The sequence below is a fragment of the Rhincodon typus genome, chromosome 3, assembly GCF_021869965.1.
Source record: "Rhincodon typus isolate 14 chromosome 3, sRhiTyp1.1, whole genome shotgun sequence".
Classification (NCBI taxonomy): Eukaryota; Metazoa; Chordata; class Chondrichthyes; order Orectolobiformes; family Rhincodontidae; genus Rhincodon; species Rhincodon typus.
In genome coordinates, this window is record NC_063334.1 from 8,291,301 (window position 1) to 8,346,845 (window position 55,545).

At 40.5% G+C, this 55,545-nt stretch overlaps 1 protein-coding gene across 1 annotated transcript; it reads right to left on the minus strand.

The window, feature by feature from the left end:
* Nucleotides 1-7,327: 7,327 nt before the first annotated feature.
* Nucleotides 7,328-25,732, minus strand: cdc37l1 (cell division cycle 37-like 1). Its single transcript, XM_020520035.2, has 8 exons — nt 25,501-25,732; nt 17,342-17,623; nt 15,673-15,763; nt 13,758-13,873; nt 11,320-11,442; nt 10,201-10,383; nt 8,902-8,973; nt 7,328-7,869 (listed from the first exon to the last, which is right to left on the minus strand). The coding sequence occupies exons 1-8, from the start codon at nt 25,639-25,641 to the stop codon at nt 7,762-7,764; spliced, it is 1,116 nt and encodes a 371-aa protein (XP_020375624.1). The 5' UTR covers nt 25,642-25,732; the 3' UTR covers nt 7,328-7,761.
* Nucleotides 25,733-55,545: the final 29,813 nt, after the last annotated feature.

A 55,545-nucleotide genomic window follows, 5' to 3' on the forward strand; every position in this document is an offset into this window, starting at 1 on the left:
GAATGAATCACTACTCTTACTGGAGCAGGCAGTTAGTTTTAGGTCGCACTCAAAAGACAGCAGTTCTCCGGTAGTATTGAAGGGTGCTGTACTGTTAGTGCAAGGTTTGACTTTTATGTTCAAATCCTGAAGTGGAAATTTCGTCAGGATTTATGAGAGTGATCCTAACTGAACTAGCAGTTTATTTACACCAACTCCACTAGAGCATGTTTGTGACACATCTTTTAAGGATTGGAAGACAATCTGAAATGTGGATACTACTTTCAGCAGACTTTGAGGGCATGTATTTTGAGATTCAGGTGCTGAATTATAATAGTTCTTGGAAAGTCAACTGAAAAAAGCCAGTACTTAAAAAGAAAAGAAAGTCTGTGATGCTGCAATTGAAATTAATCCTGGCCAAATGAGAGGATAAGACCAAATGTTGGCCAAGTCAGAATATAAACTATATTGGGAACATGTAGAAGATTGTTTTTAAAAGAAATCTGAGTGCAAAAAATAGAGTCAAGTAAAAACTGAAAGACAGACAAAAGCAGTTTTAAAAAAAAAGTAACAAGTCAAATTATGGTGAGCAAGTAGAGGAAAATGTAAACTTTCACACTATTTTTGGTTTAACTTAGATTTAGAAGACCAATTTTGTCATTTCTAGGCTATTACAATATTGTGGAAAAAGTGGAATTTTAAGAAAACTAATGGACTATTCCCTATCCTTAGTTTCCTTTGAGGTGGTGGCTTCCTCCTTGAGCCACTGCAATCTGTTTGAAGTTACTACCATTGTTAGATTGGAAATTTCAACTTTAACCAGTAATAATAAAGAACAGCCATGGGCCCACGTCAGGATGGTGTGTAACTTGACTCATGTCCCTGTTATTTCTATGATCTGGGTGATTAAATATGCAGGTTTGGGGAATGCTGAAGGTTTGATGAATCTTACACTGCCTCCTGTGGATAGTAAATATTGCAGTTACAATGCATCAGTGGTGGGGAACATGTTTAAGCTGGGGATGCATAGCCAGAACATACATCTGCTGTTTTTCTTTCCTTAACGTTTTTATTTCCTGTCTGCACAATGCTGCACTGTATTGATTTTAACACTTCTAATCCTGTGCTTTTGTTGATGCTGCTTCTGCCATGTGCCACTGTTGATTTGATTTGATTTATTATTGTCACATGTATCTAGGTACAGTGAAAAGTTTTGTTTTGCGTGCAGTACCGGCAGATTATAACCATATAAAGGCTAATGGAACAGAACAAGGAATACAATGTTACGACTGCAGACAAGGTGTGCAAAGAGCAAGGGAAATATTAAATTTTAAATTTTGAGAGGTCTATTCAGAAGTCTCATAACTGGGGAAGAAGCTGTTCTTGAAGCTGTTGGTACATGTGTTTAAGCTTTTGTATCTTCTGCCCGACGGAAGAGACTGTAAGAGATTGTAACGGGGTGGGAGGGGTCTTTGATTAAATTGGCTGCCTTTCTGCGGCAGAGAGGAGTATAAATGGAGTTGATGGATGGAAGGTTGTCTTGTGTGATGTATTGAGCTGTGTTCACAACTCTGTAGTTTCTTACTGTCCTGGGCAGAGCATTTGCCATATCAAGCATGGATGCATCCGGACAGAATGCTTTCTATGGTGAATCTATAAAAATTGGTAAGATTCGTTACAGACATGCCAAATTTCCTTAGCTTCCTGAGGAAGTAGAGACTTTGTTTTCGTGACCATCACATCAACATGGGTGGACCAGGACAGGTTGTCGGTGAAAATCACTCGTAGGAACTTAACGCTCCCGACCATCTCCACCTCAGGCCCATTCATGTAGACAGGGGCGTTCCCTCCACCTTGGTTCCTGAGGTCAGCTCTTTTTAGTTTTGCTGTTGTTGATGAAGAAATTGTTATCTTTACACCATGCCACCAAGCACTTTAGCTCTTTCCTGTGTTCTTTGCATTTCATCAGCTTTAAACCTGAACTTCTGCTTTTCAGCCACTAATGCACCATTTCTATTTGGAGCATATAGTCCTTTGCCTGCTCCTAGGGGAAAGTGGATTCTTCTCAAGCCCATTTCCCATCAACTTTGTTAATTTAGTGGAGAATCGCCATAAACAACTCAACTAACACAGTATTTCCAATGATTTCTGGTGACTGCCCCTCCTTATTAAAAATCTAAACTTCAGTGTTTGACAGCTCCTATTGTGTTTAAGATTCATTAGTGAACTTGATCCCATCACAGCTCACTGTCAGCTACTTACTTACAATCCTGGGGTGAAAACCATCTGTTTGTAGAGGCTTAAAAATAACAAAGAACATAACTATTACTTTAATTGAATCTAATACATTCCTCCTCTTGTTTCACTTTACTTTCCTTTTACCATGAATATTATATTGTGAGAAGGACTACACATTATTTAAGCATTTGTACATTGGTATATTGAGTGCAATTTTACCTGCACCCATCTTTAATGGACTGATAACTACTCTAAGTATTTTTAACTCCTTGTTTAGCCTCTTCACAACATTTCATTTTCTGTATCCCTATAAATCAAACATTTGTGCCCTTTATATCTTTTGCTCAGTTAGATTACCATTGTTTGACATTTATATAACATTTTAATTTCATCTTACCATATGGTGACAATAAAAATTGAACTTAGGTTTTGATGTATTTATCTCACACTAAACACTTTGAATGCTGCCAACTGTTTTCCTACAGATTTCAGTTGGAAGGATTTTAACTTTCCAAACATAGACTGGGACTGTCACAGTGTTAAGGGCTTGGACGGAGAGGAATTTAAGTGTGTAGAAGAAAACTCCCCTATTCAATATGTGGATGTACATACTAGAGGAGGAGCAATATTTGACCTTCTGTTGGAAAATAAAGCAGGGTAAATGACTGAGGTGTCGTGGGGGAACACTTTGAGGCAAGTGATCATAATTCTATTAATTTTAAAGTAGTTATGGAAAATGATAGACCGGATCTAAAAGTTAAAGTTCTAAATTGGAGTAAGGCCAATTTTGATGGTATTAGGCAAGAACTTTCAACTGTTGATTGGCGAAGTCTGTTCGCAGATAAAGGGATGGTTGGGAAGTGGGAGGGCTTTAAAAATGAGATAATGAGAATTCAGAGACTGAGTTCCTGTTATTATGAAGGACGAGGCTGGTAGGTGTAGGGAAAGCTGGATGACTAGAGAAATTGAGGCTCTGATCAAGAAAAATAAGGAGGCATATGTCAGGTATATACAGTTGGGATTGAGTGAATCCCGAGAAGAGTATGAAGGCAGTAGGAGTATACTTAAGAGGGAAATCAGGAGGGCAAAAAGAGGACGAGAGATAGCTTTGGCAAATAGTCAAAAAGAATCCAAAGAGATTTTATAAATACATTAAGGGCAAAAGAGTAACTAGGGAGAGAATATGGCCCCTTAAAGATCAATGTGGCCATCTGTGTGGAATCACAGGAGATGGATGAGACGCAGAATGAACATTTCACATCAGTATTTACTGTGGAAAAGGTCATTAAAGTTAGGGAACTTGGGGAAATAGTGATGTCTCAAAAGGAATTCATATTACAGAAGAGGAGCTGCTGGAGGTCTTAAAACACAGAAGGGTAGATAAATCCCCAAGAACCTGGGCACATCTCCTCCAGAACTTTTTGGGTACCTAGGAAAGAGATTGCCGATCCCCTTGTTGAGATATTTGTATTATCAACAGCCACTGGTGAGGTCCTGGAGGACTGGAGGTTGGCAAATGTGGTGCCATTATTTAAGAATGCCTGTAAAGAAAAGCCAGGGAACTACAGACCGGTGAACCTTATGGAAGTGATGGGCAAGTTATTGGAGGGGTTTCTGAGGGACAGGATTTGCACACATTCGGAAAAGCAAGGACAGCTTTGTATGGGAAATCATGTCTCACTAACTCAATTGAGTGTTTTGAAGAGGTGACAAAGAAGATTGATGAAGACAGTGGTAGACGTTGTCTATATGGACTTCAGCAAAGGGTTGTGACAAGGTTCCACATAGTAGACTAGTAAAGTTAGATCACAAGGTATCTGGGGGAGCTAGCCAATTGAATACAAAATTGGCTTGAATGTGGCTCTTTGGACTGGTGGCCTGTAACTAGTGGTGTGCCACAATGATTCTGCTGGGTCCACTGCTTTTCGTCATTGATTTCAATGATTTAGATGTGAATATAAGATGTATGGTTAGCAACTTTGCAGATGACACGAAAATAGGTGGTGTAATGGACAGCGATGATCATCTCAGAGTACAATGGGGCTTTGATTACATGGGCCAAAGATGCCGAGAAGCAGAAGATGGAGTTTAATTTAGATAAACGTGAGGTGTTGTATTTTGGTAAGACAAACCAGGGCAGGATGTATACAGTTAATGGTAGTGTCATGGGGAATGCTGCCAAACAGAGACCTAGGGGTGCAGGTGTCTATTTCCATGCTATATGAATATGTGAGTCTATGTTCAGAATTAGTTGTAATGTATTCAGCTATGGCTCCCTCTATTGTCTGAAGTGGAGTATCTCATTGTTGCTGAGATAGTGGGAACTGCCGATGCTGCAGAATCTGAGATAACAAGGTGTAGAGATTCATTTTTGAAGAAATTCTTCTTCATTTCTGAAGAAGGGTCCAGACCCAAAATGTCAGCTTTCCTGCTCCTCTGATGCTATTTGGCCTGCTGTGTTCATCCAGCTCTACACCTTGTTATCTCTCATTGTTGCTGTTTGGTTCTCCAGTCAGAGCTGTGAAACCCTTCCCAATAAATCAAAATTTCAAGATTCATATCAGAAATTTAACCACAGCCTATTACTTCAGCATGTCAGATGTCATTTAAGAATTGGAAGACAAAAGACTACCACCAACCTGATGGTCACACTATATAATTCAATTTATTGATTTCTTTTGTGATTCCTTTTTGTGCCCTTCAAATGGTGGTTACTGTGAGTGAGGAAGGTGCAGTCATGGTCGTGTTCCTACACCACCTTTTCAGGTTAAAGTGTAGTTTTAGTATTTTTAACTTGACCTCAAGCCAGTGTAATAAAGATTCCTGAAGGTGTTATTTAATAAATTAGGTGTCTCCATGTACAATACTTTACTCCCTAAATGAACACACCCATTGTATACAGCAAGGATTAGACTATTACTAAAAATGTAAAATGCAGCCATTTTATTACAACTACTGTAATTAAAGTAAACTTGACATTCAACTAGAACCAATTTAATGTTGAAATTTTGCTTGTTTCAATTTAGACTTGCCTATAAGCAAGTCAAAACTTGTGACTGTGCAAAATTGCAATTTGAAACCAAACCAAAAAGCATTCCTTTATATTATGGATACATCCCTTAAACATTTGATCATAAACCATTCTGAATTAATTTCCAAATAATATATTGATGAGAAAACAAAGTAACTCAACTGCATTTACAGCCATTTATATATTTTCTGAAAAGATATCATTGTTATTAAATTAAGTTCATCGATCCAAAGCATCTCTCATTCATTTGAAACTTTCAAAATTTGAAATACCAGTGGTGGGTGAAGGGAGCTCATAAAAAAAAAAATGCTTCTTGTTTTAATACCAATTGCTAACGAGGTTTTATTTAAATCTACATAGAGTAAACTAGTACAAAAATTTGGTGAGCACTCTTACTCATCAAAAGTGCAGTTTACTTGTATGATTTATATGGAAAGAGTTGGCATTAAATGACCACAAACAGTTCAATAATCAGTAGTTACGACTTACTTAATACAGGATTGAGAAAACCATCAAACTGGTAAAGGATTAGACCAGATTAAGTTCTGATGAAAGGTCATTAGCCTGAAAAATTAACTTTCTCTCAATAAATGCAGGTTGACCTGAGCATTTCCCAGTATTTTGTTTCTCTTTGATTTGCAGCATTTGCGCTAATTTTTTTTGTCAATGTTTGAAACTCACTATAAAATTGATGGCTGGTAGTTCACAATAAAGCTGATTTTTAGAACTGTTTTCAAACTCCCACTCAAGCACGAGAGTGTTCATTTAATCGCATATCACATTGCACTGTTATCACCGTGGAACTCCAATTCAAGTTTAATTTTTCCAGTTGTTCTTCAGAGCATGTGCACATTTGTTCATGAACTGCATTGTCATTTTTCGTGACTGAGCATAATTTAAGTCAGTCAAGTTGCATAAGTCTGCTAAAACCTGTGTAAATTCTTGGACTCCTATCCCAACTACACAGAATTTCACGGGTAACATGAAAAACAAATTAAGACAAAGTGCTGGAGTAACTGCGGAGGGGTCTGCGGAGAGAGAAATAGAGTTAACATTGAGTCTAATGGTTCCTGAAAGTGTTGTTCAACTCTACGTTAACTGCTTCTTGCTCCACATATACTTCCAGTCTTGCCGAGTTGGTCCACTACTTTGTGTTAATTTCAAATCTCCAACATCGACCTCACTTTGCTTTTGAGAAACCAACCCTACTGTACTCCAAAAGTTTCATTTTTTAAAACAGGTTAATTGGAAAGCCAAGTCAGTGCATCCCAATTTCTCACTGGTTACTCAAATTTCTGTGCTCTAGTAATTTAGACCCACGCTGAGGAAGATGGACAGCTGTGTCAGAATACTATGACAGCACAGACCAGCTGAAATACTCCGTTGCATCATCAACTTTCTGCAAACATGTGTCCCAGGATTTGCTGCGTTGTAATTGGTTATTTCTTTGTTATGTCACATAGATTTTGATTCAATGAACTGTGCACTTTTCTAGTATACAGGTGTAAATGATCTCTGCTGCTGTCATACTTAAAAATAACCGAAACAGTTACGCTCCTCTGCATATTTCCGTCTACATTCAGTTTTCATTAATAAGGCTGAAATAATGTGTGCGTAAAAAAGAAACACTATTAGTTCTTTGCACATACTTTGAAATCAATACCATCTATCTGGTCAGCTTTTTAAGAATTAGTCAACGGTACACCTGCTCAAACAAGATCCCTTAAAGAAATAGATCTGTGCTCGGTCATCAATTGAAAAGAGTTTTTTTTAAACAACCGAACAGTATCTTTTGAAATAAGAGAGCTTGGGTCCTTTGAACTTCTTACTAAAGAGAAATCATTTCTCCCATTTCCTAGCAATATTGATTTGATTTAAATAAAGAAAAGTCTGTGTTTCAGTCTACACAGTTTGTCAACTTCCAGTTGTTTTTCAGATAGGGTACCGTGGGATGTGTTTTCTATCAATACTGGCAATGTCAGTCTGAGTGGGGAAAATCTGCTTCATGCTCAACTTTGTTGTTATTAAGAGAGGAATAATTGTCTGCGTGGTGAAAGTTAAAGGCACCAGCCCACGTCCCACTTTTCTGCATTTTATTTGTGAAAAACTTGATTTGCAATTAAGTAAATCTTTCTGACTGGCCTGCCACTGTTTTCAGGAACTTGGCAGATACCTGTATGCATCTAATCACCACAGTAATAAAGAAGGACAAAATATGCACACTAGCAAGATACACTGTGCAATCTTGAGTGACTCTTTGCAAAACTAAACCAGAAGATATCTTGAAATGTGTGTAATGGAGAAAAGACAAAAAAGTTGATTAGCAAATCCTTTTTCAGAACAGCCAGCATTAGAATGCATCAAAATCATACAATTTTTTTGTTCTAAACAAACCTTACAAATAAAGTGCAGCATCCACACAGGCAAGTCAACGGTTACATACAAAAACAGGCTTTTCTTCCACTGTTGTGAAATTTTTTATGCAATCAACTAATAGTGTTATTGCCAAACAGTTAAGATATGTCCATTTTAGGTTCTTCATTTCTTTCTTCTTTGGCTTCTTTAGTATTATAGATCCTTAAGCCTGCATCTATACAGCGCTGCAAGTAGTGCTCAGCAACCTATGGTAGACAGGAATGCAATTAAACTCATTGTCAATAAACGTACGTTGTTGGCATTACAATAAAGGTAAAGAACTAGAAGATGTGATAGAAAATCAAGACAAAGTGATCACTGTGTGGAATGAAATTTTTTAAAAAATACAGGAATTTTACGCTCTTCAACATCAAAGTTTAGGTCCCACATGAATATTGATTTTGAAGTTAGAGGTGAGAAGCAAACTAGGCTGCTGGCAAACACCGATGGTTGTATGCCTGTCCAAGGTTTTATTGAATGAACTTCAACCAAAATTCTTTCTTGCCTGTTCAATGTGGTGTCAAAAATCCTATAGGATTTTCTCTTGAGCAGGGGAGACATCCAGTTTATTGGCCATTGTTTATCCCTCAATCAACCTTTCCAGAACCAAAAAAAGGCACCATTTGTTAGATCTTATAATGTAAATACTGGCAGCTATATTTGCCTCTGAACAGTGACTGCATTTCAAAGCTGTCTCATTACCGTGTGAAAGACTCTGCATAAATGAAAATCTTTACTCCTCTTCAGTAAATGCTCCACAAATTGCATCATAAATTACACAACGTAACTCTCCTCTGATTTCCGCTCCCTTACGGAAATGGAGTTGGGAATCAAGGATACAGAATGAAGGAGCAGCATCTAATTTCTATTTAGTACCCCATCAACAAATGGATGAGTTGGACTGAAGGATCTTTTTCCATGCTGTCTGACTCTATGACTATCTATGACAATACATGGTGAGATCAGACACCAATGATATTCACCAAAGTCCAGTTACTCCAATGAGATGATGCCAAAACATGAGACTACTTTGAATTCAAAAGATTCTGAATCCAAATTTCTAATTCTCTTACAAAAAAAAAAAAAGGCTACAAGCTGGGCCAACTCAACCTCACCTTTGTGTGAAATAGTACAGCCTTTAAGATGAACAGCAGCAGACAGGAGGCTAAATCATAAATAAGAGATAACATTTTATAAATTCTGATCAAGCTGAAAGAATGGACATTCTTAAAACATACCTGTGGGTCCATGTTGCTCAGCATGTTCTGAAGGACATGAACATCTTGCAACTGAAAACACTGCTTGAGTTCCTAAAAGGCAGAAATAAACAATTGTAAAAAGTGATGATCAACGCAATCCCAACCATCAACAGTTTGGGACAGTGGGGTTACTGATTGGAAGCACAATGTTTTTTCCTAGATCTGTTCAATTTCCCTGTCAAGGAATTAAAGCTGCACAAAGTATAGTGTGAAAGATAGGCTTGAAGAAAGTGTGAACGTTGAAGTAACAGTTTTCTGGCAATGTGCAGGAAATGTAAAGTGAATGTGGAAATAACAGGGATAATCAAATTAAATGGTTTAATGTCCACTCATTCTTGCCCAGGAAGAAATGCTTTACAGGCAGCAAAAGAGGAGGAAGATAATGAATGAAGCCGAATGGTACACAAAAAAAAATTGAGTTATTAACCAAGACAGGATAAACTAGAGGCAATGAGGAAAGTACAAAGGGAAGGTGTGTGTGTTCCTTACAATGCAGGAGGAGGCAAGAAAATAAAATAAATGAGAAAGCTGGATAACAAAGTTTGAATAAAAAGGCCCACATAGAGCTATGAAGCTGTACAGCATGGAAACAGACCTTTTGGTCCAACTCCTCCATGCCGACCAGATATCCTAAACTGATCTAGTCCCATTTGCCAGCACTTGGCCCATATCCCTCTAAACCCTTCCTTTTTAAGTACCCATTCAGATGCCTATTGTATCCGCCTCCACCATCTCTCTGAGCAAATTCCATACTTGCACCATCCTCAGCGTTAAGAAGTCACCCCTCGGTTCCCTTTGAAATCTTTCCCCTTTCACCTCAATCTGAAATCTTTCCCCTTTCACCTCAATCCTAGTTTTGGACTCCCCTACAGTGGAAAAAAAAAGACCTCATCTATTCACCTTATCCACGCCCCTCATGATTTTATGAACCTCTATAATGTCACTCCTTAGCCTCCGATGCTCCAGGAAAAAAAGGCCCAGCCTATTCAACCTGTGGATCAAACCCTCCAATCCTGGACATCCTTGTAAATCTTTTCTGGATCCTGTCAAGTTTAACAACATGGCCCACAATACTTATTTTGAATGCAGCAACCCTGAACATTTGGTTTGTTGAATTGAGCAATTATATATTTGTTCACTCACAAAAGCAAAAATCACACATAGTTCATTAATATTAAATTTCGTTACCAGCATGAGCTGCAGTGCAAATCAGCATCCAAATGGATGCAGGAAAATGTATACAGTTTATTTTTAGAAAAAAGCATGCCTGGTGCTTACCAGTGGTAAAGATTCAAACACTTCCATTGGAGGCATACCACGAACATCCAGGTGATTCAAGTGCTGAGCCACATTATGTATTGCTACTGTTTCCGCAGTCTTGGTTTCTGCAAATTCACGAACCCGTTGGATAAACTCTGCTAGTTCAGTGTTAAATGCTTCCATATAACCTTCTTCAGCTATCTTCGTGGAGGGGGAGGGGGAGGGGGGTTAGTGAGAAACGGAAAAAGTAATGTCAAGTTTACCTTTAGCTGAACCAGATTAAGTATTTTGAGAACAAGCTCACTACTGTCCTAGTCAATCACAACTACAATTGCCACACAGAGTAGCTTGAGGCAGGCATCGATAAGCCACAAGTAAATACAAGACGACTTAATAGTAGCAGTAAATTTAATTTGTGTTCGCGAAGAAACAACACAGGCATGATAGGTGCCTAAAAGCCACAACAGCTTTAAACCCAAGAAAGGCCATTTGGCTCATGAAGTCCATTCCTCACAAAGTACTTGCAATTTATATCACTACATTTTGAAGGCATGAGGGGAATAAAAAGAAAAGAGGGTGGTGGGAATCTGGAACTGACTGCCTGTAAAAGTGGTAGATGCAGAAACCCTCATAACATTGAAGTCTTATTTAGATATGAACTTGCAATGCCAATGCGTACAAGGTGATGGATGGAAAATGGGATTAGAATAGTTAGGTGGTTGTTTTTGACTTGCAGGCTCGATGGCCTGAAGTGCCCTTTTCTACACAGTAGACCTCTATGATTCTATATTCAAAAGGAATTAACACTATATAACCTTGACAGAGCTACCCACATAACTCACTGAAATTCTCTATTGGTCAGCGCCAGCAATAAAAGGATACAGTGCAAGAAAGGATGGAAAAATTTTCAGTAAGTAGATTCTTCACACATCCACAGGCTTGGAGGATGCAAAGCTGGACTACATATTGAAGAAAGCAGTTAGGTAACACTTAGACTAATGGAAACTTAATACACCAGTTTTAATATACAGGGCACAGAATGGATATTTTGGTGAGAATCACCGCTACTTGTGGAGAGGGAGCTCTAAAATGGAAGCTTGTGCTCTTCCCTCACCCCCTTCTTTTTTAGATTCTTACTTTTGCTTTCTCAAAAAACTGTCTGAAGCAGCCACGAGGATCTTCCTGAAGACTTCTGCCCAGTTCTATAATGAACTGCATCACAACAGCCTGGTGTGCCACTTGTTCCATCAGTGCTTGTTTCTGTAAATACAACAAGGAAGTAGGTCACAGGAGAGCTCCAGTGAACAAGTTCTCTTTTTGGAGGAGGGCATAGGGTAAGCTGTACGTTAAACCCGTCCATTCCTTTCCAGTCAAAATGATAAATGCCATCAGATGAATGAAACCACTGCAGCATAGGCTTGGGTTAAACATGCTGCACTTCACTGTGCAAGGATAAAAGCACCACTGCATTATTTGTCATTTTTCATTCCATTTACATAAAGTGTTTCTTGCATTCAGACCTCAATGTCACATACCCTTTTGCTGCCAGGAAAACATACTTCCAGTGGTGCCCAGTATTGGCCATGAGTTTGGTCTCTGTACACAATCCTCATTAGTCTCAAAGTCCCATTTGTATTCCTCTCCTCTTCTGGGGCTCTGACTAGGTCAACATTCTTAATCAACAAAGGCCTTGTTCTGTTACTCTGGTGAAATATATCCAAGTAAACCCAGTACTTACAATAACTTGTAACATAGCTTCTTTTTAACCCTGAATTGTTGGGTTTTAATCAGATTCCAATTCATCAATCTAATCCTTAGCTCTATCTCACTGTATTTTACTGTACAGATTACAAAGTTTTTCTCCTTTTTACGAATCCCTTTTTCACAATAGTTAGGAAATGCTAGTGATGACAGAAAATGTGGCATTTCCTTTTCTGATCCATTACGAGATCAAATAACCTTGCACAACCTCTCAAAGATAGCACTGATGGTGTTCTCAACTATGTTTTTGTGGGACAAAAGCATTCATTTGACAATTAGCCCTTTTCCTTTAATAATTAAATAAAATGTAATACCCCAATTTTGCAAATTAAAACACAATGATATTCAATTAGTCACATCAAACTCTATGAAATCTTCAGAGGAAGCAGGGAGAACTGGAAACAAAAACATTTAAAGGTGAAGCTTGAATCATTATTTCACAAGAGACTCTATAAAGATACTTATATTGTAATGTTACTGAAAGAAAATCAAGCTAGGTCAAGCAGAACCTTAAATCGGTGCTCCCATAACACTTACACCAGATGTACTGTCTGCCTGAACTTATATTTAATATTAAGTTTAAGACAGGTTGGTTGTCATAGATCAAAATGTATTATAACACTTCACCCATACTCAACCATATGATCAATAATCAGCCTTGCAGAATGGATATCAAATGCTCACCATTCATAAAAAGCTCAATATAGCTGTACAATTTAAATTACTTCAAAACATTTTTAAAACCTAGCGTTGAATACTACTGGAGAATTGGGCACGTTTGGAATTGATTTCAGTTGTACTACAACAAACAGTTACTGGATTATAATGCAGTTGAGCGCACTTAAGTTGCCTTCTTACACCTCAACAAAATAATGGAGCAATTTTCAAATGTTACTTCTATGACAGGGTGTCACTCAACAGGTTCATTAGAATGATCCCTACTGTGGAGGGATTGTCTTATGAGCTAAAGCTAAACAGGTTAGGATTCTAGTCACTGGGGTTTAGAAGAATGAGAGATGATCTCATTGAAACATATAGGATTATTAAGGGGCTTGACAGGGTAAATGCTGAGAGGATGTTTTCCCCTATGGGGGAGTCTAAAACCAGAGAACATAGGCTCAGAATTAAGAGGTGCCAATTTAAGAATGAGATGAAGAGGAATTTTTCTCTCAGAGGGTTGAGTGTTTTTGGAACTCCTTGCTACAGAGAGCTGTGGGAGCAGAGTCCTTGTGTATATTTAAGGCTGAGGTAGATAGATTCTTGATCAGTAATGGAATCAAGGGTTATGAGGAAAATGCAGGAAAACAGACACAAGGAATATTGGATCAGCCATGATCTATTGAATGGTGGAGCAGGCTTGAGGGGCTGAATGGCCTACTCCTGTTCCTATTTCTTATGGTCTTATAAAGAGGGTGCCTGGACTATTCAATGAAAAATAATTAAACATTTCTACCCCAAGAAGTACTTTGGGCTTTCCTGAATACTTCCAACATTTTCTGTTTTCATTTTATTTCTATAATGTTTGCAAAATTTATTTTGTTTCATTGTTTCAAGACTGTTCAGCTGAATATCAATCACCAACTTACACAGTAGAAAAATAAGCAAAGCCCAGGGATACTAACAATTAGTGTGGATTAAACCTACATTGCTAAAATTCTGAAGAAAGGTCTCGACCCGAAACGTCAGCTTTCCTGCTCCTCTGATGCTGCTTGGCCTGCTGTGTTCATCCAGCTCTACACCTTGTTATCTCAGATTCTCCAGCATCGGCAGTTCTTACTATCTCTTGCTAAAATTATTTTTTGGTTTTGGCTTACCTCTTCCTTCTTCAAATTAAAACACCAGTTTATTAGGTAATTAGCAGTATCTTGACAAATGAGGTGAGGATAATCCGATAAATATCTCTGACTATCGACCCATCGTTTCAACATGCCTGCAATGACAGAGGAAGTGGGAAACTTCACTGAACAGTTTCTCAAACTTCAAAAACTATGACACAACATAAACTAAATGTTTATTTTGCAGTAAGAAATCCTGCCCATTCCATTATTACACAGTAGTTGGGAAATGGAAGCGTAGTTAAACAGATTTCATAGCCAATTGAATTAATCTAAATAATGCAGTGTGCCAGTTTAAACATAATTGTTTCATTTCCTAAATGCTGAATATTCCCGAGAAAATTGTACTGCTTTGAGAGTACTCTGTTGTAACCATGTTATGGACTGCTACAGTTTATATTTGGATGGCTTCTTTCATAGGCTAAAGGCTGCATGTTTGTTTCTTCATGGATTCTATCAGTTTTGGGTATATGTATTCCATTCTTAGAGGCAGCCTTGTCTGGCTAGTCTACTACTGTTTTAAGTCCCTTTCATCTTTAGCCTGCTTTTTACTGAACATGATGGAGAATTACACTGAGTTATACAGTAAGTGCTTTATTTACACTGATAAACATTGTTCTAAATACAGCTCTCCAGTAGTATTTCTCTTCATGTTGTGATCCCCTGTCTCCCTCTGCTTCCATCAGACTAGCATTAAGATCATCATTAAGATCATCAGTAACACATTCATTCCCCATTATAGTACGGGCACAGCCAACATTGTCCAACAAAATCAGTGGCTTTCTAGCTCACTTTAGGAGGCAGTACCATGAAAAGGAAGGACAGTCATTTAATTCCCTGCTTACTGTTTTAACGATATCAATGTTTTAAATTGTTAATTTATTGTTTATAAACAGAATGTACATGGTCAAAATGCTCTGGGTTCTTAGGCGAGGTCTCTGGATCATGTTTAGTAACTTGATTCATAATTCTATGCGCTGAAGTTGTCGTTAAGATCATTAACAATTCACAGTTAAGCTAGTTTTACACAATAGGCATAAGTGCACTTAAATGATTGTGTGTTGTGGAAGGTTAGGCAGTAGGAGAGAGAAATCTCTGATAACAATGAATAAGATGCAACCTTTCAGCTGGCAAGCAAATCAAACGTTTGGTCAAAGAGGTAGGTTTAACGGAAAGTCTTAAAGTAAAGCAGAAGTGGAGAGGAGAGATGAGATGGTGGTTTGTGAAGGAGCTCAAGGCATGAATGCCTGAAGGCTGATCACTAAGGTGGAGGAAAGCAAGTCAAACATGCAGAAGACATCAGAGCTTGGGAACCACAGACTTATTGGAGAGTTGTAGGGCTGGAGGTGGTTACAGAAAAGGGAAAAGGAAAGGCCTTGTGTGGATTTTAGCAATTTAAAATTGACATGGCAGTGAACAGGGAATACAGCAAATACAAACCTTACTATTCCAGAACGAAGTGCAACTATTTTTAAAATGTCTAAAAGCAAAATACATAATTTCACTAATTTATTACCTATTTAATATTCAAGGATGGAAGGGAGATTCAAATTCTCACTGCACAGTTCAGAACAGTTAATTAGTATTTTCATTGACAGATGAATTGACTTAGATATCTTTTCAAATTTGCAAAGAAATCAGTATTTCCATGAGCTCATCTGGCAAATCATTGATATCAGTATAGCTATTCACTGAATTACTTGTTTCTTTTACATTAAAAATTCACCTTCATAACAGAGATTGCGCAACATGTGGTGTGCACGTGTTGCCAGTGTCTTTTTGGGAAGGTACACCGTGCAATTCCTAGTTCGCTTTGGTAAGAATTGGTTATTTTACAAATGTACATTGAGAGTACTCACTGTGCACTTCAACAGCTAAAGAGCTGTTTACTTACCAAAGTGCCTGATCTGCTGGTGATATCTCTGTACAAAAGTTACATTTTTTCCATCTTCCTCTGCTTCTTTACACTTTTTGTTGATCACACTCTGTAAAAAGCAAATCAAACTAAGAAAGAAAAAACTAAACCTCTAGAAGAGACTTTGGAGTGCAGGTTCATAGTTCCTTGAAAGTGGAGTTGCAGGTGGACAGGATAGTGAAGGCTGCGTTTGCTATACTTGCCTTTATTGCTCAATGCATTCAGTATAGGAGCTGGAAGGTCATGTTGTGGCTGTAAGTACATTGGTTAGGTCACTTTTGGATTACTGTGCTCAATTCTAGTCTCCCTGCCATTGGAAAGATGTGAAATCTGAAAGGGTTCAGAAAAGATTTACAAGGATGTTGCCATGGTCGGAGGGTTTGGGCCATAGGGAAAAGGTTGACTAGGCTGGGGCTATTTTTCCTGGAGTGTCGGAGGCTGAGGGATGACCTTATAGAGGTTTATAAAAGCATGAGGGACATGGATAGGGTGAACAGCCAAGGTCTTTTCCCCAAGGTAGGGGAGTCCAAAACTAGAGGACATAAGTTTAAGGTGAGAGGGGAAAGATTTAAAAGGGAACTAAGGGCAACTTTTTCCACACAGAGGGTGGTGCGTGTATGGAATGAGCTGCCAGGCGAAGTGGTGAAGCCTGGTACAATTATAACATTTAAAAGGCATCTGGATGGGTACACGAATAGAAAGGGTTTGGAGGGCTATGGGCCTAATGCTGGCAAACGGGACTAGATGAATTTAGGATATCTGGTCGGCATGGACGAGTTGGACCGAAGGGTCTGATTCTATGCTGTACAGCTCTATGACGCTATGAGACAAAGACATTGCAGATAATGGGACAAAGCAGAAGGAATTAAGAACCATTAAGAGTAATGAGGAACTAGAAATTCTTCTAGGCATAGTTTTTAACCTCCCACTGTCATTCCCAAAGAATGAAAGAAGAGGGTCTTAGTGACAGGCATAGGAATGAGTCCATGATTAGGAATTACCATTCTGTGGTCCCACAATTCATAACCCATTTAAAAGTCAATATCTTCAACTATGTAGCCCTCTCTCAGAAGCAGTCTAAATTGTCAGCCAAGCTTTTAGGTACAAAAGTATATCTACTAACAGAGATAGTAGGAACTGCAGATGCTGGAGAATCCGAGATAACAAGGTGTAGAGTGGGATGAACACAGCAGGCCAAGCAGCATCAGAGGAGCAGGAAAGCTGACGTTTCGGGCCTAGACCCTTCTTCAGAAAAATGATTTTTCTCATCCAGCTCTACACCTTGTTATACCTACTAACAGTTGGCAGAATGATTCCCATTGTGGTTTGCTCTGCTGTCTGTTTGCATCTTAGGTCTCAAATCACAAAACTAATTTGATTTTAGAAAATCAAATGCTATTTACTGTTCAGGAGTTTTAATTAACAACACCACTGACAGAAAGTCTACCTTGAATTGCAGAATCAGTCTACTTAAACTTGTGTTTTACAGCTTCATAGTTTATTAGAAAAAAGAAATAAAGATACCACATGCAAGTTCTCAAGCTGCAATGGTGGTTTTGAATTAAAATTCTCTAGATTTTTAGCAACATAATCACATTGCTCTCATGCTCCCTTTACTCCGATTAAGAGTTGGAAATATATACTGTACCTTATTAAAACCTTCCCTACTGTCTGTATCAATGTTCCATGAACTTAGCCTCTCATTCCAGGTCAGCTCTTCCTCCTTTTGCCTCCATTCATCTTCTTTTTGCTTCAACTCCCAGAATTCAACCTGCGCTTTGGCCCGTTCTTGTTCCAAAGACTCAGAATTGTGCAGCTCCAAATCACAAAGTCTCTGCTGAGCTTCAGCAAGCCTCCAGCCACATTCCATTGTCTTCTTCACCAATTCCTGCTGCGTGTGACAAACACTATCTACTCCACTCATGCAAACCTAGGAATACATACGCAGCAGATTAACAAGCATCAAAAGACTGCAAATTATTTAAACTGAACAACACAGGACCATATAAAAATTTTGCAGCATGGAATGTGGACAATCTTAATCCGCCATACCTTGTATCAAAAACAACTTCAGGATGTCCCAAAATGTTATACAGTTAATTAAATACTTCTGAAATGTAGTTACTGCAAAGAAGGAAACACTTTACACTGAAGATCCCCACAAACAGCAATAACAATATAATTACTTCACTGGTATTAGTCAAAGGACACCAAGAAACTGATAAGACATAAGACCATAAAACACAGGAGCAGAAATTAGGCCATTCAGCCCATCGAGTCTGCTCTGCCATTCAATCATGGCTGATAAGTTTCTCAATCCCATTAACCTGCTTTCTCCCTGTAATCCTTGATCCCTTTGACAATCAGGAACCTATCTATCTCCATCTTAAATATACTCAATGACCTGGCCTCCATAGCATTCTGTGGCAGTGAATTCCATAGGTTCACCACACTCTGGCTAAAGAAGTTTCTCCTTAACATCCTGTTCTTTTTCAAACAATACTATGGAGTCTTTCATGCTCACAGGAGTGGCAGACAGAGCCTCCTTTATTATCTTATCCAAAAGGAAAACATTCTTAAAAACTTTATGGTTTCCCCATCAGTGCTGCAATGAAATGTCAGCTCTTTCCACATTCTGTTGGTGTCTCTAAAAGAGGGTGGTGCATAAAATTTTATCGCTAACCTTGTGAAACCAAGGCACCTGCTAAGTCATGGCAACTGTAATTCTGTAGTCACTGTACAGTCAGAAGACCCCACAGTTTGAAATCTAGGGACAGAAGTATGCCAGTCAGCCCTCCAATCTGTTCTGCCATTCCATTAGATCAAGGCTGATCTGCAACTTTGCTCCTTATCCCTTAATACTATTACTGAACAAAAATCAAAGGGATGAAAGATCCAATTGTTCCATCACTCATAATATTTTGGGAAAAAGGAAGAACTTTAAGAGTGTTTTGTTTTTGTCAGTGATAATGTACTTCCCTCACCCCCTACATCGACAGAAAACATAACATGCACACCAACGCATGCCACAGAAGCACCTCTGCAAAACTAAAGGTCATTACAGCAAACACCACACCCCATATCATTAGCTCTTTCATTGAATTTTTTTTTTTAAAAATCTGATCCAATGCTCTGCTTTTTGCAAATTATTAAGAGGGTTTTCAACTTTTCTGTCACTTTTGGTTCAGTTTGGGCTGTTGCAGTAAGAAGCAGTCAACTGACTAAAGTACTTCAATGTCTATCATTTTCATAACCAGAAATCTGATCAAACATTCAGTTTACACGCAACATACTGCATATCATGCTGACATCACTGATGCACTGCACTGCATGCCTGGACTTCATTTTTAGCTAGAAATAAAAAGTTGGGCAAGGTGCATATTTAAAGTAGTCTCACATTCCTTTAAGTTTCAGATTACATACACTGCAAATGTCATTCTAATTTTTGAGTTAGGGAGACATAGAGTGCACTGTCACAGTCAAACTGACAATCCTTTGCAAGCAAAATTAAATACAATGCTGAATTAGACCTTACACCGATCCACTCAAAAACCAGTACCAAGTGCAGGGTCCCAGAAAAAAAAGCAGTCTGGACTTGGAAGACAGAGCACAAGGCTTGGCAGTAGGCCATGCTACAAGTAAATATTCAATTTAACCGGACTCAAACTAGATCACATTAGTTAAAAACATGAAAAGTAAGTTGATTAAAAACAAAGACTTCTATTAATAAAGTTCGATAAAGATGGCATCGCAGGTAGTGTCTCATAACTGCAGTAGCAGGGAGATTCGTGAACAGAACACAACTGCAGTGCCTGCACTACAACGAACTTCCAGCTTTGAGCCGTTTTTAGAAAGAGAGAGAAAAGAAAAATCAAATGCCATCCTTGCACATGAACCAGAAATTTAATATACAGCGACAGCATCTAATGAGGAATGCAAATGCATGTTGGTTTTATGGCAAAGGATTGGACTGTGGCAAAGAAAGCCTTGAAATGTGGCAGAGCTTTGGTGAGGCTGACTGCAAGTTTTAGTCTCTGTACACAAGGGCAGAAAGGCTTTTGTTTACCCTTAAAGCAATGAAAGCTCACTACATTCATTCTGGGGATTGAGGGGATTATCCTATGACAAATATAGGCCCACTCTCTCTGATGTTAAGAATAGGCCTACTCTCTCTGAGGTTAGGAATAATAAAAGGCGATTACATTGAAACCCAATATTCCAAGAGGGCTTGACAGGGCACATGCTGAAACTTTAAACCGAAATGGAAATTGGACTACTACAACTAAAATACCTGGAAAGTTGTTTACAACTTGAAAATCAAGTGCAGGATATTGTTGAGTTCTGCAGTACAATATTGCGTTTGCAAAGCAAAAAATTGAGGTTGAGACCAAACAGCACCAAGAATCTTTCCAGTTCAGGAAATTCTGCCTGGCAACAACTCTGTTTGTTGAACTGTTGTAATAAAAAGTTCCAAGTGCCAAGAACAGCACAAGAGTGAAAAATCATCCAGAGCCAGCAGGCAGATGACAACCCCCTCTCTTCACCTGGGGGCAAAAGAGAAGGACTAAAGGAACGAATTTACGAAAGTAAAGATCCAAGTTCACCTAATTAACTGTCGAATTAAAGACCATCAGTGTATAGACAACAGCACAGTACCATTTTTAAAAATCAAGAGGACTGAGCGAGGAATAAAAAGAGACTTCCCACCTCATGGTCTGTACTTTTGATCTACGGAATTTTGTTTATCCTCTCTACATTCCATTCCAGCCATGGTATGTGTGTTAAACAATTCATCCTTCTTAAACTGCAACTGTATGTATGTTTGGGTTTTGAAAAGGGTATAGTTCAAGTTGCATAAACTAGATTTTTTTTTTAAACTGTCACTGTTGAGGTTAAATATTAGCATATAGTTATCTTTACCATTATGGACACAACCTGGTGTTAATTTGTTTTGATCCGGATAGCAGGCGAACTGGGTTTTGGTGAACTGATTGGGAGTTTTATACACTTACACATTTTGTTGAACAGTGAGGCATAATTATTGGCACATTATACTCAGTAAAGTCACAAAAATGACTCTAAAATTAGAGATCTTAGTCTGACTATATCAGCCACTTGGGAGAATTGAAAATCTATGGAATTCTCTATCTCAGGTGAGTGTGGATACACAATCATTTATTGCATTTGGAGCTGCAGTCAATAAATTTTTGGCCACAAAGGAAATGAAAGGATATGGGTATTGGGCAGAAATTACAATTGAGGATAACATGTGGCCACAATCTGAAGTGACAGAATAGGCTCAAGGGGTGATATGTTCTTGAAAAGCATTTTTTGGCTTGAATTTTAGCAACATTCCAAACAGAAGTGGGGAAATATCCATACTGTAATATTCCAGGACCAATCCATCACATTTGCTGTGAGAGTGAGCATGTGGAGGAAGCGCTGATCTGGATACAGTTGACATACTAAACCAATTTTGGAGGGCTTTTTAAGAATCAAAACCATAGTTTTTTTAAAAATCTATTCATTTTGTGGGATGTGGGCGTTGCTGGCTGGCCAGCGTTTATTGCCCATCCCTAGCTGCCCTTGAGAAGGTGGTGGTGAGCTGTCTTCTTGAACCGCTGCAGTCCACCTGCTGTGTGTTGACCCACAATGCTGTTAAGGAGGGAATTCCAGGATTTTGACCCAGTGACAGTGAAGGGGCGGCAATATATTTCCAAGTCATGATGGCGAGTGGCTTGGAGGGGAACTTGAAGGTGGTGGTGTTCCCATATATTTGCTGCCCTGGTCCTTCTAGATGGAAGTGGTCGTGGGTCTGGAAGGTGCTGTCTAAGATGTTTGGTGAATTTTTGCAGTGCATCTTGCAGATAATGTGCACTGTTGCTACTGAGTGTCAGTGGTGGAGAGATTGGATACTTGTGGATGTTGTGCCAGTCAAGGAGGCTGCTTTGTCCTGGATGGTGTTAAGCTTCTTGAGGGTTGTCAGGGCTGTACTCATCCAGGCAAGTGGGGAGTATTCCAGCACACTCCTAATTTGTGCCTTCCAGATGATGGACAGGCTTTGAGGAGTCAGGAGGTGAGTTACTCGCCATAATAGCCTCTGACCTCTTGTAGCCACTATGTTTACGTGGTGAGTCCAGTTGAATTTCCAGAATGTTGACAGCGGGAGATTCATTGATTGTAACACCATTGAATGTCAAGGGCGGTGCTTGGATTGTCTCTTATTAGTGATGGTCATAGTCTGGCATTTGTGTGGCGCAAATCGTACTTGCCTCAGAGAATTGTGCTTCAGTATTTTTGATCTCCAGAAACAACCTAGTAGTATCTACCCAATCAAGCCCCTTCGAAACATTGTACATTTTACCTCTTATTATTTTATACTCCGGTTAATATAGACCCAATTTGCTCAGCTTCTCATCACTGGTTCCTATGAATGTAGGGTAAATCTATCTAATGAACTCTCACTGTATCATCTCCAATGTATGTATTTCCTTCCTAAAATGCAGGTACCAAAACTACACATAGCAGTCGAGATGTTGCACAAAGTCTGCTACAATTATAGCAAAATTTTCTTATTTTTATCCCTTTTCAATAAACGCTAGCTTGTCATGTGCCTTCTTTTTTGCCTTCACTGCAGAAGATGGGTAGAAGTAATGATTATGCCCATTTATTAACCTGTGAACAGTACAGCACAAAAATTAATGGTCAACAAAACTTGATACACAGAAAGGGTAAGATCCAAGGAACAGGTAATTCATTTTTAACAAAGATATGAATTTGGATCTTGAACAGTGTTTTCCAAAACAATCCATCAAGTTTAAAAAAAAAGGTGAAATGACATTTAAGAATGTTGTGGGGTACTTTAGTTAGAATAAGAGATTAATGCACAAGATTGAACCGCATGGGATTGAGGGAAGTACATTCACATGAATAGGAAACTGGTTGGCAGAGAGGAAACAAAGAGTAGGAATTAATGGGTCCTTTTCAAACCGGCAGGCAGTAACTAGTGGGGCGCCACAGGGATCGGTGTTACCCCAGCTATTCACAATATTATTTATGATTTGGATAAGGGAACAAAATGTAACATCTCCAAGTTTGCAGATGATACCGAGTTGGGTGGGAGGGTGAACTGTGACGAGGATGCAGGATCTCGACAGGTTGGGTGAGTGGGAAAATCAATGGCAGATGCAGTATAATTTGGATAAACGTGAGGTTATTCACTACAGAAAGAAAAACAAGGCGGCAGATTACTACCCGAATGGTTGTAAATTGGGAGAGGGGTGTGCAGCGGGACCTGGGTACCCTTGTGTACCAGTCACTGAAGGTAAGCATACAGGTGCAGCAGGTGGTAAAGAAGGCAAATGGTATGTTGACCTTCATTGTGAGAGGCTTCAAGTACAGGAGCAGGGATGTGTTGTTGCAGTTACACATGCCTTGGTGAAACCACACCTGGAATATTGTATGCAGTTTTGGTCTCCTTTACTGAGGAAGGGTGCTCTTGTTCTCGAGGGAGTGCACAAAGGTTTACCAGGTTAATTCCGGGGATGGCGGGTCTGATGTATGAGGAGAGATTGACTAGGTTGGGAATGTTTTTGCTTGAGTTCAGACGAATGAGAGGGGGAATCTCATAGAGACTTATAAAATTCTAACAGGAGTGGACAGGGTAGATGCAGGGAGGATATTCCCGATGGTGGGTGTGTCCAGAACCAGGGGTCACAGTATGGGGATTCGGGACAGACCATTTAGGGCAGAGATGAGGAGACATTTCTTCACCCAAAGAGTGGTGAGGCAGTAGAATTCATTACCACAGGAAGTAGTTGATGCCAAAACTTTGAATGTATTCAAGAGGCAACTGATATAGCACTTGGGGCGAATGGGATCGAAGTTTATGGGGAGAAAGCAGGATTAGGCCATTGAGTTGGACGATCAGCCATGATCATGAAGAATGGCGGAGCAGGCTCAAAAGGCCAAATGGCCTCCTCCTGCTCCTATCTTCTATGTTTCTATATTGTGGACTGCTTCAGCAGCTGTGCTGGAATTTGTCTCAGTTGTCAAAATGTAAGTAAATTTTTCAGAGCTGCATGTTAGATGGTTTGGTCACTGTTCTCTTTGCATTTCTGTGCCAGAGTGGAATAGACAATTTTTGTAGTTTACACATTTAATCTTTGAATGTTTGCCATTGCCTATCCATTGTCATTGCTTTCAGTGACATTTCCCATTCCAGCATAGCTGCCTGACACCTCACACCATCATACTTTCCCTGATGACGATTCAGGACTCCAGTCTCAGAATCAACTACCACACTCTCCATCTTGATGAGGAATTCTATCATGTTACAGTCACCCATCCCCAAGGAGTTTCTCAACTCCACTGACAATTATTCCTTTCTCATTGGCATAATACCCAGTCTAAGATAGTCTGTCCTCAAGTTGGCTCCTCAATGTACTGGTCCAGAAAACCATCCCATATGCAGTCTAGGAATTCCTCCTCTACAGTATTGCGACTAATTTGATTCATCCAATCTATATGTAGACGAAAGCCACTCATAATTACCGTATACATCTGAATTCTGGTTTGATGCCATTCCCAACATTGTCAGAAGTCACATAACACCAGGTTATAGTCTAACTAGTTTATTTGAAATCAAAAGCTTTCGGAGCGCTGCTCCTTTGTCAGGTGATGTGCTCATTCATCACTTCACCCGACAAAGGTGCAGCACTCCAAAAGCTCATGCCTATAACCTGGTGTCCTGTGACTTCTGGCTTTGTCCATCCCAGTCCAACACCAGCACCTCCACATCATCAGTCCCAACATCACCACTACAGTTTGATCGTCTACATACTACCTTCACAAATGGTTTTTGTCCCTTTGTATATCTCAATTTTACTCACAGATTCTATGTTGTCTGATCCAATATCTGTTCCTAACATTGTGATTACTTCAAGGCAAATTAGGGATGGGTATTAAATGCTAGCCCAGCCAGTGATACCTACATTCCAAGAACAAAAAAGTCAGGGGAAATATCTCCACATCAAAAAATATTACCTCAGGTAATATTTCAGGAAATATGAACAAGACCTGCAGTCATTAACATCTGCATTCTAATACTATGTTATCAGTTCTACATTAAAAAAAATCTAATTCCTCCTCTATTATTCCTAGTTCAGTTCCCACCCATCCTGTATGGTTCTCCATATACCTGCTAGATCAATATCCACTGGATATTAGTTTAAGCATTCCCCTTAACTCCAATTAAGCATCCCACAAGGATATTTGTTCCAGCCCTATTCAGGGACAACCTATGAATCAGAGTTTCATCCTACTGTATCACTTCTCTGGCCACAAATTCTACTTGTGTTATCATCCAGCTTCTACATACAGTAATGAATGGAAGTAAAGAATGGTTGAGGCTCTAATCTTCACTGTTCTTTCCTCCATAGCTCCTGAAACTATGTAACTCTAAGCTTTATCCTTCCCCCCACACCCCCCCCCCCGAAAAACACACACAGTTCTATGTAAAGTTTTGCGATTCTTTGATGCGTTGTCACAGTTTTCAACAACTTCTGACTGGGGTCCTGTTCCCAGTATGATCTGTTCTCTTGCTCTGGCACCAGAGACAGTACAACGCATTCGAAAAGGGAACATCGGTGGAGGTTGACCAGGGATAATCCTACAGCCGTACGGAGGATCGAGACACTGGGGAAGGACAGGGGGAGGCTTTTTTTTTGCTGCAGGGTGAATGACGTTAATGTGCAACTAGCTCCTGGGGTCAGTGACAAGATGGTCAGCCCTGCTGATGGACAGTACCTGACTCGGACAAGCCATGTTGGGGAGGAGTTTATGTCGCTGTCCGCCCTCCTCCTCCTCTTCCTCCTCCTCGTCGCCGTCGTCGTCTGAAGCGATTGCGGGAAAGCCAGGCCGGTAATCCATCATCATCATCAGCATCATGGAGCCCCGGGCCCGGTCTCAGTGTAACAAAGCGGCTGCGGTCACGTGATCGGAGCGGGCCGTGGGTCACGTGACCCACCCGCCGGTCCTCCTCCCCGCGCCTGCGCAGCAGCACCAAAGTTGTCCAGCTGTTTTCAGGGATACAGTGCAATCCGTGGCACAGTTAGGGTCCCAACCCCTGCACCCGGAGGTTATGGGGTCAAGTCCCACCTGCTTCAGAGGTGTGTAGTAGCATCTCTGAACAGATTCATTGGAAAAATTTGGTTAATTTTTTTTAACCATGCCCTCCGCACAAGAGCTCTTCTCTTGCAGTAGCATTGCCCCTACCTCTGGACCAGGGGACCCGGGTTCAACACCCACCTACTCTAGAGCTACGTAGTAACATCGCTAAACAGGTTGATCGGGGAAACACTTCTACAACCTCCAGAGAAATGGGGCAACAGACTGTCCTAAAGTACACTCCGATTCTGACTCACCAACGTTGCAATGTTAGTTTTATCCATATCATTGCAATCTATTTGCCCCTCACATTCAAAACCATTCACCCCAATCATTATCACCCATTTATCTCTGTCTCTTCTTTTTTTAACACGACAGATGCTCTTCTTCCATATTTTCATATTTCTTACTACTTTGATTTTTCTAAATAATAACAAATGTTGCTGGATAAATTCAATAGGTCTATGGGAAGCAACATCTGTGGGAAGAAAGCAGAGTTAGCGTTTAAATATGGTGCCTCTTCATCAGAATTATTTTTTCCAGCTTTATTATTGTTTGGTCATCCTTTTATGGCAACTAAACTTTTATAATTTTCTGGTTTCTCACCTCACATTTACTTCCCTATTATTACAATTCATTTACTCTCAGCTTTGTAATTTATTTTCCACTTTCATTGTCATCCATATATGTGACAATGCCTGTAATCTCATAATACAATGAGAGACTGGAAAATTTTAAAATATTTAGAAACCAAAATAATAATAAAGGAGAAATTAATAAAAACAGGCAGTAAGAGTTTCTACCGGTATTAAAAAAACAAAAGTAACTAAAGTAAATATTCCTTAGAGGATAAAACTGGAGAATTAATAATGTGCAAAAAGAAAATGACAGAGACTCTGTACAAGTATTTTGTATTTGTCTTTGTTGGGGCAGAATGACTAAAGTAATTACTCAACACCTGGAGTCCATTTCCAGCATCAAAAAATTTATTGATGTTACATTAGTGGGAAGAAACCTCTGGGGGTCCAGGAGCCTCTTCCCTAAACAAAGGCAAGACATATTTATCTTGTTCCACCGTTAGCAATTACAGACCAATCATATTATTAATTACCTATGCACCCAATTTTTTAAATGGTGTAATTACACTCACCTCTACCACTTCCTCTGGCAGTTCATTTCATACATGCACCACCCTCTGAAGTTTAATTTGGATAAATGTGAGGTATTGCACTTTGGTAAAACAAGGACAGGACATACAATTAATAGGAAGACCCTGGGCGGTGTTGTAGAACAAAGAGATCTAGGGGTTCAGCTACGCAATTCTTTGAAATTTGCATCAAATGGATGCAGGGTGATTAAGAAGGTGTTTTGCATGCTTGCCTTCATTACTCGGATCTTTGAGTATAGGAGTTAGGACGTCATATTGAGGTTGAAAGGGATGTTTGTGAGGCCTCGTCGAGAGTACTGTGTATAGTTTTGGTTGCCCTGCTATCAGAAGGATATTATTAAATTGGAGAGGGATCAAAAAAGATTTAATAGTATGTTGCTGAGAATAGACGGTTTGAATTATAAACAGAGGTTGTATAGGCTGGGACTTCTTTCATTGGAGCATAGGAGGTTGAGGGGTGATCTTATCGAGGTTTATAAAATCATGAGGGGCGTGGATAAGGTGAAAAGCAAGGGTCTTTTCCCTAGAGTGGGAGAGTTCAGAACAAGGGGGCATATTTTTAATGTGAGAGGAGAAAGATTTGAAAAGAACATGGAGGTGCAACCTTTTCACAGAGAGTGGTTAGTGTGTGGAATAAACTGCCAGAGGAGGTGGTGTATGTAGTTCAGTCATAACGTTTAAAAGACATTTGGATAAGTACATGAATGGGAAAGGTTTGGAGAGATATGGGACAAATGCAAGCAAGTTGGAATAGTTTAGTTTGGGACATGGATGGCATGGACTGTTAGGACGAAAGGGTCTGTTTTCATGCTATGACTCTGACACTGTGTGAAAAAGCTTCGCTTCAGGTCTCTTTTAAATCATTCCCCTTTCACCTTAATCCAATGCCCTTTAGTTTGGACTCCCCTACCCTGGGAAAAAGACCTTGGCTGTTCACCCTATCCTTGCCCCTCATGGTTTTATAAACCTCTATAAGATTACCCCTCAGCCTCTGACACGCCAGAGTAAAATGTCTGAGCCTATCCAGCCTCTTGTTGTAACTCAAACTCTCCAGTCTGTCAGTCCATAGGAAGTTAGTGGAATCTCTTTAATACTTATTATGTTTTTTAATAACTACGATTATCTGGAAATTTTAACTAAAGTAAACGGATCTTTTCTTCTATTTGAAATGGATCTCAGATCTTAAATCAACTACATATGGAATTCTTCTATCAGCATACACGTAGGTTTCTTATTTAGCTGTCTTTGTAATAAATAACTGCAGATGCATGTTTCCAAAAAGACCCTTTGTGTAGTGGAATATCTCAAACATTGCAATGATACACATTAATATATTTTGCTTGGATCTAGCTATTGTTTCTTTCGTAAATATATTGAACTATTTACTTTGGCCTAAATAATATTGTCTAGCAGCATGGTATTTTCTAAATGAACAGGATTGCATGATGATCAACCATACAATTTGTGGCAAAAGGGGAATTGTTAGTTCTGTAGCATTTAATTCTAACAATGTTCTGTATAAGGGAGATAAAGGTCTGCTTCTGGAAACTGCTGCTTCATTATGAGAATAAAATGCCTGAATTAAGACACACTGTGGCACAGTGGTAATGTTCCTCCCTCTAGACTAGGAGGCTTGGGTTCAGAGCACACTGAAGGTTAATATATTTTTGCAATTTCAGCAGGTTGGCCAGGAAATTGTATTGTTAACTGACACATCTAATGTTATAATTATGTGCCAAAGAAAATGAGCAAATATATGTTGCCATGAGCTAAATTATCCCAAGCATGATTGGTCATTCCTTTCTGAAAGACCAAGGAGGTACTGTATTTATGCCAGCCGACCTTGCTGCACAGATATTCCCCCAGACGTTTCTGTCTCTTTATACTTCAACGCATCTCTGCCATGGCTTCTAAATTCTGTAAAGTGGGATCACTTTGAAGATCAAAGCTCTATAGCATTTGTTGACTATTCTACAGACCCTACAGAATGTGGACATTCTAAAGTAAAACTTCCTGCTTATTGTTTAATGGCTCAAGACTCTGATTAAATGTTCAATGATAACCTAATGACTGTCCTAATATAGTGTGATGCCTGCGAGCCAGTCAGTGGCAATCCCCAGCAATTGATAGCTGGTGATTATTTGATAGTGCTAGTCCCTGAATGCCAAGGGCTGATGGTTAGTTTGTCTTTTGCTGAAGATGGTCATTGCTTGGCATATATCTAACACGAATGTTACTTGCCATTTTCCGCCCAAACCCTCTGGTTTTGCTGCTTATGAATGTAGGCTGATTTAGTAGTTGAGGTGCCATGAGGTGCTGACCACTTGCAATCAACAGCAAACATTCCCAGTTCTGATCTTATTTTGGAGGGAAATTCATTGGTGAACGAACTGAAGATATAAGGGTCCAGAAGGAAGTTGTGCAGAGATGTCTTTGGCCTAGACATGTAACATCCGAAAACCATAACCATCTTCCTTTGTGTGAGTTATGATTTCAAGCAGCAGAATGTTTTCTTCATGCTTCCCATTGATTCCAGATAGGCTAGGGCTCATTGATGAAATAATCAATCAATCAATAATGCTTCAGAGATAGTAGGAACTGCAGATGCTGGAGAATCTGAGATAACAAGGTGTAGAGCTGGATGAACACAGCAGACCAAGCAGCATCAGAGGAGCAGGAAAGCTGATGTTTTGGGCCTAGACCCTTTTTCTGAAGAAGGGTCTAGGGCCGAAACGTTAGCTTTCCTGCTCCTTTGATGCTGCTTGGCCTGCTGTGTTCATCCAGCTCTACACCTTGTTATCTCTAATCAATAATGCTGTCTTGATACCAAATGCAGTCCCTCTCACCTCACCTGCAGAGCTTAGCTCTTTGGTCCATGTTTGGACAAAGGATGTAATGAGATCAGGAGCTCAGTATCCCTGAAAGAACCCAAACTAAGAGTCAGTGATCAGATTATTCCTTTGCAAGTACTGCTTGATGACTCCTTCCATTACTTTGTGGATGATCAAAATAGGGCAGTAATTGGCTGCATTGGATTTGTCCTGCACTTTTGTGAACAAAACATACTTGGATAATTTTCCACATTGACTGGTAGATGCCCCCTGTTGTAGATGTTCAGGAACAACTTGGTGAAGGGCATAGCCAGTTATAGAGCACAAGTCTTCATTACTATTGTTGGAATGTTGTCAGGGCCCATAGTCTTTGCAGTATCCAGTACCTCCAACAATTTGTTGATATCATGTGAAGATAATCGAATTGACTAAAGACTTTCTTGCTGGGATCACTGGCATCATTGTAATGCTAGGTCCTGTGGAAGAGGCCAAGACGAATCATCCAATTGGCACATCCGGCTGAAGGTTGTGGCGAAAGCTTCAGCCATGTCTTTTGCACTGGTTCTGACAATACAACAATTACCACCCTTCAAATGAGAATTATTGGCTGCAAAGAACAGTGGAACATCCTGAGATCTTTGAAACCTTGATTTTGTGTGCTAAAAGAATTTATCCACCTCTGTTCTAAAAGTATTCAATGACTTTGCCTCCACTGCCTTCTGATGCCGAGGGTTCTAAAATCACAGAACCTTCCTTGAGGGAAAAAACATTCCTCATCTCTGTCCTACAGTAGCAACCCTTAATTTTAAAACAGTGCCCACCTGCTGAACTCACCCAAAGCCACTTTTTAAAGATTATTCATAGAGTCATAGAATCATATTGCATGGAAACAGACCATATTATAAACTTCGATCAAATCCACCCTCATTTTTCCAAACTCCAGTGAAAACAAGCACATCCTGTCCAAACGTTCCTCAAAAAAAACTCAGTCATTTCAGGTTTCATTTAAGCTGCTTCCAATACACTTCGACTTTTCCTTAAATAAGGAGACCAAAATTGCACATAGATTTTGAGATGTGGTCACACCAGTACCCCGAGCAAGTACAGAATAACACCCTTATTTTTATTCAATTCCTCTTGAGATAAAATATAACAGTCCATTAGCCTTACCAGCACACTAACATTTTGTACCTTACGTACTGGAATACCTGGATTCCTCTGCACCTTGGAATTCTGCAGTTTTCCTCTGTGTACATAATGCTGTGCATTTTTTATTTGCCTTGCCAAAGTGAAAACTTCACATTTTCCCTCAGTGTTGTAGATGTACCAGCACAGCTCGGTTGGGATACAACAAGTCATAGAGTCATAGAGCTGTACAGCACGGAAATAGACCCTTCGGTCCAACACGTCCATGCCAATCAGATATCCTAATTAAATCTAGTCCCATTTGCCAGTATTTGGCCCATATCCCTCTAAACCTTTCCCTATTCAGATATCCATCCATATGCCTTTTAAATGTTGTAATTGTACCAGCCTCCACCACCTCCTCAGGCAGTTCATTCTATACACACACCACTCTCTGCGTGAAAAAGTTGCCCCTTTGGTCCCTTTTAAATATTTCTCCTCTCATCTTAAATCTATGCCGTCTAGTGTTGGATTCCCCCACCCTGGGGAAAAAGACCTTGGCTATTCACCCTATCCATGCACTTCATCATTTTATAAACTTCTGTAAGGTCACCCCTCAGCCTCTGATCCTCCAGAAAAGTCAGTCCCACCCCATTCAGCCTCTACCTATAATTCAAACCCTTCAACTCTGGCAACATCCTTGTAAATCTTTACTGAACCCTTTCAAGTTTCACAACATCCTCCTATAGCAAGGAGACCAGAATTGAACGCAGTATTCCCAAAATGGCCTAACCAACGTCCCGTATAGCCACAACATGACCTCCCAACTCCTATACTTTGTTTAGAACTATTGCTAGAATGTCATTATAGCACAGAGCACTTACAGTATCCAGTGCTTTCAGCTCTTTCCTGATATCAAGTAAATTGAATCAAATTGGCTGAAGACTGGCATAGGTGATGCTGGGGACCTGAGAAGGAAGCCAAGATGGAACAGCCATTCAGCACTTCAGCTTTGTCTTTTGTACTGATGTGCTGAGTTGCGGATATTTGTGGAGTCTCCTCCTTTTGTTCGTTGTTTAGCCATTCTGACTGGATGTGGTAGGACTGTAGATCAGGTGTTTGTGGGATGGCTTAGCTTTGTCCAATATATGTATGCCACGCAAGCAGTCTGTGTGGTTGCTTTACCAGGTTAATGCCTAACTTTTAGGTATGTCTGGTGCTGTTCCTGGCATGCTCTGCTGCACTCTTCATTGACTTGGGGTTGATCTCCCAGCTTGATGGTATTGATAGACTGAGGGACATGCTGGATCATGAGGTTACAGATTGTGGTAAACTACAATTTTATTGCTGCTGAATGCCCACAATGCCTCACATTGACATTAGATTCACTGTACCTGTGCTTTGTTATTGTCCATAGGCAGTTTGCTGGCATTATCAGCAATAATGGATATGCATGGTGTCTATGCAGACAACCTTTTAACTTCCACTACTAACAAAAATACGAATGTGGAGTGCCTTAAAATCAATTTGTCAAGCAGTTACACATCACAGGAACATCTGTTTCATATTGGGTTGTAATATCAACAAGGGGATATTTAAGATTAATAAATCCTTATACTCCTCCGGTAGCACTGTAGAACAGAGAGACCTAGGGATTGATGTACATAATTCTTTGAAGTTTGCACCACATATAGATAGTTTGGTTAAGAAGGCATTTAGCACACTTGCCTTCATTGCTCAAACTTTTGAGTATAGAAGTTGGGACATCATGTTGAGTTTGTGCAGGACATTGGTGTGACTTTTTCTGGAGTACTGTGTCCAATTCTGGTTGCCCTGTTATACAAAGAATATTATTAAGCTAGAGAGGGTTTATAAGAGATTTACCAGGATGTTGCTGGGAATGGAGGATTTGAGTTACAAGGAGAGGTTGGATAGGCTGGGACTTTTTTTGCTGGAGCGTAGGAGTTTCAGGGGTGACCTTATAGAGGTTTATAAAATCACGAGAGGTATAATTAAGGTGAGTGGCAGGTGTCTTTTCCCTGGAGCTGGGGATTTCACTAGGGGACTTATTTTTAAAGCGAGAGGAGAAAGATTTAAAAAAGACATGAGGGACAACTTTTTTACACGGAGACTGGTTCGTGTGTGGAATGAACTTCCAGAGGAAGTGGTGAATTAGGCTACAGTTACAACATTTAAAAGATATTTATATAAGTGCATAAATAAGAAATGTTTGGAGGGATATAGGCCAAGCGCAGGCAGGTGGGACTAGTTTAGTTTGGGATTATGGCTGGCATGGACTGGTTGGACTGAGGGATCTGTTCCCGTCCTAATTGACTCTATGACTCTTGGACATGCCCACAAGATAATGTGCTGCCTTGTTTGAATTATGTCCATGTCCAAATGTGAACTGGATGAAAATGTACCATAGCAAAATAATCTGTGATCTCTGTGATGCATTTGTGGACAGAAAACTGAACATTATAAATGTCACTAACTTCACTGAAACAAAAACTGAATGACAGAGATTCAGTGCTTCTTATGATGTTTACTGATAGCATTGCATTACTATTTGATTTCTTCTGCAATAGTTTTCTCCTAATTAGCATTATTTCATTACATGATTCACGTTTAGCTTTATAGAATGAGAGCCATAGATCATTCATATCTAGGGCAATGCACCAAAATCCATGAGTACCTGCAGCATCTCATTATATATTTTCTATAATACTCATCCTCACAATCTGCTCTTTGCATACCTCAGCATTCTTTTCTGCCAACCACAGTGCTAGTAGGCAGTGAATCCAATCCCCAGCCTGCTATTAGTTCTGTTGTTGATCTTCTATGGCTGAAACAAAAAACAACTGCAGTTGCAATGACAGTTATAGAACAGCATCCTGAATAGACCACTAATGTTAAATGGCATATAATGGCCAAGTTGCTTCTAAATGCCAGAATTAACAACAAAAAAATGTATTATTCCCTTACGCTGGCAATAATTTCACATTGTGCAAATAAATTGACACAGATTTGATTTGATTTGTTATTATCATTGAATCGAACAGCAATTCATAGATTAAATTGTGCCAGTATACCTTCTGACATATCACAGAATCACAGAATTGTTATGGTACAGAAATAGGCCATTCAGCCCAAAGTGTCTGCACTGGCTCTCTGAGCATTTTGATCTAGTGCCAAACACCTGCCTTTTCACTAGGATCATGTACCTTTTTTCTGTTTAAAAAAAAATCAGCTAGTTCTCTCTTGAATGCTTCAAATAAACCTGCCTCCACCACACATGCAGACAGCATTCCAAACCTGGACCACTTGCTGTGATAAAAAAAAATTCTCAACTTGCATTTGCTTATTTTCCAAAACATTTTCAAACAGTGCCCTTTGGTTCTTGATCCTTTCACAAGTGGAAACAGTTTCTTCCAATCTATTTTGTCGAGATCCCTCAAGATATTGAAAAAACATTTATGAAATCTCCCTTCAGTGCTCACCTCTCCATGATAAACAGACCCAAAGTCTCTAATCTATCCTCATAACTGACGTTTCTCGTTCACATTTCTCCCTGGGTGCATTCATGTAAGCCTTTTCTGCACTCTCTCCAATGTATTCATATCCTGCCTCACGAGTGGTGCACAGAACTATACAAAATACTTCAGCTGCAGTCCAACGAGTGTCCTGCATAAGTTTAAGTTCAGCATAACCCCCATGCTTTTGCATTAATATCCTTCCTAATGAAACCTAGAATACTGCATGCTTTATAAATAGTTCTCCCTACCTGTACTGCCACCTTGAATGACTTATGAATGTACAAACACCAGGTCTTTCTGCTCTTGCATACACTTTAGAAAAGTGCTCGTCATTCTTTGTAGCAAAGTGTATCACATCACGTTTCTCCACATTGAACCTCATCAGCAACCTATCCTCACATACCACCAACTTGTCAATGAGTTTTTGAAATTCTACACTGTCCACCTTACAATTTACAATTCTTCAATGTTTTGTGTTGTTTGCAAACTTTGAAATTGTCACTTGCATATCAAGATACAGATCATTTATTTGTATCAGGAAAATTAAGGGTCACAATGCCAACCCCTGGGGAAGTCCACTACAGACCTTCCCCAAGTTTTAAAAGTCCCCATTAACCATTGATTTTATCCCCTATTCCTCAGCTAGTTTTATATCCATGTTGCTACAGTCTGTTTTATTCCAGGACCAGTCACTTTTCTCACACGTCTGTTGTGTGGCATTGTATCAATTGCTTTTTAGAAACCTATGTCCACCAGATCAATAGCCTACCCCTCATCAATCCTCTCCGTTAACTCTTCAAAAACTTCAGCAAATTAAATTGACATGATCTTCCTTTAACAAATCCATGCTAGTTCTATCCCTAATAATTATTTCTGGAAGTTCTCCCACTACCAAAGTAAAACTGACTGGCAGGGGCTTTCCTTATAAACTTCTTTGAGTAAGGGAGTCATGTTTGCAATTCTTCAATCCTCTTGCACCACTCCCAAATCTAGGGTATGGTATTTAAAGTTCATGGTCTTGTACAGATGAATATAACTGTCATTTTCAGAATTAATACAATGCATTTTTGTTACTAGGGACTCTTCTGATGCAGAGTGCAAAGATGAGTCAAGCAGCAACACGGGTTTTATTTAAGTTTGCTCTGAGCGAGTTACTATCCACCCATATGCAGCCTTCACCATATCCTCACTCAATGGCTTATTAATAGATTTATTACATTTCTGAAGGAAGAACATAAAAAGAGAACAACAGCATAAGACCCCATCAGTCTGTTACACCATTCAGTAACACCATGGCTGAACTTCTGTGTCACTCCAATGTCTTGGTCTTATCTTCCTATCTTTCAATTTGCATAGTACCAAGAAGAAATCTGTCGTTTGAACATTCACAACTTACTGAGTTAGAGAACTCCAAAAAAAAATTCACAGTTAAGCCTCTAAGTTATGAAATTTCTCTTTATCACAACCCTGAATGGTCAACTGCTTATCTTGAGATAACTTTGCTGACTTCACAATTTTAGGTGGTCTGGATGTTGCAATTTTTTTCCACAATGCATTCTATTTTGACTTGGAAGATGGGTAGATGTTTCGTTTTTGGATTCTTGACATTGACTCGGGTCTTGATCTTGATTGACCTGTGAAACATTTCTCTGCTGAAAGATCTTTTGTCTCCTGACATCCTTTGTTGAGGATAGCATTCATGCTAAACCCAGTAGTTGGTCCATCCTTTACCTTATCTTAAGGACCCTTAGTCTCCTGGATTCCCTTCACAGAGGAGCTCTTCTCTGCTAACTAAGGTAGTTGCGCCATACCATCATCTGAGGGACATTGAATCTTGTGAATTTACACTGTTAAAACAAGTACAGTCTTATTTGCGGTTTCCTGGATTTTTGGTCCAAGAATTTGCTCTTTCATTCAAAGAGGCGTGCACTTTTGTTCAGTATCCTGCAAGTTCAGAAAGGTAATTTCTTCTTTTTGACCACATCCTGTATTTATGGACATTGGTCTGTCTTCCGGGAGTCCTACGCAACTTGTATCCATTTTTTTGCAAGCAAATATTCAATCTCAATCTGCTGATAAATCTGAGTTGAAGAAAAAAAAACATTTTGATTAGGCTTGACATCTTTATCCATCCTCTGTGGATATCTCACTGGTAATCTGGACATTTTCACCTCCTCAGTTGTGTTATTGAAGGAATGCTGCTCACTCAGCACCATTGCTGACACCGACAATAGCAATTCTGCTTTGGGAGACAATGGATTGAATACAATTGATTCAGTGATGATAGGAATGAAAAACATTTTTACTATTAGTGTAAAGTCAACTACAAGTCTCATATGCCAACATAGATTGTCTCAAGAGATGATTTTCTCACCTTCTGTAGCAAAGATAGAGGTTTCTCACATCTTCTGGGGTAAAATGGTTGGTTTCCCAATTTTCTTGGCCCATAACACAACACACACTTTTAAAAAATAAACCTCTATGGTGGCAGCCTCAATAAATCCTCTCACTTGAAAAGCTGGTTTTAATTATACCTCAAAACTTCCTAAAAATCTTAAAGTTCTTCTAAATATCTTCTTCTGTTCGACTCCTTCTTCAGATGTTTTTGAAACTTGCCCTTTTGTTGCCTGAAATAAACTGCCACTTTTTCAATACTGGAGCTTGGTACAAATTAATTTCTGGCCTTTTCTCTGTCTCTCTAGCTATGCCTCGTGGACCCAAATTGCAATGGCAGTGAAGTTCATTTTGCGTGGTAAGTACGCCCTTTCCCTTCTATCCTTTGCAGCCAGGTCTTCTACACTGTACCTCCCCCTTGCTCTCAGGCATCTCTGCTTTACTCCCAAAGCTCACAATTGCTCCCATAGAGACTTCTACTCTTCGCAATGTGACCAACCTTTACTCCTTTCCTAGCCTGTACGGCTTTCCCTGCTCTGAGGTGAAAGTTTGCTTCTGAAGTGCTGCTTGTCCTGATGATACCTGGTCAAGTGCTGCTAACTGCTTGTCAAGTCTTCTTGAAGTGAAAATCTACATGATGTGGTAATGTCTTCAGAAATATTTTTTCCTGGGTTGAATACATTCTCTCCACATTGTTACCTTGAGATATTCATCAATATTCCCAGCCACTGACCACTATGTCCTTCTGGGCACTGAGTGGTTGATATGTCATGTTGCTAACTAATCTTTTTTCTTTGTTGAGTCTAACGGCTTATCTAAACATCAGTGGTAGGAGAAAGACCACAAGTGAGTCTAAACAAGAAGAGGCACTTGTCTTACTCAACAACAGATAGCTTATTATTTTATAGCTAAGGGTACAATAGGTATACATTGCTATGTTACAATAATAGGTTGCATGGACTAATTAGGCATAATTAGTTAAGACTATCAGGGGCCAAGAGATGACACTTCTGCCCTCATCAGCTCTTGTGCAAGACTGCTTGATTTTCCACCCATCACTGTGTAGCATTATCAAATTGAGTACAGCCCAATGCAACTCCAACAGCAACTCTTTCAGAAACATCACCTTATACAATAATCTTCACAAATTACAAAGCACTGTAGTTTGGAAAATGTATTGGCTCTTAGTGCCTAGGATGCATAGAACTTATATTTTACCTTTTAGATTCTTCTGACATTGTGCCAGATAGCCTAAATTATATTTTCTATTTCTGATGTATGTAAGTTCTAGATCCTCAATGTTCTTGCACTAGATGCAGCATAAAAACAGCTAGGGTTACCATTGATAATTGCTATTGAGCGGCTTGTGCTGGTCAGCGAATGTTTATGAGCTTGGGTGATAACAGGATTGGACTTGTGTGAAAGCTTCCTCTTTATTTCTTACGTGACAAGCCATTTGTTGCCTTTAACCTCCTCCCTTCGTGCACAGTTACTGTACTTGTTAACTTATGAAGTCTTTCATACACAAATAAAAAAACATGTTTTGCCACATAACTTCAAAGTGTATTAAAGGACAACCATGCAGATGTAAATACTACTTTAATTTTTGAATTGTGAACTTAAAAATAAGAAAAACAAATACCGCTTTTTACCAAGCGACTATTGAAAAAGGTGTTGCAGTTTTAAATGAGTTCCGAAACTAATTCAGTGTTGTATCAATATAGTGGCCTTATTCAAGCAGTGGGGGGTACAGGCTAGAGATCTCTATTCCATGGGTGAACGTTCAGGGCAATTTGCCCAGTGACAAATCATTGATTGCTTTTTTTCAAACAAGATCAGTTGTATATTCAAGGGTACTCAGTGTAATAGCAACTACATGATTAGTTCTTGGGCGAGTAGATGCAAGCTTTGTGTTTGGACAATATGGTAGAAACATTCACCCTGTGAAGGAAGAAAGATCTGTCTCTCCCTTCTGTGAGTGCAGAAGGAAAATGTACCATTCTAAGCAGCTCGGAACTCTCTCTGCAAATTACCTTCTTGAAAGAAGAAAGGGAGAAAACACCCACAAAGACACCAAAAGGGTGAATCCTCAATTGGCGAATTAAAGGTCAAGAATTGGTACGTCCATAACCTTGTGTACTTCTCAAAAACTTGAAAGGAAATAGAAGAGAATTGAAGGAAAACATCTTATTGATGTTTGGAATCTGGACTGATGCCAGAACTACGCTTCACTGACCTTTTCTTTGTTCCTTTCACAGCCATATTTGTTTGTCTTATCATTGTGTGTCTATAAGTGTGTAAGAACTTTTTCTTTGAAGAAGGAGTTTAGCTTATACAGAGTTGTAAGTCAGTAACTCATATTACTTTTCTACCATCAGTTAAAAACAATCAATCAGTTTGCAATAAATAGCTGTTTTCTTGTTTAATACAGAAATCTGGTGAGTGTTTTTTTCTAACATGGGTTTGTTGGTCAGATACATTGGGGATTTTGGATAGTTTGACCAAATCCTTTTACAACTGTGACTCTGGGAATAGTAGAGCTTGATTTCCAGTGCGCTACCCTGGTGAATCGTGATTCAGTGTGGAAGATGAATCAAACAAACTAAGAAAATGTGATAAGTTCCTTTAGTTGAAAGATATTTCTCAATCAACTGAGCTATCAGAGCTAAGCTTCTGCAGTTTTTAGGTCTTTTTTTTGGCTAGAAACCACAAATGAGCAGATTTGTGGAATTCAGGTTGAAGATATCCATAGTGGTATTACGAACTCCCAATATCTGAGTCTGTATTCTGTCCAATGCCACAATCATTACATATACCACTGAAGTGCACCTCTCGGGCACCAGTAGCCTGCTGGCACTGCAGCTGACAGGGTATTGCCATCAGCTATATAACATTGCCAGGACCACAACAACCAAATTCAATCACTAATACTGAACTTGCAATGAAATGTCACCTCATAGTACCCTTACAGACGATGCACAGTCATAATTCCTTGCGTACGGCTGGTGGCAAGGTTAGGGTTAGCACTACTGTCTGACAATGCTAGGGACCAGGGTTTGATTCCACTGTCAGGTGACTGGCTGTTTGGAGTGTCCAAGTTCTCCTTGTGTCTGCGTGGGTTTCCGCTGGTGCTCCGGTTTGCTCCTATTGTCCAAAGATGTTTAAGTTAGGTGGATTGGCCACGCTAAGTTGTCCCATAGTGTCCCTGCAGGATAGCAGCATTAGCCATGGTAAATGGGGGATTACGGGGATTGGGTAGGATGCTATTCAGAGGGTCTGTGCAAACTCGATGGGCCAAATGGCCTCTTTCTGCCTTGTAGGGATTCAACGTATGTATCTTTTCCAGCAACTTCTGTTTTTGTTCAATGTGTGCGTTTCTGCGAAAATTTTAATATAACCACCTAGTGGCCAGAGTCTGCAACTACATTGTAACCATTAAAGTAGCAACTCACTTTATAGAGTCATACAGCACAGAAACAGACCCGTTGTCCAAACAGTCCATGCCGAACATAATCCCAAACTAAACTAGTCCCATTTGCCTGCTCCTGGTCTATACCCCTCCAAACTTTTCCAATTCATGTACTTACCTAAATGTCTTTTAAACATTGTAACTGTGTCCACATCCACCACTTCCTCTGGAAGTTCATTCCACACGTGGACCATCATCTGTGTAAAATAAAATTAGCCTGCCCCCTCGTCTTGAAATCCCCCATCCTAGGGAAAAGACAACTAACATTAACTCTATCTATACCTCTCATGATTTTATAAACCTCTATAAGGTCATCTCTCAACCTCCTATGCTCCAGTGAAATAAGTCCCAGCCTATCCTTTCTTTATAACTCAAACCTTCCATATCCAGCAACATCTTGGTAAATCTCTTCTGAACCCTCTCTAGCTGAATAATATCCTTCATATAACTGGGCGACCAGAACTGGACACAACACTCCAGAAGAGGCTCTTACCAATGTCCCGTACAACCTCAACATGACGTCCAAACTCCTATACACAAAGGACTGAGCAATGAAAACAAGCATACTAAATGCCTTTTTAACAGCCCTCTCTATATGTGACGCAAACTTCAAATAATTATACCTGAACGCCTGGGTCTCTCTGTTCTACAACACTACCCAAAGCCCTACCATTAATTGTATAAGTCATGCCCCTGTTTGTTGTACCAAAATGCAAAACCTCACATTTATACAGATTGAACCCCATCTGCAATTTTTCAGTCCATTTTTGCATTCGATCAACATCCCTTTGTAATCTTAGAAAACCTTCTTCACTGTCTACTATGCCACCAATTTGGTGTTGTCCACAAACTTACTACCTTTTAATGCCTTCTATATTCTCATCCAAACCATTTATGTAAATGACAAACTAAAGAGGACCCAGAACCGATACTCGTGGAACACCACTGGTCACAGGCCTCCAGTTGGAAAAGGTACATTCTACCACCACTGTCTGTCTCCTGCCATTAAGTCAATTATGTATCCAATTGTCAAGCTCATCCTGAATCCCAAGTGACCTAACTTTACTAACTAGTCCACTATATGGAACCTAGTCAAAGACTTTACTAAAGTCCAAGTAAACAACGTCTACTGCTCTGCCCTTATCAATCTTTTTGGTAACTTCCTCAAAAAACTCAATCACGTTTGTGAGACATGATTTTCCTGGCTTATAACCATGTTGACTATCTCTAATCAAGTCTTGCCTTTCTAAATTTGTATAACCTTACTAAATCATCTCGAAAACCACAACTGAAGTCAGACTCACAGATCCAAAGTTCCCCGGTTTCTCCTTACTACCCTTCTTAAACAGAGGTAAAACATTTGCCACCCTCCAGTCATCAGACACCTCACACATAGTTATACATGATGTAAATATTTCTGCAAGGGCCCCCGCAATTTCCTCCCTTATAGCATTCTGGGATACATTACATCAGATCCTAGAGATTTATCCTGCTTTATATTCCCTAAGACCTCCAGAACTTCTTCTTCTGTAATGTGAACTGCTTTTAAACCATTAATATTTATTTCCCTGAGTTCTCTAGCCTCCATTTCTTTCTCCAGAGTAAAAAGTGATGGGAAATATTTATTTAATTTTTCTCCCATCTCTTGGGGTTCAACACAAAGATGATTTACGTGATCTTTAAAGGGCCCTACCCTCTCTCTGGTTACCTTCTTGCTCTTAATGTATTTACAGAATCATGCTTTTCATTTTAAAGCACTGCAGAGAAGATAAATTGTGTACAACTAAATAATTTCTTTTCAGAAATATTGTTGAAAGCCAAAGGTGCAGTGTTGTGAAGGATGAAAGAAAAACAATTAGACAGGTTAATGAGGCTAAGTGAAGATGAAGTGCCAAGGCCTGGTCAGGAGTCTGATCTTGGAATCCTTAAATAGTTGAGGGAGGAAATAAGACCATAAGATGTAGGAGCAGAGTTAGGCCATTCAGGCCATCAAGTCTGCTCTCCCATTCAATGACTTCATGGCTGATCTGACAATGCTCCACTCCACCTTCTTGCCTTATCTCCACAATCCTTGCAGAGGCCTTAGAAAGTATGGCCTCAATCTTCCAAACTGGGTCAGTGTTCTTATTTCTGAACAAAATCAGACTGAAAATTGCTCACTTACCTCTGGTGCAGTTTTTTTAGGCTGCTTGATCAGGGTGTAAGGCTCTGAAAGGATTACTGCTAAAGAATGCCTTCAGCATCATTCACTGTGATGTTGCCGTATGGAGTAGGGACAAACAATTTAGGATCTCGAAGGTATAAGTCCTACCCTTTTGGTCTTCCTCCTGGACCCTGTAACAACGTTTATCACGTCGACATAACTCGTACCTAGCTGCTATCCTGGAACAGGTTGCATCTTATTTAGGACAAGACCCTCTTCCCCTTATGCGACCAAATAGTCTTCCTCTACCACAAAAGACAAACAGGCCCTAACAGCAAAGAGGATGGTGGCAACAAATCTACCAGATGGGCATGGATACACCATGGTGAGCAGTGGTGAGGATTCATCTTATATGCCAGGAAATTTCTCATCCAGACAGCCAGCGGTGAAGGGTATTGACTCTGCAACCAAATGAGGGGGTAGAGTGGTTCATGTAAGGAGTAGAGTGGTAGTTGGGTGAGGTTAGGTTGCCAGGTGGATCAGCAGTACAGATATCAGGTGGGTGGAAAACATGGTGCCAGGTGTGTGGGGCTGGGACAATGGCAGGTATTTGCATGAGCTAGGGATGTGGGTAGTGCAGTAGGGTGCCAGGAAGGTGAGTGGATAGGGCATCAGGTGGTTGTGGCGTGATAGGATAAGAGGTGGGTGAAGCGTGTGGATGCCAAGTAGGTGGGGAGGGGCATGAATGTAAGTGTGTGTTTAAGGGTTTAGGAAAGGTTAGGAATATGCAGCTTCAGGTTGAATCAGTGAGAGATTTGGTTCCAGGAGGGGTACATCGGTAGCTGGTGCATTTCAGATCTGCACAGGAGATAGGAGACTGGGGACAGGGGAATAACGGTTTGAGGGTTGGGTTCATGGTAGAGCTAAGTTGGGAGGGGGTTCAGTCACAATGGGATAAGGGGATACAGTTACAAAGGGATAAGGGCATGTACAGTGACAGGGGGAAGGTTAGGTCTTGGGGGTTGGGTGGTTATCAGGTCTGTAGGGATATCTTGACTGTGTCAAACCCGGGGCAAAGCACGTGTTGGGATTGGCACAGTCATGGATTCATGACGGTGGTGTCAGACCTGGGCAGGGGCGGTTGTTGGGCTTTTGGATCCATAGGGAGTTGAGGATTGGATTGGATTAGGATTTGGGTCCGATCTGGGGGAGTTCAGGGTTGGGATCAGGTGGTCAGATGTCTGCACGGGGGTTTAATTTTACAGTTAGCCAGATATTATAAGAGTTTTTAATTCCTTAAATTTTTTTCTGGCTAACTATTCAGGTAGCTCAGTCAGAACCCTCCAAAGTCTTTTACTTTCGCTCAAAAGTTGGGGACTTTCTCAGAGAGTTCCAGATGCTGGGTGATTGCCCATTGGAAATTTCAGTTTTGTCAGGACATCCACGTGTCCCTATAACAACTCTTCTCTGCATTAGTGCAAAAACTGTTTTCCTACTGCAGCTCTGGGTTGATTGTTTCAGGTTTCGACTAAGCTTAGATGTATTCCAAAGGACTGGAGAATGATCAAAGTCAGACTAATTTTATTCTTTTTTCCATAGAAGTATTGTTACACACAACTGAACTCTTTTTCCTCCATCACCAAATCACCATGGTATATTTTTCATCTGTTAACCACCACCAGTAAATCATCAAGTTTCCAATTGAATAATTGACATGCAAAGCCCGTTAAAGTACCTAATTTTAAAAAGGGAAAGAGCTAATTTGCACAATTGTAGGCCAGTTAATTTCACATCTGTGGTAAAGAAAAGCAAAGACACATTATTGAAAGATGAAATCATCCCATAATTGGATATCAAGAAAATTGATTTTAAAACAGATAATTGTGCTTTCCAAACCTAAGTGAACAATTGGAGGATGTAACAGACATAGTGGAAATGCAATGGAAGTGAAGTACATAGACCTTCCGAAAGCATTTGAGAATGTGTTACTTGGAAAATTAGTTCAGAGTATTAAAGGGTGTGGAGTTCAGAGGAGGATAGCAAACTAGGTTAAAATTTGGATATGAATGAGAAACAGAGAATTTGATATAATAGCAGACCATTTAGAAATGCATAATATGATAATGCAAAGTCAGCGTGGCTTTATGAAGGGGAAATCATGCCTGAGCAATTTATTAGAACTCTTTGGGGAGGTAACAAATAGGATGGATGAAGATGAATCAATGAACATAATATATTTGAATTTCCAGATGACGTTTGATAAGGTACCACACATTAGGCTACTTAATAAGATACAGCCTATGGTGTTGGAGTTAGTATATTAGCTTGGATAGATGATTGACTGACTAGTAGAAGACAGAGTTGAGATCAGGAGGAATTTTCAAGGTGGCAAACTGTAACTTGTGGCATGCCAAAGAGACCAGTGCTGAGGCCAAAACTATTTACAGTATATATTAATGACTTGGATAAGGAAATTTATTGTACTGTCAACACGTTTGTGGGTGGAAACTGTGTAGTTATGCACTTTGGCAGGAAGAATGGAGAATATTATTTACATGGAAAAATACCGTAGAAAGTTGCAGCACAGAGGGTTTTGGGAGTCATATTGGATAAACCACAAAGAGCTAGCATACAGGTTCAGCATGTAGGAAAGGCAAAAGTAATGGTCTAAAAATAGGGAAACTATAGAAGGGAGTAGTTAGACCACACCTAAAATACTGTGACCAGATTTGGGCCCTTATTTCAGGAATGCCAACTTTGAATGAAATGACTTTATGTGAAACATTGGTTGACATAGAAACTAATGTTAAAACTGTAGTTAAGTTTTTAGGACCTTCCTTATCACACAAAAGTTGAAATATTTTATATTGCCAAATTTCTACATTGGTAAATAAAATAACATGAAATAAAATAAGTCAAGAATATGACAGGAAAATGCTACTTACAATGCTATCTTCTTGCTGGTGAATTTGCTTCCCAAAACTAGAAGCACAACTGAAAATTTATTCAGCACACAAACTGAATAAATTTGGTGACAGTACCCAGCCTTGTCATTTTCCTGATTGTCCCCTTCAGGTTTGATACTCACTATTTGGTTCCACCATAGGCTTTGGTTAAATCTCACATCTTTACTGTAGATGGGAGTTTACTGATCCCTCTGGTCACTGCAGACCCTCCCACTTTTTGTTCCTCTGAGTTGTGGCCTCTTCGTCATTTCCCAACCGCTGAGTTGTGGATTTCCTTACTGCCCAACTCTAGTTTTACCTCACCAACCCCTGTTCCCAACCTCTTACCCCTTCCTTCTCTTGGACTCGCATTCCTTTTCAGGATCCAGAATCAATTCAAAGCTGAAGTTCTGATAATATGGAAATGAATTCTGATGGTTCAGAAGTGCTAAGGCTTTTACAATCCACGTCTATTTTAAATGCTCCCACTTGCTGCTTCCCTCTCCAGAACCCTTGCTGTGGGCAAGGGATTCGGAGAAGATCAGTGAGGCAGGACACTTTGGAAGTCACTTAAAAGATATATTTGAAATATTGTGACTTGAACTCCCAAGGAAGCCATTCAGTTTAGGTAGCTTGTCATCACCTACTCAAGGGCAATTAGGGATGGGCAATAAATGATGGTCTTGGCTTCAATAATCACATCCCAAGATTTAATAAAATATGTTCATTCAATATAAACAGGATGTGTGTTTCGCTGCAAGAGTTGGGTTGCCATTGTCAAAGATGGTCTTCGCAGTTACACCCAGACAGTTTACCAAAAGAAGCTTGCAGCATACTCTTGTTATAAATGCAGGGTGGAAATTTCCACCATTATAACAGTACGTTGACCTCACAGGATCCAGTTTACTGCTTAAAATTTCCAGTGGCTTCTGGAGTGAGTAACTTCAACTATTACCTAAGCCACTCCAGAAATCTTGGAGTTTTCAACTACTCCAATATTCATCTTGCTGAAACAGCTGAGTAGCTGATTATTATAAGTGTTATAGTGTAGAAACTACATCAACAAATTTGCACACTGCAAACATCCAAAAACAGTGATGCGATAATGACTAGATAATTTTTTATTTAAAGTTGATTGGGGGATAAATACTGATCAGAGCACTGGGTTTATACCTCTCCTCTTCTTAAACATAGTGCCATGGGAGAAAAGCAGTGAAGTCAGATCTGTGACTGAAAGGATGCAAAGCTACAAAGAGCTAGCATACAAATTCAGCAGATAGGAATGGCAGCTGGAATGTAGGCCTTTATTTCAAAGGGAACGAAGTCTAAAGATAGATAGGTCCTGCTGAAACTATTGAAGGCAGTCATTAGACCACACCTAAAATACCGTGACCAGATTTGGGTCCTTATTTTAGGAATGCCACCACAACTTTAAATTGTGGCCAGCAGCCCTTGACGGGTGAGAGAATGGGGTTTGCTAGACACCTCAATAACATACCTTGTCCTCAGTCCCCAGGACGCAGTGCAGTGGAACAGACTATGAAAGAAATGTGTGTTTTGGGAGAGAAATGTCCAAATACTTATAAAGTCAGGGATAGGATCCTTGTCACTCAGGAATAGTGATGTGAAGCTGACGTTCTCATCTTCTGTGCAGAATGGAATTGACAGAAATACACTGTGACAGCTGTGAGATGCTCCTTGATTGCATTTATCTGGTTGATGTCGTTATCCGCAATTGCCAGCTTAATCTGATTGATACAGGATCCCACCATGTCAACAAACACTCTCGCAATCTCATCCATAATCTCAGTGGTCTCATTCCTCAGCCTGGCACAGAATATAGCCCTGCCTGCCCCCAACAAAATTGTCTTGCACCATCAGCTGATACATAGTGCAGCCATAAATGTTGATTTTGAATGACCCATCAATGAGCAGCAGACCTCCAGATGGGACTTCATTGTTGGTGTCATGAATGCAAATGAACAGGATGCAGTTCTCATGACTTATCCAGACTGCCACAGATGGCATCCATGTTGTCATAACATGCTTTAGTTCAGTATAGTAAATTCCCGAACATACGGTAGGAACATCAAGGAGGATACAGCTGGTTGGCAACGTGTAAAATGCGGCTGCCACAGGGATCAGTGCTGAGACCTCAATTTTTTTGTTACAAATTATACATGTGACTTTGATGAAGGGATGGAAGGTTTAATGGCTAAATTTGCTTCTGGCACAAAACTGGGTAGGAAAGTTATTAGTGAAGAAGACATCAGGAGATTACAAAATTACATAGTTAGGTTAAGCGAGTGGGCAAAGATCAGGATGAGAAATTGCCCATTTTGGCAGGCAAAATCAAAAAGCCGCACATTATCTGAGTGGTGAGAATTTGCAAAGCTCTGAAATGCAGAGAGATCTGGGTGTCCTAGTGCATGAATCACAAATGGCTAGTTTGCATGGCAATGGCAGATCAGGGAGGGGAGAGTTGAAATCGAACAATCGACGGTCATGGATTCAGATCCACAGCAAAGGATCAGGTGAGTTCGAGAGCAATGGAACCTCTCACAGATAATACACCTTTTCCTTATAAAAGTTCTACAGCGTGGATAAATGCTCATATCCATTTGCCCCAAAGTAACTTCACTGATTTTGAGATTCAGACTCTTCTGGTAGCACCTGTAGCTGGATAGTTTCTAAAATTGTGCCACTAAGTGAGTACCTAATGATTGAGTATTTATGGTACACATTATGTCACTGCACAAGTAAGGCTATATGATGGTGTCACCACGCCTGCTTTGGCACCTGGGAAAACCAGTGCTGCCCCCAATGGATGGGCTGGCAGCCATGCTTTGATGATGGAACAGATGGGCTAAACTGTGTATCTGTGGGTGGATGTAATGTGAACCATCTAATCAGCAGTAGAGGACTTAGCTTTAGATAAATTGACCTTTTCTGGTTTAGAATGGAGACAACAGTGGTAGATTCTGCTGCTAAGATTGCTAAATAATTTATTCGATTGTTGAACAACAAATATCTCAACCAGTGGAACCAACAACAACAGCTTGCATCTAAATAGTGCTTCTAGCATACTGAAACAACCTGAAGCATATCACATTAGCATTATCAATCCAATTGGACATGAAGCCACAAAGGAAGATATTCAAACAAATATCCTTAAATTTGATCAAGAAAGGTTTTAAGGAGTACCACAAAGGACCAGGGAAGAGAAGAAAGGCAGATAGTTTAGATAAAGAATTCTAGAATGAAAGATCTACGCAGCTAAGGGTACAGTTGTCTATGGAGGAGGGACTACAACTGTGACTACACAAGAATTAGAATTACACAAATGTCTTACAGAGTTGTAAAGGTAAGGGAGATTAAAGAGATAGGATAGGGTAAGGAGCAGCATGTATGAATTTCAAAACAAGAATAAGAATTTTAAAATCAAGACTTTATTGGACTGGGTGAAAATGTAGTTCTTCAGCAAAGAGTGATGGGTGAACAGGACTGAGCACAAATCAAGACAAGGGTAGCAGAATTTTGGATGAAATCAAGTTTATGGGGTATAAGAGACTGGAGGCTAGGCAGAAAATGATTGGAACAGTCAGTTCTAGTTATAACAATACATGGACGAGGATTTCATCTGCAACAGTGATAAGAAGGAACTCAGTACTGCATATGCCTCTAACATCCTTTGTTAATACGCTGTGCTATTACCATTACTTCGGCTCTTCCTTGAGGTTTCTTTCCTGCCTGGTTGATGCTCTATAACTGCAAGCTGAAAAAACATATAGGAGGTGTTAAGCTAACCCAAATGAACAAAAAGGGGTAGCACAGTAGCTCAGTGGCTGGAACTGCTGTCTCACAGTGCCAGGGACCTGGATTCAATTCTACCCTTAGGCCACCATCTGTGTGGAGTTTGCACATTCTCCCCGTGTTTGCATGGGTTTTCTCTGGGTGCTCCAGTTTCCTCCCACAGTCCAAAGATGTGCACGCTAGGTGGACTGGCCATGCAAAATTGCCCATAGTGTTCAGGGATGTGTAGATTATGGGGGATGGGTCTGGGTGGGATACTCTGGGGGTCAGTGTGGACTTGTTGGATCAAAGGGCCTGTTTCCACACTGTATGGATTCTATAGAAAAAAAAAATCTGTTCATATTTTGAAGCTATGATATATTCCAACACAGCAGCTGAGACAACCCAAAACAATTCACAAAATAGCTGGCTGTATATCCCTGTTTTTGTTGTGTTACATCTCTTTGCATATGTGTATTTATCTGTATTTGCATAAGCCCATTAGTGTACATATTTTTAGTCAACAAGTAGGACATGAAAATGTTACAAGATGGTGGCAGAGTAAGGCTCCTGTGCCAGACTCCAACCGCTTTTCTTTTCCTTTTTGTATCCCTCCCTTTCTTTTTAACTCATTTACCTTGTCCTGAGCTTGGACAGCATTGGCAGCGGCAAGAGCCCAGCCCGCAGACCTCGAACGGTCTCAAGCCTGGTCCAGGGTGCAGACATCAAGCCATTTTGAGCTGGGCCCAGGGCACGGACCTCGGGTGGGTTAACCATGGAGCTCGAGAAGAATCACAAAAAACAAATCCTCAGAATATTTCAGAAGTATAGCGACTTGAAGACTTACGCAAAATGAGGCAAGCTCTGAAGAGACAGCATCTCCTCACTAGCTCAGCAGTCTCTGCCCTTTCTGTAACCCTTTGATGCTGTTGAAAGACCAAAACAAGCTCTTAGATTGGAGGTGTAGAAGACATACTTCCACAGGTACAAAATAACTTAGGTTGCCATTTGACACAGCAACAGTTCCAGGTCAGTACTTCGTTATAGACCCCGGTGCTGATGTGGTCCTAACAAGGCAAGGTACCAGTGGAATTTTCAGTCATTTCCTGGGGATTTTCATTCAGTTCAGTCCTCACAGTCTTCAATGCTTGTTTTAGTTTCAAGAACCTGGTTATTGAACATGCTTGGCTGAAATAGGTGTCCCAAAAACCAATGGTCTTGGTACACTCCGTTGAAGATTTATATAGTGTCACCATTTCATGTGATGACATGGCGTTGAGAGATGAAGTTGCTGGAAATTTTTAATGGCATATTCTCTGATTTACTGCGGGGTGAACAAGGCCTTACAGTGGGAAAAGGTGGGAACCACTATTTAGAAATGCAGGCATTGTGATACTAGAAAGTATCGCAAAGCCTTCACTGTGGCAGATTTGATCGCTTTTAGCTGGTTTGCGATGATAATTTATCTCTTAAGAGTAAATCAAATAAATTACCTGCAGAACAAATGAGAATTCACGATCTGAAGTCACATGGGGTGCCCCACATAAATGCAATACGAAACAAAATTTAACGAAATGCAACGAACTGACCTACTGGACATGGTGTTTGACCAAACGTTGTTATGCTGCCTTTAAAAAAGTGACATATTAATTAACACCTCTTCCAAATGTTGCTCATTATTGTGTTCCAAGTACCAACGTGCTGCTTGACTTATTTTACGTTGAATGGGAACTTATGATGGGACTCCTCGGAAGGATTTTTAAAGAGCAGATGAATGGTTGAAGGACTGGTATAGATAAGGTGAATGATTGGTGTCTTTTCCCTAGGCTGGGGGATTTCAACACTAGGGGGCACATTTTTAAGGTGAGAGGAGAAAGATTTAAGAAAGATTAGAGGGGCAATTTTTTTACACTGAGTGTGATTAATACGTGGAATGAACTTCCAGAGGAAGTGATGGATGCGGGTAGTTACAATGTTTAAAAGACATTTAGGTAAGTACGTGAATAAGAAATGTTTGGAGGGATACGGGCCAAGCACAAGCAGGTAGGACTAGTTTGGTTTGGGATTATGGCCAGCATGGACTGAAGGGTCTGTTTCTGTGCTGTTTGACTCTATGACTGTCTTCTGCAAAGCCAAGGAAAATAGTCTCAGTCTATCATTTGTTATGTCTCACACCTGACGAAGCTTCACAATAATACAGCACCACTAGCATTCAGAGCAGCTATGCAAATGGATGGTCTGGTCAGGTACGTCACCTTCACTGCCTCATGTCAAAGTGATGGGTTCATAATGGAGAGCAGCCAGGAAACTAAAGTCAAGAGTCAGCCATGATCACAAAGAATGGTGGTGCAGGCTTAACATGCCACATCTGGTCTTCTCTTCCTCCTATTTCTTGTGTCTTTGTGAAAATTGGACTGCTCCAGCCTGAATGCATCATGATAACTCATAGAATCTGGCACAGACATGCATACATCTCTCCTTCTCAGTGCACATTTACAAATGAATATCTCTTGTAGTTTATACAAAATAAATGATGGGTGTATTGGAGAACAGTCTCAATGGCAGTCTGCAACTTGGGAATTCAATTAGAGTGTTCACATATTCCATTGTTATCAGCAGGAAAATGTAATTAATTTCATGAATTGGCAAAATCCATTAATCATCCGCCTTATGCATTCATCTGCATTTGACTGTAAGATCCTCAATATATCTGTGGTAGTGTCATGCAAGGTTCCAAAAGCAAACAATTAAAGGTAGTGGTCATGTAGACAGTTGCTGGTAATGTGTGGCTGCTAGCTGTAGCAGGTAGCGTGACTTTTTTGAGGCACTCTTTCTAGGAGGCTGCAGACAACTGTTAGCTCCTGACATGACAACCTCAGCTTACGGAGAGTTCAAGGAAACTCAGTCTCCTTCTGTTAACCATGAGATGTGGGGAAACTGCTTCCGGTGGTTAACTCCTCTGTATATCTCCCTCTGGTGCATCATTCTGTCACATGAATTACGGTGTTCTTCTTCTTGTGTCCTGTCACACAGCTCCAACATGATTCCTACCCTGACCTTGCCAATTTGAGGTCCTACAAGTTTGAATAAATTTCTACTATTCAACTCATTGCCCAAGGTTTACCAGAGGAATCGAGATAGCATCTGCAACAAGTGACATTTTGTTCAAACAAGTTAAACACAAATTTAAAAATATGCAGCTGAACTGGTTTTAATTAAAGTATAAGGTGATTTGCAATCCTTTTATTCAGTTAACATTGCCACTGGCGAGGTCAGCATTGATTGCTCACTCTGAATTGCCCTTGAGGAGGTGGTGATGAGCCATTTCCTTGAAATGCAGAAGCCTTGTTAGAGATGGAGTTCCAGGTATTGAACAGTGATATATTAGTAATTCAGGTTGGTGTGTGACTGGGAGGAGATTTTGTAGGGGGTGGTATTCCCACTCACACAATGCTCTTGTCCTCTGAAGTTGCCAATGGTCTTGATTTGGAGGTTTGATTTGTCAGAGAAAGTGTGGTGAGCTCCAGCGGTGCTTGGAGTGAATACTTAAGATGGTAGTAGCGGTGCTGCTTAAGTTGGGTTCTTACTCTTGGATTGAGTGTTGAGCTTCTTGATTGTCTTTGGAACTGCTCATCCAAGTAAGTGAGACTATCCTAGCACACTTCTCACCCGTGCCTTGTTGATGGTGGACAAGCTTTTAGAAGTCAAGGGATTTCATGAAGCTCTTATAGCAATAGCTAACTACTACACATCCATGTTCAAAAATAAAATCTTTGACTTTGGCAAGCAAGTTTCTCACTGACGTTAAAATTGCTTCTAGCAATCCAGGTGCAAGCATGTTGTAGATGTGTTGCTTTCCTGATAGACATGTAACCCCATCATTCTGGGAAGTTAAATTCCTTCCTCCCTCTCTCTCTCACACTCTATCACATACCCTCCCACTCTGTCATATTTCTTCTCTCACTTTGTCACCTTCCCTCTCTCTCTCTCTATCACATTTCCCCCTCTCACACACATTCACTCTTTCAATCTGTCACATTCTCCCCCCGTCTCCCTCTCACATTCCAACCCTCTCATTCCATTACATTCCCCACTCTGTCACATTCCCCTTTTCTCTCTCTCCCTCTGTCATATTCCCCTCTCTGTCACATTTCCATCACCCCATTACATTCCCCTCTTCTGTCACATTTGCCCCCTCTGTCTCTTTGTCATGTTCTCTCTGCCATATTCTCTTTCAGACTGTCACATTTCTTCTCTCACTCTGTCACATTCCCTCTCTCTGTCATTTCCCATCTCTTTCTCTGTCACATTCTCTCTCCCTCTCTCTCACTGTCACATTCCCCAATTATTTCTCCCTCTTTGTCTGTCATACTCCCTCTCTCTGTCACATTCCCCCTCTCTTTCTCTGTCATATTCTCTCCCTGTGCTCTCTGTCACATTCCCCATCCTCTGTCACATTCCCCTCTTTCCTGTCTCTCTGTCACCTTCCTCCCCCTGTCACATTTTCTGTCTCACATTCATGTGCCCCTACCATATTCCCCCCACTCCTCGCTGTCACATTCTCCCCTCTCTCGGTCACATTCCCCTTCTCCCTCCCTCTCTCTTTGACAATCCCCCTCACTCTCTCTCTTTACATTACCTCTTTCTCTCTGTCACACTCTCTCTTTCTCCCTCCCTCTCTGTTACATTCCATCCCTGTCTCTCTCTGTCACAATCCCGCCACCTTGTTGTGTCACACTCTCACTTTGTCATACTCTCCATCTCTCTCCCTCTGTCACATTTCCTCCTCCCTCTGTCATTCCCTCTCTCTGTCACATTCCCCCCCTCCCAGTCCCTCTCTCTGTCACATTGCCTCTCTCACTGTCACATTTTCCCTCTCCCTCTCTGTCACATTTCCTTCCTCCCTCCCTCTGTGTCACATTCCCTCTCTCTCTCCCTGTCACATACCACCTTCCCTCCCTCCCTTTGTCACATTCCACCTCTCCCTCTCTCCGTCACATTCCCTCTCACCCTCTCCCTCTCGCATATTTCCTCTCTCCCTCCCTCTGTCACATTCCCTCTCTCCCTCCTCTCTGTCACATAAACCTCTCTCTGTGTCACATTTCCTCTCTTTTTCTGTCACATTCCCCCTCTTGTTCCCTCTCTCTGCCCCATTGCCTCTCTCTGTCACATTTACTCTCTATCTTTCCCTCCATCTGTCACATTCCCCTCTCCCTCTCTCGTTCTCACATTTCCTCTCACTCTCTCTGTCATTCTTCCTCTCCCTCCATACCTCTGTCACATACCCTCTCCCTGTCTCCCTCTCTAACACAATCCCCCCACTGTCACATTACCCAACTTCACATTCCCACTCTTCCCCTCTCTCGCATTCCCCCCTTTGTCTTTCCCTCTCCATCTCTCCCTCCTTCTCTCTATCCCATTCCCCCCTCCCTCTCTCTCATATTCCCTCTCTCTCTCATTCCTCCTCACCCTCTCTCTCTGTCACATTCATCCTCTCCCCTCTCTCTGTCACATTCCGCTTCTCTGTCCCTCCCTCTCCGTCACATTCCCCCTCCCTCTCTCTCTCTCTCTCCCTGTCACATTGCCCCTCTCTCTCCCTCAATCCCTCTCTGTCACATTCTCCCTCTCTCTCCGTCCCTCTCTCTGTCACATTCTTCCTCCCTCTCCATCCCTATCTCTCACATTCCCCCTCTCCTCTTCTCTCTCTGTCACTTCACACGCCTCACATTCCCTCCCTGTCTGTCAAATTTCCCCTCCTCCCTCCCTCTGTCACATTCCTTCCTCTCCCTCTCTCTCAGTCGCACTCCCCCCTCCTTCCCTCTCTCCCTGTTGCATTCCCCCCTTCCTCCCTCTCTGTCACATTCTCCCTCTGCCTCACTCTGTCACATTTCCCCTCTCTCCCTTCCTCTCTCTCTGTTACATTTCTCCGCTCACCCTCCCTCCCCCTCTCCCATTTCCCCCCACCCATTCCCCCATCTCTCCCTTCCTCTCTGTCATATTTCCCCCTCTCTGTCACATTTCCCCACTCACCCTCCCTCCCCTTCTCTTTGTCACATTTACCCCTCTCTCTCCCATTCCCCCTCTCTCCCTCCTCTCTGTCACATTCACCCTCTCCCTCCCCCTCGTCACATTCCCCATCTCTCTCTCAATCACATTCCCCCTCTCCTTCCCTCCCCCTCTCTCCTTTTCTCCCTCCCTCCCAGTCACATTTGCCCACTCTCCCTCCCTCCCTGTCACATTCGCCCTCTCTCCCTCCCTCCCTGCCTGTTACATTCCCCCCCC

Bases quoted from the DNA above. Each gene is read 5' to 3' on its own strand.
- cdc37l1 (XM_020520035.2), bottom strand. From the start codon at position 25,641: ATGATGCTGATGATGATGATGGATTACCGGCCTGGCTTTCCCGCAATC. The intron at 17,624-25,500 runs GTACTGTCCATC...ATGTATTCCTAG, and splicing joins ACATGGCTTGTCCGAGTCAG to GTTTGCATGAGTGGAGTAGA. The intron at 13,874-15,672 runs GTAAGTAAACAG...CTGTCATTGCAG, and splicing joins CCAGCAGATCAGGCACTTTG to GCATGTTGAAACGATGGGTC.